At 36.8% G+C, this 72,089-nt stretch overlaps 5 protein-coding genes, 1 non-coding gene and 1 pseudogene across 8 annotated transcripts; 4 read left to right on the top strand and 3 right to left on the bottom strand.

Moving 5' to 3' along the window:
• The first annotated feature begins 763 nt into the window (after positions 1 to 763).
• Positions 764 to 870, top strand: LOC111880844 (small nucleolar RNA R71). The gene has a single exon (XR_002846603.1). It is a non-coding gene; the product is annotated as a small nucleolar RNA R71 (small nucleolar RNA).
• A 37,287-nt stretch (positions 871 to 38,157) lies between these two features.
• LOC111879333 (RPM1 interacting protein 13) lies at positions 38,158 to 39,531 on the top strand. Its single transcript, XM_023875805.3, has 3 exons — positions 38,158 to 38,747; positions 38,853 to 38,939; positions 39,054 to 39,531. The coding sequence occupies exons 1-3, from the start codon at positions 38,463 to 38,465 to the stop codon at positions 39,189 to 39,191; spliced, it is 510 nt and encodes a 169-aa protein (XP_023731573.1). The 5' UTR covers positions 38,158 to 38,462; the 3' UTR covers positions 39,192 to 39,531.
• An 800-nt stretch (positions 39,532 to 40,331) lies between these two features.
• On the top strand, positions 40,332 to 42,126 carry LOC111916896 (nascent polypeptide-associated complex subunit alpha-like protein 2). 2 transcript variants are annotated; one of them, XM_023912576.3, is made up of 4 exons: positions 40,332 to 40,489; positions 40,587 to 40,704; positions 41,407 to 41,525; positions 41,610 to 42,126. In XM_023912576.3, exons 1-4 carry the CDS (start codon positions 40,442 to 40,444, stop codon positions 41,961 to 41,963), a joined length of 639 nt encoding a protein of 212 aa, XP_023768344.1. In that variant the 5' UTR covers positions 40,332 to 40,441; the 3' UTR covers positions 41,964 to 42,126. The 2 variants fall into 2 exon arrangements, with proteins under 2 accessions (XP_023768344.1, XP_023768394.1); XM_023912626.3 differs by having other exon boundaries at positions 40,342 to 40,483.
• A 2,496-nt stretch (positions 42,127 to 44,622) lies between these two features.
• Positions 44,623 to 46,995, top strand: LOC111917030 (ATP-dependent Clp protease proteolytic subunit 6, chloroplastic-like; annotated as a pseudogene).
• A 912-nt stretch (positions 46,996 to 47,907) lies between these two features.
• LOC111879417 (peroxidase 5) lies at positions 47,908 to 50,226 on the bottom strand. The gene is made up of 4 exons (XM_023875913.3): positions 49,976 to 50,226; positions 49,640 to 49,831; positions 48,558 to 48,720; positions 47,908 to 48,425 (listed from the first exon to the last, which is right to left on the bottom strand). Exons 1-4 carry the CDS (start codon positions 50,180 to 50,182, stop codon positions 48,013 to 48,015), a joined length of 975 nt encoding a protein of 324 aa, XP_023731681.1. The 5' UTR covers positions 50,183 to 50,226; the 3' UTR covers positions 47,908 to 48,012.
• A 1,348-nt stretch (positions 50,227 to 51,574) lies between these two features.
• Positions 51,575 to 53,995, bottom strand: LOC111917113 (NAC domain-containing protein 91). The gene is made up of 6 exons (XM_023912801.3): positions 53,565 to 53,995; positions 53,182 to 53,465; positions 52,813 to 53,079; positions 52,394 to 52,720; positions 52,019 to 52,309; positions 51,575 to 51,907 (listed from the first exon to the last, which is right to left on the bottom strand). Exons 1-6 carry the CDS (start codon positions 53,728 to 53,730, stop codon positions 51,722 to 51,724), a joined length of 1,521 nt encoding a protein of 506 aa, XP_023768569.1. The 5' UTR covers positions 53,731 to 53,995; the 3' UTR covers positions 51,575 to 51,721.
• Positions 53,996 to 54,201: 206 nt separating this feature from the next.
• LOC111917199 (uncharacterized calcium-binding protein At1g02270) lies at positions 54,202 to 56,900 on the bottom strand. Of its 2 annotated transcripts, none has more exons than XM_023912899.3 (10): positions 56,674 to 56,900; positions 56,419 to 56,573; positions 56,232 to 56,336; positions 56,045 to 56,150; positions 55,737 to 55,930; positions 55,557 to 55,633; positions 55,344 to 55,452; positions 55,122 to 55,247; positions 54,903 to 55,013; positions 54,202 to 54,810 (listed from the first exon to the last, which is right to left on the bottom strand). In XM_023912899.3, the coding sequence occupies exons 1-10, from the start codon at positions 56,744 to 56,746 to the stop codon at positions 54,484 to 54,486; spliced, it is 1,383 nt and encodes a 460-aa protein (XP_023768667.1). In that variant the 5' UTR covers positions 56,747 to 56,900; the 3' UTR covers positions 54,202 to 54,483. The 2 variants fall into 2 exon arrangements, with proteins under 2 accessions (XP_023768667.1, XP_023768740.1); XM_023912972.3 differs by having other exon boundaries at positions 56,419 to 56,590; positions 56,674 to 56,894.
• Between the last annotated feature and the right edge of the window lie 15,189 nt (positions 56,901 to 72,089).

Below are 72,089 nucleotides of genomic sequence, written 5' to 3'. Positions count from 1 at the left end.
TTCTTGTCGGGAAATTGTGGAGATAGCCTTTCATTCACGAAAGTTGTTAGTTAACCAAGTTGGGCTTCGAGATTTTGGATCGATGCTTGATGATTTCTTAATAATGCTTACTGGTCAATCATCATAGTCTGTTGATCTTTCATCATGGCGTGTTGATCCTTCATCATCATACTTTGATCTTTTATAGCTGCATCTGTCTCATCATGCCTTTTTTCTGAAGCCTCCATAAAACGAGCTAGCATGGTCTCTAATTCAACTTTCCTTTCAGCTGGTGGTTGTTCCTTTTGGTAGAAGCCTCAGCCAGTCTGCCTATATTTTCCTTCTTTTTGCTTCTTATATTCTTCATATGGCAACTACTCATTCTTTGGTTTTCTCCAGTCCTCATTATATTTATCTCCACTCGAGTAGCAAACTTGAGCCTTTTTGTTCCCATTATCATCTAAGTAGCAGTCAAGTGTGGACCATTGCATCTTTCACATCCAACTCTAATAGAAAGAATTGACTGGTCCATCTTTGTAATTCTCATGTCCATAATATTAAGCATGGCTAGTACAGTAGCCATGTCTTCTGATGTTCCACTACCAATTCCCCATGTCCCATCATGTCTTGGATTATGGACTCATAATAATGCTTGGAGAATTCTTCAATTAACTCCTTGATTTCAACCGGATTTTTCTTAGTAAGCGATCCATGGGAATCAAGGAGTTGCTTCATCATGACATTCACCCCGTCATAGAAAATAGAAACTTCTTGTTGTATGTTAAGGTCGTTTTGAGGGTAGTTTCTTCGTCACCCTTCATATCGCTCCCATGCCTCATAAAGCGACTCACCCGGTTGTTGCTCAAAGTTGGCTATCGCCTTCTTGAGTTTAGATATCTTTGATGGTGGGCAGAATTGTTCTAGGAATTTCTCACGCATTTGTGCCCAAGTAGTAATTGCACCGGGTAGAAGTGCCTTCAACCAATCCTTTGCACCTCTCTTAAAAGTGATAGGAAGCATCCTTAACAAGACTTTCTCTCTAGGAACATTCCGGACATTGAAATAGTCTGCAATGTCTTTGACCTTATCTAAATGCTTATAAGCATCCTCATGATCCTTCCCAGAAAATGGTACATCCTTAAGAGCAGTAAGAATGTGTCCTTTCAACTCAAATATTGCAGCAACGGAAATTCCAGGTTGTACTAAACCAGGACAAGCATCGTCTCTTATTCACAGCTTGTATGCTCCCATGGAGATATCTTCAATGTTTGTCATTTCGTTTTCTGACCCGTCTTCAGGTTTGCTTTTCTCTAATTCGAATTTAGGTTCGGACTCGTATTCGGATTCTTGGGGACTAGGTATTTGATGATGGTCTTCAATTTTGCTTTTGTCCTTCGAAGATGTACTTGACACTCCCAAGTTCTTCCCTTCTTCTTTCCAAATACTGATTTAAGATCTTTGAAAGGTGACTTCTTTGGTGTTTGGTTTACTCCATCCTTGTTCGTCTTTTTCTAAAGGGATAACTCAGGATCTTCAAGCGGTAGCACCAATGGTGTGTTGGATCCTCGGGTCATGAACTGCAATAAAAACAAAAATAAAAACGTAAATCTAAAAAAAAAACTAACTAAAAATTGCCTACTGACTGGCCACCACGACGTGGTAAAGATCACCACCTCGTGTTGTCGCAGAAAATCTAAACAGAAAAGAAAAACAAAGAATGATTGGGCTCACGTCGTGAGTTTAGTACTGGAAAAAAAAAACTAACCTGAAAATTAACTTTTTACATGTTTTACCCTACAAAAAGGATCGATTAACCTAAAGCAAATAAATCAACAATCAAATCAGCCGTTCCCCGGCAACGGGGCCAAAAACTTGATGTGTCTGAAACAGCTACACCTAATTTTACCTCCTAATCTACTAGTTATTCGACCCAGGGCAGTGTACCCCTTCGCAAATAGTATAGCACACAAGTCGGGTATTGAACTCAGGGAACAATTTTAATTAATTAATCTACTCACTATTAAATTAACCTAAAATTCTAGCAAAGTAAATTGGTTTATATATATATATATATATATATATATATATATATATATATATATATCTAATTTTGCAAGTTTAGATAAACTTCAATTATTAACAACTAATTTAATCAATTATGAATTCAAATCACTCATGTTAGTTCGAATCCACTTTCCCTCATTATTTAGCTATTAATTAAGGATAATTCTCGTTGGTTACCAATTAATATTTTATTAGCAATTCAAGTCCAAATTTACTAATGTTGAATTAATTCGTGTAGATCTATGCATAGTCACACATAATTTAACACATAATCAATTGCTAAATGAATTGGAGCTATGTAAGATTGATTAGGTAAACACAATATTATAATCACAATATATGTTCTCTAGCACAACCAAAACTAATACTTTGATTACTTCACTAAGATTGGTTTGATCCTAGCTCTAGCAATTCAATGGTCACTAAATTACTAGGTGTGACATCCCCAAAATCTCGGCCAGAAAAGACTGTTTTCATTTATGCTTTTTAAACCTTTTCAGAGTAAATTCTTTTGATTTTAAAAGAGATGCGGAATTTGTTCCCAAAAACAAAACATGATAAAATAGATATTTATCAAAACATTTCATAAAGAAATATGATTTCATTTCATAATAAAAAGTCGGGATGTCATGTTTCGATACAAATCATAAAGCATAAATGATAGCATTACAAGTCATTCAACAAATATATACATATACAGACTTGTAAACAAAACAACTTGATGATTCGTCTATCTTAAGCTCTTGCGCCACTTCCTGTAATACAAATAAACTGAGTGGGTCATGCTTGCGAGCCTGGTGAGCATGTAGGGTTTTCAACCCACAATAATTATATTTAATTTCAACAATCCATAATAAACCCGATTACCCATTCCCGTTATCCTCATTTTACGTCCCTAAAATAACATCTATTATAAGGAACCTAATTCAGGATTTTCATCGGGACGGACATTACTGCAGGGGGGCTTCCTCAACAATAAGTATCCTAAAGGCAACCATGTGGGGGATAGAGTACACCGGTGAACACGTCGTTCACAACACCTACATGTAATGAGTCTGCTAGTGTTCCACAGGACAGTCTAGAATAGTCCATGGTCGTCATCCATACTCTGCTGACTGACTAGAATAACACCAATAACAACGAGGCCTCTCATCTATTTATTACACACAAATTATCTACCCATGTTCTACCCAACATATTAGTAGATAAAAATATAGATTTTTATACATAGTTTAAAAACATGTATAGCATGCTTTAATCAATACCTATTCCACATAACAGATGAGGCATACACACATAACACGTATTTCATAGAGAATAAATCAGATCTATGAGATAGAAGAGAGTGAATATACATTCACACATATAACAACAAAATATATACACGTAGCACATATTTTATATAAAATACTTCATAATATTGCGTTGGAATAAAAATAACTACACACTCACTTGATCAGAAGATGACCGGGCAGCACTACGGCTTGCAGAAGTAGTGTTCCTCCGTAGATTTGGAAGATCCTCACAAAAACCGGGCTCCTCGTGGGCAGGGCTTCGGCTCAGAAATCTCACTTCTCGGGATCCTCGGGACTTCGGAACTTGCTTCGGGGCTCAGGAATAATATCGGGGCTTCGGGATATGATTGGAACGCAAAACGATGCAAAACTTAGAGAGAAAGTAAGAAAAATCGCAAGGAAATGGCTAATCTCGAGTTCTATTTATAGGCTGCTGGGTCTGGGATTACGCTGGGCGTAATTAGGTTACGCTGGGCGTACTTCAACGTCACTGTGTGCGTCAATTGGTGGCACTCAAGTATTGGTCAGACAAGTTGCACCCCTCTGAGTACGCTGGGCGTAATTTGACTCGTCGAACTTCTAAATTGCATAACTTTTGCATACGGGCTCCGTTTTCGACGTTCTTTATATCCACGCGTAGGTCAGACCATACTCTACAACTTTCATTTAGACTCCGTCGGCTAATTTTGACTTTTATTTTTATTATTTATTTTTAGAAGGTCGGGACAGAAAAACTTCGTTATAAATTCATAACTTCTTCGTCCAACGTCCGTTATCGCCTTAACTTAACATCGTTTTGCTACTAACAGCAAGATCTTCGATTCTCGTTTAGATTGTTTCGGCTAAAAACCGTTCGATCTCAAATCGAGTATTCGGGCTGCATACTGCTAAGTCGAAACTTCAGAAAATCATAACTTCCTCATACGAAGTCAGATTTGGGCGTTCTATATATATTTGGAAACCTCGTTCCAACTACTACAACATTATCCAATGATATCAAGTTTATTTTACACTTAAATTTTGACGCTCATTTTATTCTTAATTCAATTATATCACATAATTAAGCAAATAAACACATAACTCACATAATTCACAGAATTCACAAATAATACATTTTTATTATTTCAAATTGGGTTACAAAGGTTAACCGAGACTATTACATTGCTAAAAATGGCAAGCCCAGAAACACGGGCGTTACACTAGGTGTCAAGTTCATGCAATCAATATTCACTAACTACATAGAACATGAGTTTAAGCAATCCTAAGTATCAAGTTCTAACATGCTAGGTATAAACACTCAAACACAAGCAAATAACCAACTAAAAGAATCCATAATCAAATTACTAGTTCATGAGTTCCAGCTTCATCTAGCTAACAAGAGCAGCTAGATTTAACTACTCATACTAACAAACAAGCAATTATACTTCATAATCAAGAGCTTAGTAATGTACCAAATCAAAAGGTAAAGTATGTTCTTTTTCTTCCTCCTTGGTGTATTACCAAGTTTCTTGCCTCTAAACTTCTGAAAATCGTCTTCTGGAAACTCTCTCCAATCCAACCAACCTCCTAAAATCATGAGGATCAAAGATATATATTCTTCTGAAATAACCCTACTCACGTCGTGAGTTCGGTAGCAATCCGTATCCAACACGAAGTCTTGCTTCCGGATGCTTATCTTCTAAAATATCCTTCCTCACGTCGTGAGCCTTCACTCCTCATGTTGTGAGGATGTTTTTTAGCTGAATTCTTCATCTTTTAAGCTTTTAACCTCCAACGTTCCAATCTTTGTTGCTTTTAGACCTTATTCTTTCAAGATGTCTTCTTTTGGCTGCAAAATGTAAGTTAATCTTATAAGTACCATTCAAATATTCAAATAACAAAAATATTAATAAAAATGTATTAAAATATTGCGTAAAAATATGTATAAATACGGCAATATCAAATCTCATAACTCAATATATTTGATACATCCCGGATCAGACAAGATGTATCTCGACCTTAAGAAGCTTTATTAGTGGCTCAATTTGAAATTGGGGATTGCCACATATGTCGGTAGATGTTTGAATTGCGCCAAACTCAAAGTAGAGTACCATAAACCATCAGGAATACTACAAAAACCATCGATTCCAGAATGGAAATGAGAACAGATAGCCATAGACCTCATAACGAAGTTGCTAAAAACTTTGAGCGGTTATGACATTATTTGGGTAGTGGTTGACCTTTTGACCAAGTCCACCCACTTCCTTGCCATCAAAGAAATCGACTAGATGGAGAAACTCACAAAGACACACATCAAAGAAATAGTCAGATTACACAGAGTGCCAATATATATTATCTCAAATCGAGATAGCAGATTCACTTCCAGATTTTGGAAGACGTTATAGAGATCTCTAGGAACCAAACTAGACATGAGTATTGCGTATAATCCTCAAACGGATGGACATAGTGAAAGGACGATACAAACTCTAGAGGACATGTTCCGCACTTGTGTGATAGACTTTGGTAATGCATGGGATATCTACTTACCACTAGTCAAGTTTTCATATAACAATAGTTATCACACTAGCATACAAGCTCCTCCCCAAATGTCGTTCGCCATTATGTTGGGCAGAGGTTGGAGATACTCAACTAACTAGAAATCATGTTGGAGATACTTTATGTACTGGCCCCGAAATCATTCAGGAAACCACGGAGAAGATTGTTTAGATCAAGGAAAGATTAAATTTTACACGTAGTCATCAGAAAATTTATGTTGACATGAGACGTAAACCCCTAGATTTCGAAGTAGGAGACCGTGTCCTACTAAAATTCGCACCACGAAAAGGTATCATTCAATTTACAAGATGAGGTTAGCTAAATCCCCGATACATCAGACCTTTTGAAATCCTAGCAAGGGTTGGTCCGCTGGATTACAAACTCAAACTACCTCAAGAACTCAACAATGTTCATAAAACCTTCCTTGTGTGTAACATCAAGAAGTGCCTCTCTAACGAGAACCTTGTAATCCCCCTCAATGAGATCCAGGTCAACACTAAACTTCACTTCGTGGAAGAGCCGATGGAGATCATGGATCGAGAAATCAAACGCCTCAAACAAAACCGCATATCTATAGTTAAGGTTCGATGGAACTCTCGCAAAGGACCGAAGTTTACATGGGAATGTGAAGACTGGATGAAGCAGAAGTACCCGCAATTGTTCAGCGGTGATCCCTCCATTAGTGGAATGAAATTGTAGTAGGAACGAAATAATTTCAGGACGAAATTCCTTTAATGGGTAGGTAATGCAACATCTCGGAATTTAGGTCTAAATGTGTAAACAGTTGGCTCACCGCGAACCTCCTTGTAACTTGACCTACTAAATTTTAATGCATATTTTGGTTAAAATATAGTTTCATTTCAATTACAATAAGATATGAAATGGTATCTTAATTCCTGTTGTGGAAAATTTCAATCGAAACACAACCACAAACTGTAACCCTAACTAATACATCTGAAAAACTGAAATTTCATATTAAGCATTGGTGAGCAAAGCAAACATTTTAGACTTGTAGTACATGTTTCCCTGATCTTGATTATATAAAGAACACCCAAAACAGAGTTTGTATGTAAAAGATGCGCCCATGTTAAGAAATTAAACAGGTATAACACTGATTTTACCCATACGGCATAAATTGCTTTAACCCGTTGACGTACTTGCACACCTCCGATGAGAATTCCGTGATGTTTCCAGAATCAGACTATAGCATAATATTTAATTCCTCACTTGAAATATTTTTAACTAAAATATTTACAAAAATCGAGAAATCAAGCATTTTGAATCATGTAGATGAGAAACTTCGAAAGTGAATTTTCGGAGTTCTATAACTCGAAAAATTAAACCATTCGGTTTTTTTAGAACCGTTGAACTTAAAACTATTATTCCCCAAGTACTCCTTTAATTAATTAAAAAGAACAAGAATAAATAAATGAAATAAAATAAAATTAATATTAAGAATCTCATTAAATAAATCTACTTATTTATTTTAAATAAATGCATATATTTCTAGGTGAAAGATTTGCAATTTCCTAAAATTAATTTGGTAACAATATATGAGATTAGGGTGGAGTTGGCTAGATAGCCAAATAGCAGGGACCATTTGGGCCAAAATCCGAAAGATTCTGTCTTCTTCCTCCTTCCTCAGATGCAGGTCACGACTGACCTCCTTTCCCTCCTTGGCACCTGATGCAAACGAATCTTGGAAAAATTAATTGTCTCAATCTTATTGGGGATAGGAAAGAAGCACGCTTGTGTGGATCTTACTGGGGTCTCTCTTCTCGTCGGTTTGAGGAGCGGGGGTTTCACAGCAGGGCATGCCGCTTTAAAAGTCATTGCATGCAAAGTGGTAAAGCACGAGAATGCATGTATAGAAAATCAATATATGTTTGTACCTTTTGCATTTGATACATTTGGATTTTTCGCACCAGAGGCGGTGGAGCTCCTCAACAGAGTCCAACGGGTCATGCATTCTAATGTTAAATCTCCTAGATACACAGATGTTGTTTTCAAAAGAATTAGTTTTTCCATCCAGAAAGAGCTAGTGGCGCAGCTTGTTGTCCGTTTGCCTTCCATCGATATGTATTGAACTATATTTGATTTTAGTTCATATTTTGGGTTCCGTGGTGATCCCTCAAATGTGACCATTTGACTAAATTGACAAGTCCCTTTCCATCCATGTGGCTAAAAAATCCCGAATCTGAGGTTATAAAGAGAGGATTTTTGATTTGAAGTTTCACCACAGAACCACCACAATTCCACCATTGTTCTCCTTATTTTGTCAAGAAACCACCTACTGTCACCCTCCATCGTCCCTCCATCATTTTCTTACTCCACCGGCAAAGAGAGCCACCATAGCCGGCTGTAGTAGCCCCCCCCCCCCACCTCCTCCTATTGAAACTCTAGTCACCACCGCCGCCACTTGTTGCTGCTGCCACCATGAAGATTTCGACCAGGCAACATCCATGCCGCCACAGTAAGTCCTTCGCCACCACCATCTTTCGTTCCTCAGATTTTCTTTTTCCGTTTGAAAATTTGATCAAAGAATATGAAATTTTTTTAATTTTGTGTTCGTCCCTGAGGGACGAGTTCCCTCTCTTAACCCAAACTCCCATTTAAAATGTTTAAAATCACCACCTTTTGCCAAATGGTTAACGGAATTAGTCCTATTTGCCCAAAATTACATTTATATTAAATAGTTTAGCCCTACCTTAGAAATTCCTAACAGAATGAGTCCCCATCTTCAAACTTGAGTTGATTTAAGCCACTTCAGCCCCTTCCATGGAAATAAATTATGAAATTAGTCCCCTTGTTGAGTTAATTTAGCAAATCCTTCCCTTTAGTTAATTAAATTATAAAACCACTCCCACACTTATTAAATAATACCAAAACTACCTTTGGTTAATTAGGTAACAAAAATAGTCTCGGTGGTTTATTTTGAACACAAGGAGCGTCATGTTGTGATTTCTCACATCACTCTTAGTTCTCGAATTTGCGCGTTTAAGGTGAGTGCTTACGGCCCCTTTTAAACTTTTTTTTGGGGGGGGGGGGGGAGAATACATATGAAAAACGTATATCGATCATGAAAAATGCATGTTGAACTCATATTTAGCTTAAATCGATATTCAGTCAAAATAATATATCATGACATACGCATGTCATAGTGGTTTAAAACATGTTATAACTATAAAAGATAACTTATATGATGCATGTCATAAATTATAAATCATAAGAATATTATGATTTTACGAAATAATGCATATCAAAAAATATGTGTTATGAATGTTTATCAACTTTGTATTCTTTTACCTATGCCATGCATAGATTACCATTCATAGATTTGTACATATGTTAAGTAGATAGGTATAAATTATAACACTTATATCTTGGAATTTTTTTCATGCACTTGAGAAACTTATTATCTATTTAAGCGAGTAATATACACTTTTATGAATATATCGAACTTACTCGGATTTTATAGAACAACTATTTTAGTTACTGGATTTTATAGTGAGACACAATTCATTACCTAAGTTTAACCACTTGGTATACCCATTCGGCTATAACCGTTAATCCTTGGAGCGAGATACATCTGTATGGATCTATGTGGGTTGACACCCCACATGCGATTGCTAGCTACAACCTCAACGGATCAATCGAAGTGGGTGATAATTATATTTTGTCATTTATCCCCGACGTCCAATGAAACATCGTAAAGGGTTTTATCTAGTCACATAGCTCAATTATGGGACTCACTATAACATTAACTGAATTATTTATCAAAAAGCATAGATTCGGTTTCTCTTTTTATAAGCATTAACTGGATTATTTATCAAAAAACCACAGATTCGGTTTCTCTTTGCATAAGCATTAGTTGGATCATTTATCTAGAAACCACGGATTCGGTTTCTCTTTATCAAACATTTTAAATATGGATTTACTTATGATTTCTTTCTTTACCAAACATTTTAAGTATGGATTATTTATGATTTATCTCTTTATCAAACATTTTAAGTATGGATTTACTTATAATTTCTCTCTTTATCAAACGCTTTAAGTATGGATTTACTTATGGTTTCTCTTTTTATTAAACATTCTCAATGTAACATCCCAACCTCCAGGTTTGAATTTACAAGCTTATATATGTATTTTCAGGGCAACTCGACGAGTTGGGAGGCTCCAACTCGCCGTGTAGACTTTAATGGTCGCGCAATTTTTCAAGGTCAACTCGACGAGTTGGAAGGCTCCAACTCGATGAGTTGACGGTTGTTTATGAAACCCTACTTTTTAGGTTTTTGCGTCCTATTTAAAGACCTTATGACTCATTTGTGGCCTCCCTCATCGTCCCCTCATTCCATAAGAAACCCTAATCGCGCCTCTTTCCCCATTTTGATTGTTTTTGAGTTTAAAGAGTGTTCTTTGGTGCTTTTTTTGAAGAAGCTTGAAGTTGGTGGTGCAAGGTTGAAGGGAGAAGCTTTAGATCCATGATTCTCAGTGTTCTTGTAGCCATTTGGAGGTATAAAGTCTATACCTTGACTTCTTATTTTAGATCTCCTCCTATGGAAGTTTAGTGGCATTTTTGGCCCATCTTGGGACCATTCCTTGGATTGGTCGTTGCATGAGGTTATAACTTCAGATCTGGGAGCTTTGTGGCCTCCTTGGGCCTAAAGTTCCAAGATTTAACTAGTTCTAGACCTTCTTCATGCACTAAGTCCCCTAATAAAGCTTTAATGGAGTGTTCTAGCCCTTTTGATGCCATGCATGGACGTAAAGTTAGCAACTTTACGTGATATCTCAACCCTAGAGGACCATATCTATAGTTTGGGGCTTTAGATTTGACTGGAAGGAGCTAAAAATGTTAAGACAGGAAAACTCGACCAGTTGCTCTCTCCCGCTTTCTGGATACTAAGTGAACTCAGCGAGTTGGCTAGGGTTTCTCGGTTATCTGAATGCTGAAGAACTCGACGAGTTACTCTGGTAACTCAGCGAGTTGTCTCGAGCTTTTCACGATCTTCTGAGATATAAAGGAAGTCGATGAGTCAGTATATGCACTCGACGAGTTGGGTCAACATGGACTGTTGACCTTGATTGTTGACTGTTGACTTTGACTTCTAAGGGTATTTTGGTAACTTGGGATTTTAATGGAATTAGTCATATGGTGGTTACAGGCAGTTGAGTTCGAAGCTGTGAGTTGGGATTCAATTTTATTGGTTCAGCACTACTTGTGAGGTGAGTTATCCTCACTATGCTAACAGGGTCAAAGGCACCAATGTCGACCCTTTTGGAATGTTATCCTGGTTATCGAATGATGATATGCTTAGTGATATGTTAGATTTGTATCTTGGTATATAGGATGGTGTTATGCTTAGTGATATGTTAGATCTGTATCTTGGTATATAGGATGATGTTATGATTAGTGATCTGATAGATCCGTATGATTGTCTGTACGTACTAGCTAGCGTTTGATATCTATGTGTTGATTGTATGTTTGTGGGTGGGTTGAGGCGGTCCTGCTTTGTGCTCCAGGCCAATAGACCTGGGGTAGCCCGGATAGACTAAAGGCCCATCAGGGCATACCAATTAGGTCAAAGGCCCGAAGAACGGTCCAGACATGCTGAAGGCCCGGTGAGACATGATGAAGGTTCCAAGAGTGGGCCAAATAGATTGTTGGCTGGTGAGGCGGTCCAGTCATGCTGAAGACTCTATATGCATGTTGTTTGTTTATGATATTGTTTTGTTATGTGGCGTTGGTGTCTTGGGGGAACCCACTAAGCTTAGGGCTTATAGTTTTGGATTTTGTTTCAGGTACTTCGGATGATCGCGGGAAGGTGAAGGCTTGATCATGCACCTCCTCTCATTCTATGTTATAATTTATGAGATTTCTCTGATGATAAACTATTTTGAAAATAATTTGCAAACAATGAATGGTTTTTGGAATGTTTGAAAAGTTTAAAATTTTTATGAATTTTATGGAGGTTGCATTCAAACATGATTTTAACTACAAGAGAAATACGTTTCAGACGTATAAATGTATTATTACTACAGTTAGCAGAAAACTTGTAATTCTCACTAACCTTTGCGTTGACTCTCAAACTACATGTATTCTTAATAGATCGTAGAACCAACTTTTAGTAGAAGAGATGTTCATGGATTTCAAGCAACCTAGTTTTCTTTGGTTTTTGTTATATCGACCTATTTGTTAAGGCAATTCACGTGCTTACTTGTTTATTATTATCTATAAGAGCCATATATTCAAACTTGAAAGCGGAATGTAACCAATGTATTGTTATTGTTGTACTTGTGATGTATATTCAATTTGCTTGTGATCCATGAACTAAGTCGCATAACCTGACGTGTTCCGCTACCTCGGTCAGGGGTGTGACAATGAATTGGTCCACATATATCCTCTTGAATTCTTTCTAAGATCGGGGGTGTGAAAATGAATTGGTCCACATATATCATCTTGAATTCTTTCTAAGAAACTAGGACTTTCATACCCAACTTTTTTCAATGATGGACGAGAAATTAATTTTCCTTGAGAGCAAGCAACACAAAACAATTCATTAGCTTGAAAAGTCTTCTTGTTTTTCAAGGAATGACCACTTGAAATTTTAATTATTATGTGCATCATAATTGATCCGGGATGACTCAACCGGTCATGCCAAACTTTGAAGTTGTTACCATACCGTTTATTTTCAATAGCATGAGATTCAATCATTCTAATATTTGTATAATACAACCCGGAGGACAAAACGGGTAATTTTTTCAAAATACTTTTCTTACCCGATATCATTTTTGTAATATTGAGACACACTTTATTACAGTCATTAGTTTTTTCAACATAGTATCTATTAGACCGAATATCCTTAAAACTTAATAAATTTCTTGGTGATTTCGATGAAAATAATGCATCACTAATTGTAATTATTGTCCCTTATGGTGATATTATATTTGCTCTTCCGGAGCCTTCAATCATTTTTGCATTATCCGTTATTGTATTAACATTTGTTTCTCCAATTGATATATTGTGTTGCACTGTATGCAATATATATCTTTCCAATTTCTCTTGTGAATATCCAAATTTCTCTTCAATAAATAAATAAATAACATAAGAGACATTTGACTTAGAAAAATAGAGCAATATTTTATTACTTTGAGAAGATTGTGACGACATCATTTCTCATGAAACGACTATGACATAAAAACATAAGAAATAACATGAAACAAAACTACATCTTATTCTTCCATCACCATCTATAACACCACTTGTCCCTTCAAGGTAGACAAGAAAAATGACAACATCCAAATATGTCATTTCTGGTTGATATTCGCGAAAATCATTTTGAATAAAAATTGTTTCGACATAGTTTTTTTTCTTTAGTTATAGAAACTTGATAATGATCAACAAAATGATTTGGAGAGCAGCATGTACGAGACCAATGACCGATCATTCCACATCGGTGATAAATATTTTCAACTTTCTTTTTGTCTTGACCACTTTTATCATTAGGATGTGGGGTTTTATAATTTTTCAACTTCTGGTGGTTAGTTGCAATCTTGTTATTGTTGTTACGATAATTATGACGACCTCCACAACCTTGGTTAGTCCCCATGACTATTATGATTATATGATGTTGCATTCACTTTAGGGAATGGACTAGAATCGATCGGGTATGATTGATGATTTTTCATTAGCAGTTCATTGTGTTATTCAGCCACAAGAAGATATGATATTAATTCATAATTTTTTTTTCTTTATCATGGTTTTCCATAATGAAAATACTAATCAAAATAAAGACTTGTATGTTAAGGAATTGTTAGTTAAGAAATTTCATAAAATAAGTTGTAAGCATTATACATGTCAACATATAAGAAAATGCATACCTGAAAAATGACAAGAGCGATAGTGAGTTAGAGCTCTATGGTAGAGTCGTGCTGAAAACATGTTATAAAATATGAAACTTGTTAAAGAATAAATTAGGAAATGAGATTGTAAATAACTTTATTTCATCACGTGTGGTAAAAACAACCAACATTTACAATACATATTACTCATTATTTATACTAAACAAAGAAGAAAAAAGGTGAGTTATGTTATGAACGTTTTTTAATGTGGTACATAACTACACTTATAAAACTCATAATCACGTTTGTTATGATGCTTACTAACGATGGAGAGTCATGAGAAAAATGAGGTATCTAGTGGTCATTCACAAATTAACATTTAATAATAATAATAATAATAATAATAATAATAATAATTCAGTAACAGATACTCCGTATTCTCTTCTAGAAGATTGCAAAAATTGCAAATAGAGGTGTTTGTTTGGATGTATCGGTTCCATCTGATCCAATCAAATGAATTGAAATGGATTTCGGTTTTCAAAATATGGATCCAAACAATCCAAACTAAATTCAAATTCGATCGGAACCAAACAAATTACAATTCGGTTGGATCGGTTTTACAATTCGATTTTCAAGAGGCGAAACATTTAAAAATTATATAACTTGAATATTAGACAACTCTAAACAAAAATAAATTGTTTAGTTGTGAATTAAAATTATGAACAATCGATAAGAAAAATATGTTATCATTTAGTATTCTGCTGATAAAAACATTTGAGAAGTACATTAAGGTTTTTTATTGGGTAATACATTCGAATCTATTTAAAAAACAAATAGTGAACAACCATAATTGCAAAGACTAGAATCCACAACTACACATCTTTTAACGATTTCCATCTTAGACGGTAACTAATTTAGAACCGCCCTCTAGGTCTAGCAATCGTGTCGTGTTTAGGTTGACAGATCAAAATATACCAACCCGAACACGACCCATTTAGATATACAGGTCACGGGTTGGCGGGTTTGGAACATAAACTCATATATGACCCGTCAACCCACTTATACAAGTTTACAAGTTGGCGGGTTCATGAGTCAGATTTGGGATCATGAGTCAGATTTGGGTTTGTGTGTTCGTGGGTTGGATCGCAGCAAATCGATTGCCTACTACGTTGTGCGTTCGTCGTTCACGTTCAGGCGTCGATATCGTTCGATAACGATTCAATCATTCATGTCGCTGTTCTTCGTGAGTTCATTTTGTCGTTCATAATAGAGGGGAGAACAAGAGATGGCTTATTCGATTTTGTTTGTGAGATACTAGGATTATTTAGCCCAAATGCTAAATGTCAAATGGTCAATGGTATCGGGTATACTATCCTCGTAATCTAGTATAAAGTAGAAATTGTATAGTGTATAATACTTAATACAGTTAAAAAATATATAATTTTTTTATTAAAATTCTAAATGGGTTGGCGGGTCAACCCGTATATTTTTTGAGAAACTCATATATGACCTGTTTAATAAACAAGTTAACATATTAGCGGGTTGACGAGTTGAAAAACTCAATCCAAACTCGTTTATTTCGTGTCATGTCGCGGATCGTATCCATTGGCGGACCTAGCTAGTAGCCAGGGGTAGCCCGTGCTACCCCTCAGAATCATTTGTGAAGTGTAAATAAAAGGATGTTGCAGAAGTGCTACCCAGGGGCACACTGAAGAAGAAGAGAAGTGGGGAGAAATATTTAAATGAAGATGCAAACTTGATTTCTCCTATTTGGAATCGAAGGTAACCCTAATTTCTCCAATTTCAAATCAAAGCTAGAAGGTAACCCTAATTTCCCGATTTTAAAACTGAAGTTAGAAGGTAACCCTGATTTGATTCAGTGGTTCTAAGTTTTTAGATTTCTCACTTTGACCATTATAACGTTCCAAAGTGCTTAGTGTGGATTAATGTGATTGTGATTATTATGTTATTAATTAAAGGTAATCATATATGTTAGTCTATGAAGACACCAAGTGTTATTCATTAATGAAATTTGTGTAGCATAATCTGTCTCCTTAATTTCTTTATGGTTTTTTCACTTGGTGTTATTTATGATTAAGTGAAGATTGGTACTCTGTATTCATGCTTTCGTTTATAAGGACTTTGGACAAATTAATATTCTATTTTTTGCAACAAGCTACTGCAATGTGAATGAGACAACTTGTGAATGTTAAATCACTTTTGATGCAATTTATTAATGACAATTTTAGGATTTTTGAAGTTTTCAGGACAAAAAGTGAAATTCCTTTTAGAGTTGTAGTGGACTTGAGGAAAATAGATGCACTGTATGATATAATTTTTCTTGTTTATAATCTATACAAACTAATAATAATAATATTGATCTATGTAGTTCAAGGTCCTTGATTGCAGGTTTCTATCTAGCAAACAGTAGGAGATGCTACAATTATAAGAAGGGAAAATGACTTAGGAGGGTAACTACCTCTTATCCGTGTTCACATATTGACAACTTCTTCTTTTTTGTACATAATAAAGCAACTAACTTGTTTTAACTGTTTAAATAACACCAATATTACAGGCTAATACCTCTTTTAACCGGTAACTCAAAGGGAAAATGACTTATGAGGGTAACTACCTCTTATCCGTGTTCACATATTGACAACTTCTTATTTTTTGTACATAAGAAAGCAACTAACTTGTTTTAACTGTGTAACATCGCAAAAATCATGACAAAAAATCTTGTTTTTAATTTAATACTAAAACCATAATTGTCAAACCATTAATTTAATACTCCGGCATCGGGCCTCACCCGACATCAAGCCCCGCCTAGCATCGATCCCCGCTCGATATACAGATCTGTCTCTCTTAGGCCCCGCCTGTCTCCGAGCCCTACCCGCTAAACACATACAATCATATAACATGCTAACACATAAAGAAACATACTCTACTGTATCCCTGTCCTAAGAAACATACTCTGCTAATAATGAGATACGGAACATCGTCCGTACTCAGCTAGTGATGAGATACGGGACCTCGCCCACACTCACCTCTCTACCAGGCACATACAAGTATCACACAGACAACAAGTATAATCTAACATGCAAACATTCCAAGGGCACCCGCTCGACATTAGACCTTGGTCTGGAATAACATACTAGCATACAATGCCTAGGGCTAACCCCCATGTCTTCCTACTCATAGACTACATGGGCTGGCATTGTGGCCATAGACCCATTCACACGGTGAGGAGACTCACCTTGCACTGTTGAAGCCTTGGCTGGAACTAGCTGAGTACGGACGAAGTTCCGCATCTCATTATTAGCAGAGTATGTTTCTTAGGACATGGATACAGTAGAGTATGTTTCTTTTATATGTTAGCATGTTATATGATTGTATGTGTTTAGCAGGCGGGGCCCGGAGACAGGTGGGGCCTAAGAGAGAGAGACTTGTATACCGAGCGGGGCTCGATGCCAGGCGGGGCATGATGTCGGGCGAGGTCTGATGTCGGAGTATTAAATTAATGGTTTGACAATTATGGTTTTAGTATTAAATTAAAAACGAAATTTTTTGTCATGATTTTTGGGATGTTACACATTTAAAACAAGTTAGTTGCTTTCTTATGTACAAAAAATAAGAAGTTGCCAATATGTGAATACGGATAAGAGGTAGTTACCCTCCTAAGTCATTTTTCCTTTGAGTTACCGGTTAAAACAGGTATTAACCGGTAATATTGGTGTAACTTAAACAGTTGAAACAAGTTAGTTGCTTTATTATGTACAAAAAAGAAGAAGTTGCCAATATGTAAACACGGATAAGAGGTAGTTACCCTCCTAAGTCATTTTCTCTTATAAGAACCATTCATAAAAATATGAATACTCAAATAAAAAAGCACATAGATTGTTTAGGAAGTGTGTATTACTAATGGAACTAAAAGTTAATTTGTTGCCAACCCATGGCTTGAGCATTCATTATACAATACTTTGTGAAAAGTTAAGCGTAATATACGCAATATATGTGATCTTTCCACTTAAATAAAAAAGGATTAAAGTTCAACCAACTAAACTTTATCTATGAAGTTAGAGTTGTGTATGGTGTAATTATAGGTTTTTTTTTCGCTATGGACATGTAAACTTTTTGGACTGAACCTCACTCTTTATATTTTATCAGGGGAAGAAATGTGTGCTACCCCTGACAAAAATTTCTAGTTCCGCCCCTGATCGTATCGTGTCGAGAATTACCAGACCTACCTAGTGGCGTACAAACCGGTTTTTTATTCAAACCGGTTCGGTTCTTAGAACCGGTTCAGTTCAAGTCAATATGGTCAACACTGGTTCAAGGCTAAACCGGTTCGGTTTCAAACCAGTTCTTCATTAAAAATATATGAACTTTATAGACCTGTTCGGTTCCTCGAAAACCGGTTTAGGAGAAAATCGATTCATTGGACGTTTTTGTTTTTTCTTTGTTTTGGTGATTTAATTTAAAATGGACAACAAAAAAGGAGTTGCTTGCTTTCGTGTAGGAAATAGAGTTTGACAATAAGAAAAGATAAAAAAAAAAAAAAAAAAAAAAAAAAAAAAAAAAAAAACGGTATGCATGTATGCATAAAAGTACACGACATGTATCTATCATGATTCATGCATTCGTTTTTGGGTCCTACTATTTGGACCCCAGATTTTCTTCCTGCACCCTGTAATTATGATTTTTTTAGTCAAACTAAAGGTTTTTTAACACCTTGGAAATTTAACTGTTTGACTTTTGAAAATTTAATATTTTTCAGCTTTTTCTGTAAAAAAAAACATTGAACGAATAAGACATGCTAACAATTAATATAGGGAAAAAGAAATGTTTGTATCTTAACAATGTGAATAAGGGCAATATTGGATAAATAATCTAATCATCTTGTTTTATTTTATAACAAACTAGTTGTGAAACCCGTATATTATACGGGTTGATAAAAACAAAATGTTAAATAGAAACGATTAAATGAGAAATTTATTTGAATTTGAAATTTGAAATAAATAAAAATTATGAGAAAAAAAACATGCAAAAAATAAATAAATTAAAATTATTGTTTAGTTATCAGACTTGTATACTAAACAGGTTAATTATAACAAAATGTTAAACACAAAGGTTTAAATTGTAAATTTATTTGAAATTGAAATTGAAATTTAAAATTTAAAATTTAAAATTAATATCATTATGGTAGGTTTAATTTATGGAAACTAATTAATAATATATTACAAATTCAGTTTTGATCTTTACAATTATCTACAAATTTTAAACATTGAAAAATGTATGCTCTTAATAGCCAATTAATTGTCAACTAATCCGACTATAACACATATCTAATATAAAATCAAAACATTTGTAATGTAAACAAACAGCAGCTTTTGTTTTTAAACTTCAGGTAAAATCGAAATGCTTGTAAATATATTATCCATCACCTATGGCAACCTAACACCTCCACTGAACACTGTTGTAACCACCTCCGGTCTACTACCGGTGGTGTTTCTACAACATCTGGTCATAACAGAAAATGAGAGAGAGAGAGAGAGAGAGAAAGAGGGAGAGAGGGAGAGAAATCGATAGGTGGTGGTCTGAATGTCAAAGTTTTTGAAGGAGAAAGAGATGAGGGAGGGACACATACAGGTGAAGGAGACGAGTGGGACGTTTGGGTGTTGTCAGAAATTCATATATGTAGGGTGGATGGACAGGGCCATCTCAAGACGATTTGAGGCCCGGTGCGAAAAAAATGGGGCCCTTAGTGATAGATATATAAACATAATTTTTATTTTTGGTAAAGGAGGGCGATACCTCCGAAAATTTTTATTAATTAAAAAAAAATTAATACAATTGCAGGCTGGGGACTCCCCACCTATGGAAAGGAAAAAGCTTCGGGACAGGCCCAAAAGCCAAACAATCTAATACTATAAATACAAAGCAACAAAATAAAAAAGACTATAACATGATTTGCACCTATTACATAAACATAGCAAAGAAAAACTAAAAAAAATTATATTTACGAGCTTTTTTAGAAGCAAAGTCATTATAAATATTATCAAGGTCAATTTTATCCAACATATCTTTTTCGATACATAACATCGCCAAACCATTCAATCTTTCTTGTGACATAGATGATCTCAAATAACTTTTTAATAATTTTAATTTTGAAAAACTTTTTTCTGCTAATGCTACAGTAACAGTAACAGATATAGTTAATAATATTCAATATCCAATGAAAACATGTGAATAACAATCTTCAGTTTTAAAGAACTCTAGAATTTCAACAGCGGACATAAAAACGTTTGGCAAAGTCATTTGTAACACTTGAAGTTCGGAAAATAAATAATTTGAATCTACATCACACAAGTTATTACGAGAAAATTGTTTTGTGAAATTAGTACAACTTTTTTTAATTTCAATGTCATCCAATGAATTTAATTTTTTTGAATTATATAAAAATCCAAAAATATTTTCAAAAATAGTTAATTGTTCAAATCTACTCTTTAATGAAACAATTTTCATATCAACAACAACCATAAAATATTCAATTCTAAACGATTCTTCGGCTGACTGTAATTCTTGTGCATTATCAATTTCATCAAATTGTCTTTTTCTAGTAACTTGACGTCTTATTCGAAATGTAGGTTCAACATCCATATCAATTGCTACGACTTTAGCATTATCTAAACTACGAGAAAATTCTTCATTTCTATATTTCTCAAAGAATGACATTATACTTACCATATTAATAGCAAATAAAATATCATACCAAATTACCGTACCAAGTAAAAATTCATAATTTTCTATGGCACCAACTAACCTTTCTGCTTCACTTTTTGATTTAGCATCATTGCATGATTTACCTAATTCAGTTAAAGCTTGCCTTATTTGAGGAGCTTGAAACCTAAAAGCTTTGACACTTTTAATTCTACTCTCCCAACATGTATTAGATAAGCATTTTACAGTTAAATTGTGAACATTTTCAAGTAGTATGTTCCATTTAGTAGAGAAAATAGTACAAATATGCGTTGCACAGCTCCAAAAAAAGAAATAGCATTTTCACATGAATGAGCCATATCACTAACTGTAAGATTAAGGCTATGGCAAGCACATGGCATATACAACGCTCTTGGATTAATTTCAAGTAATCGTTTTTGAACCCCTTAGTGTTTCCCTTTCATGTTAGAACCATTATCTTAACCTTGCCCTCTTATGTCATCAATATTAAGACCGATTGATTTAATTGCATATAATAATTCGTTAAATAGTCCTAAACCAAACATATCATCTACCTTCAAAAATTCTAAAAAGTATTCTTCAACTTTTATTTTGTTACTAGATATGTTCACACATCGAATAACTAGACTCATTTGTTTTTGATGACTTACATCGGGGGTACAATCAAGAATCACAGAAAAATATTTTGCTTCTTTATTAATTTTAATTATAGAATTTCTAACATAGTGAGCTAAAATAGAAATTAGTTCATTTTGGATTTTGTGCCCAAAATAATGATAATGGGTTTCATGATTTTCTATGCGTTTAACATGATCTTGCATTACACTGTCAAATTTTGTCATCATTTGAATTACTCCTAAAAATTTACCGTTATTATCTTGATTAAGTTTCTCATTAGATCCTCGAAAAGCTAAATTATATTTGGATAAATATTTCAGGGCATCAATTATTCTTATTAAAGCTTGTCTCCAATGTTCTTTTTCTTTTATATATATTTGTTGTAAGTCCTTATCAATTGTTTCATTCTTACCCAATCTTACTCTTAGCTCATTCCAAGATCGCACACATAAAACATGTTGAGCACTATTTTCATGTTCATCAAGTCTTTCATAAATGTGTTTCCAATTATTAAATCCATTATTTGCCAAAGAAATTTGATTATTATTATTATTAGGTTTAAACAATTTACAGCAAAAACAATAAATTTTATCTACTTGTTTAGAATAAATTAACCATTTTTGATCACTTGTTTCACCGTTACCTAGCTTTTTAGTATAAGTACCATAAGAAAAATGTCTAGATAAACTATCTTTAGGAAACACAAGATTTGATTCTCTAATTGGTCCTTTTTCAACTAAATTTTCCCTTAATTTATTGTAAATATTATCCCAATTACTTGGAGCATAAATATTTAAAGGAGGAACAAATTGATGGCCATTTTCACTACTAACATTATTTTCAATACTAATTTCATTCTTATTAGTGTTATTTTCATCTTCATTAGTGGCATTACTTTCATTGGGACTTTTATTCTCGTTAGTGTTATGTTCATTCTCATTAGTGGCTTTATTATCAATTTCATTCGTATTAGTGTTATTTTCATCCTTATTGGTAATAATATTTTCATTACGAATTTCATTCTCATTATTATTAGACAAAACTTCAAAAATGGTTCCTGTTGTTTCCAAAAATATCAAGTTTAGTCCCTAAGTTCAAAAAACCTCACAGATGGTCTCTGTGGTTTCAAAACTTTTAACAAATGGTCATTTTCGCTAACACCGTTAACATTTGACCGTTAAGTGAAAGGCGTTTCAGTCATTTCACCACTACAGGGATCATTTATGAAGTTTGCCTTATTTTAAAAAAAAAGAAAGAAAAAAATATATTAATTTAATATTAAAGGGCCCACCTCTCTCCCTCTCTCTCAAACATACACACATCCACATATGTCTTTCTCTTTCACCTCGGCAAACATTAAACTCATCTCTATTAGAACCGATAGCTTGCCATCTGCTTCCACATATCCACTGCAATCCCTTCCCGTCAGCAACCCTAAATCAGATTTAGGTAAAAAGCATCACGAACTGATTACAGAACGAGAAGCAAATTTTACTCCTAAACATGTGTAAGCTACCTTATTCCTACTATCAGACGACCACCATTGTTTTCATTACACAACATTGTTAAGTTTCTCATCCTGGAACACAAGCAACCATGAATTGGGTTAGCGAAAATGTGTCATCGTCGTGATTTTGAAGTCGCCGTGAACTGGGCCACCGTGAATGTGCCAGCACCAACAATCTGGGTCTTGTTGGTGCAAAAGAGCCCTAGGATTTTTAGAAAGGAATTACTGGGTAAGAAAGGGTTTGCGGTTTTGATTTTGAAATCAAAGATGAAAGGCTTTAAGATTTTTAGAATGAATCCACTTATGTATTGTATATGCTCGATCCAGCTTTATCCCCCAACAACCCCTCTACAGACATCGATCGCCCGAGTTTCCCTTGGGTTTGGTTTTTAGATGCTCGTGTTCGACTTGTACGATCTCCAAGGAACTGTTCTTTCTGATAACACAAAATGAAACTTGTACGATCTCCAAGGAAGAAGAACTAGAATGTGATGTTGCCTATGATTAATGTCAAAAATAAGAAATCAAACGCCCAGTTGATCCAATCCCACATGCACCTCTTACAGTTGAATCAATATTTTCGATCTCAACATTATCTCGAATAGAGAATTCCTTGTTTGTTCGACTCGAATAGGGAAGAGAAAGAGGGATTAGGGTACGGTGAGATGTAGTGGCAGTTATCGATTTCCACCATCTTCTTCACTAGCCAATTTCGTTAGTGGCCTTCTAGGAGTAACCCGCATCTTCCCATGTTCCTTCCTATGGCTAATGTGTGTGTGTGAGAGAGAGAGAGAGAGAGATAGAATACGGTGTGTGTGTGTGTAAGAGAGAGGGGGGTGGGACCCTTTAATATTAAATAATTATATATTTTTTCTTTTTTTTTAAATAAGGTAAAACCTCATAAATGGTCCCTGTGAAAGTGAAATGACAGAATTGCCCTTCACTTAACGGCCAAAAGCCAACGGTGTTAGCGAAAAGGACCGTTTGTTAAAAGTTTTGAAACCACAGGGACCATCTGTGAGGTTTTTTGAACTTAGGGACTAAACTTAATATTTTCGGAAACCACAAGAACCTTTTTTGAAGTTTTGTCTTATTATTATTTTCATCTTTATTAGTAAGGTTATTTTCATTATCAAATTCATTATCATTAGTGTTAATTTCATTATCATTGTGGCTATTTTCATTATCACTTGTGATATTTTCATGTTCAATTGAAGCATTGGGATTATCTATTTTTTTATAAATTTATCCATGGATCCCTTTTGAGCTTGTTCATCTTCTTCTATTTTTTGTTTCTTTTTCCTTTTTTGACTTACTGATAGATGCTCTCTAGGAAGCATTATTATCTTATAGTTATTATATGTGGATTTTTATTTAAACAAAGCAATGGAAGACAATGATAAGATAAGATTATTAGATAGAGCAATCAAAAAAGAACAGTTGATTCATCAATTTGTAGGCTCACTAGGTTGTTGCCAAGTTGCTATTTGCTTCCAAAAAATTTATATTTCTTTTTCAATTACGCAATTACCTACACTCACTATATGAGACAAAGTTAAATCGTATATATAAAAAAAAACAGAAACAGAAAATTGAAAAGTTCCAGTTGATTAAATGGGGCTGATAACAGAGAAGTCAACAAAATCGATTTTGGGTATCATCTATATCGTGATTCAGAAATCGGTTATGGGGACTTTCACAAATCAACAAAATCTATTTGAAAGATAAAATATAAGAAATCAGATGGAGAATAAAATTGAGAAACACGAAATCTAGAAAATTGATAAATCTATCACTCTAAGAAATCTGAAAATTGATAATAAAAAAAAAGTAAAAATAAATTGTTTATTCTTACCTGATCAGATGTTATTGATTCCTAATTGCTCAATGGATTACTGGACATCTGGATGGAATCGATTTCAGAAATAAGTTGTTCTCGTTTTCCTTCAATATCAGGAGAGGGAGTGCGGGACTGTGGAAGAGACGATAGGCCGAGGGGACGGTTCAAGAATCAAGGTTCAAGGACGATAGCAATTGGCATGGAAAACTGAAGAGTCCCGCTTTAGGCTTGAATGAATCAATGTGTGTACGAGAAGCTACCGAGAAATTAGGGCGCATTTTTTTCTGATTACCTAATCGAACTCTATATCATCATATGGGCCTCAAAATTTCAGAAAACACATACCGGACTATTTCTATTTGTTATAACAAACTTCTAAAATGGGCCTTATACAAATTTTGGGGCCCTGGGCCATTGCCCAGCCTGCCTCCCTATTGGGTCGGGTCTATGGATGCAAAGGGAGGTGTGGCGAAGCTGAGGGGAGACAGATTAGTTGGTGGCGAGATTAAGAAAGAAATGGGCTAGAGGAGAGGCGTGGTGGTCGTCATTTTCATTTTGGTGGTAACCACGATCGGAAAATAGATGTTGTTGCCAGCGGTGGATGTGGTCGCGGCTCCTGGTCGGACGAAGATGGAGGTGGTCGGACGAAGATGGAGGTTGCTTGTGCTCACAGATTTGTGAGGATGAGAGAATTCTTTTGATGACGACTGATAATAGTTTAGGATTTTAGGGTTTACGTTCTCATTTATAGGTGGTTGATTTAGAGTTTTAAAAATATTGGGTTGGGCTTAAAAAGACTGAGTTTTTTAAAAACGAATTTTTCTTAAAAAATAGGTCTTTCTTATAAAATTTATTTAAATAAGCTTTTTTAGTATTAAAATTTTATAAAATATTTATTTGATGTATTTTTCATTTTTATATTTGTGCAATATTCTAATTGTTTATTTGTTGTGTTTTTTTTTAGAGATGTTTAAGTTTTTTGGAATCAACTTGTCGGCTAGAGATAAAGATTTTTCTACAAAAACTTCGACGTTTTCTACCAATCAGGTTTTATAATTATATCAATTATGATGCTTTCAAATACAACATATATACTAAATCACTTGAAATTTGATTGCAGAAGTTCAAGTCTCATGAGGAATTATTGGAGTGGACACAAAACACCGTACGTTCTTTAGGATATGTCATTGTTACTAGAAGATCAAAGGGATATGGGAACGGCTTCGTGCATACAATCATACTTATATGTGATCGTGGCAGAGTGTAACACCGTAAAAATTAAAACAATTTTTTCGCATTTTCAAAACACATTTTCCAAACACATTTATTAATAAAATGTCATTGTATCATATCTTTGTTTCACAAAACATTCCCCAAGATCAAAATACATAAAATCCCATGTGTGTGTACGAATCATGTCGGCGCCTTCCCGCGTTCATCACTGGTACCTGAAACACATAACACATAACACCGTAAGCATAAAGCTTAGTGAGTTCCCCAAAATACCACTCTAACACATATTAGCCACTCGAGGCTATAACTCTGTTTGACCCTCTGGTCAATGTGTCTCAGTGGGACCCTCCAGTCCCAACTCTCTGTGGGCCCTCTGGCCCTAACTCTGTGGACCCAAACGTCCTAACTCTATAGACCCACTGGTCCTAACTCTGTAAACTCTGAATCATGCATATCACATATCACAATAATCATAACACATAAATAGCATGCAAACACATTGAAACCTAACTTTGAAATACATTATCACATACTCTGTTTAACACTTTAAGTAAAGTATAGTGAGAAGACTCACCTCTTGTAACTCGGTAAACGTTGGTCTAGCCTCCGCCAATTCACATGAAATAAATACCCTATTTAATATAACTATCAAAGGCTAGACTATGTCCTCTTATGACACTCTCAGAAGGGTAAAAGACCATTTTACCCCTCTCATAACTCAAAAGGCCCCACTATAGACCATACTCTAAAAGTCAACCAAAAGTCAACTTTACGGGTTACACTGCGCGTACCAGATGTGTACGTTGAGCGTACCTGGCTGCCTCTCAGAATCAGGGAACGCCACCCAGTACGCGGCGCGGACTGGGATTACGCCCGACGTACTCCCCTGCTTCAACCCTTAAGCTTTTGACGTCTTAAACAGTTAAGACCCACGTCCAACTTCTAGATCTGACCACTTCTAAGCCTCTTAATCCATAAAGTTGATGGCTTTAAGCCTTTGCATGGCTGAACAAGTCACCAACTCCCATAATATTCCATTCTCTAACTCTAGAAGGCTTATTACTCAAGCATGACCTCATATCAACAACCAAGATGGAAACTTTATGGATCTAAACCACTAATACCACTGAAAAGGGACAGATCTCGAACCATGGAGCACCTGACACTCATAAAGTCTCCACCTTTGGGGTTTTTAACCCTAGAAATGACACATGCAACAACAACCAAAAGAAGATGAAAGTTTTGAACTTTATACCTCTAAGTGTAGCCCCTTTTCTCTGTAGATCTCATATCCAAACTTACACTTCAAGCTTTAGCCTCCAAAAGCACCTTTCCTTCTTCTTCACTAAGTCACCAATGCACAATTAGCTTCAACAACACTCACACACACTAAGAACGATGGGAGGCTCTCTTTTAGGGTTTCACTCACTGGTATGGAGGCTGAAAAATGAACCTTAGCACCCTTTAAATAGTGCACAAGTCAGAATAGGGTTTTGCACCTGGGCCGGGTACGCCCGACGTAACTCTGGGTACGCCCAGCGTACCTTGGCGACTTTGCGTCCAAAATAAGCGCATGAGTACGCGCAGCATACTCCTGAGTACGCCCATCGTACTCATTTGCCACATATTTCCTCTAAAGGGCTAAACTTGACAACAAGAGAAAAGAAGGAGGATTGAATAGTTGTACCTGAATCTTGGGATGTTACAATTCTCCCCCACTAGAACCAGACTTTGCCCTCGAAGTCTCATACTAAAAACAACTCCGGATGTTGCTCCCGCATTTCTAACTCTGTCTCCCAAGTCAGCTCGGACCCCCTCCGATGTTGCCACTAAACCTGAACCAGGACCTCCTTGTTCCTCAGAACCTTGATCCTTCGATCCACAATCGCGATTGGCCTTTCAGCATAATTTAGGCTAGTATCCACTTGAATATCCTCTAGTGGAACCACTGCCGACTCGTCAGCTACACACTTTCTCAGCTGGGACACATGGAAGGTGTCGTGAATCTGGTTCAACTCCGCAGGTAGCTCCAAACGATATGCTCCCCTGCCCACCCTCGCGATCACTCTAAACGGACCAATATATCGGGGCCCTAGCTTGCCTCTCTTCCTGAACTGGATCACTCCTTTCCAAGGAGATACATTCAAGAGCACAAAATCTCCGACCTGAAACTCAAGCTCGGACCGACGCCTATCTGCATAACTCTTCTGGCGACTCTGAGCAGTCAACAACCTCTGTCTGACCTGTTGTATCTGCTCTGTCGTCTGAAGCACTATCTCTGTGCTACCCATCACACGTTGCCCTACCTCTCCCCAGCAAATGGGAGTCCGACACCTCCTCCCATACAACAGCTCAAAGGGTGGCATACTGATGCTCGAATGATGGCTATTGTTATAGGAAAACTCTACCAAGGGTAAATACGTTTCCCAACTCCCTCCGAAGTCCAATACACATGCCTGAAGAATTTCCTCGAGCGTCAGAATCGTCCGCTCGCTCTGCCCATCAGTCTGTGGGTGGTATGCGGTACCAAAATGCAGCCTCGTACCCAATTCCTCATGAAATTTCTTCCAAAATCTGGAAGTGAAACGCACATCTCGATCTGAGACGATCGAGATCGGTACTCCATGCCGCGATACCACCTCTCTCACGTACAACTCTGCCAACCTCTCAGCGGAAGAGCTCTCACTGAAAGCAAGGAAGTGAGCGCTCTTTGTCAACCTGTCCACAATCACCCAAATTGCATCGACACCCCTAACAGTCCTCAACAATTTGGTGATAAAATCCATGGTAATCTTTTCCCACTTCCACTCGGGAACCTCCAACGGCTGCAACTTACCATGCGGTCTCTGGTGCTCGGCCTTAACCCTACGACAGGTTAAGCACCTCTTAACAAACCACGCGACATCCCTCTTCATACAGGGCCACCAATACTCTCTCTTCAGGTCCAAATACATCTTAGTGGCTCCGGGGTGGATCGAAAACCTCGATCTATGCGCCTCCTCCATCAAGATGGTACGCGTTCCGCCCACAAACGGTACCCAAATCCGACCCTGAAAGGTCATAAGCCCTCGGCTATCGGTGACAAACTCCGATACCTGCCTGATAACTCGCTCTCTCTTACGGTTCTCTGGTCTCACGGCCTCAGCCTGGGCCCCTCGAATGATGTCAAACACTGGAGTCATCACTGTTAATCTCATGCAAATGTCTCGTATCGGGGCGCTCTCTGCCATACGACTCAGGGCATCGGCTACCACATTAGCCTTACCCGGGTGGTACAGGATCTCGCAGTCATAATCCTTTACCACATCCAACCATCTCCTCTGGCGCATATTCAGGTTGGGCTGATCCATCAAGTACTTCAAGCTCTTGTGGTCCGTGTATATGGTACACCGAACCCCATACAAATAGTGACGCCAGATCTTGAGGGCGAACATCACTACCCCCAACTCTAGATCGTGGGTGGGATACCTCGTCTTATGAGGCTTCAGCTGCCTCGATGCGTATGCTATCATATATCCTCTCTGCATCAGCACTGCTCCCAACCCCGATATCGACGCGTCACAATACACCACAAAGTCCTCCATCCCCTCCGGAAGGGATAACACTGGGGCTTCGCACAGCCTCTGGCGAAGTGTCTCGAAGGAGGCCTGCTGCTCTGGGCCCCATGAAAAATAAACACCCTTCTGGGTCAACCTGGTGAGTGGCACGGCGATCTTGGAGAAATCCCTGATAAATCTCCGGTAATAGCCTGCCAACCATAAGAAACTCCTGATCTCGGTGGGGGACCTCGATACCGCCGAACTCATCACTTCCTCAATATTGGCCGGGTCTACCAATATCCCATTCTGGTTAACGAGGTGCCCCAGGAACTGGACCTCTCGTAACCAGAAATCACACTTGGAGAATTTAGCATAAACCCTCTCCGATCTCAAAACCCCGAGGATCTCCCTCAAATTCTCCTCATGCTGCTCTCTGGATCTCGAATACACCAATATATCGTAGATAAACATGATAACCGAGCGATCCAACATCGGCCTGCACACTTTGTTCATGAGATCAATGAACGCTGCCGGTGCATTGGTGAGCCCGAAAGGCATCACCACGAACTCGTAATGCCCGTAACGAGTCCTGAATGTTGTCTTCTGGATATCCTCATCTCGTACTCTCATCTGATGATATCCAGACCTCAAATCAATCTTGGAAAACCAAGACGCTCCCTGCAACTGATCGAACAAATTGTCGATCCTCGGTAAGGGGTAACGATTCTTGACCGTCAGCTTTTTCAACTCCCGGTAGTCAATGCACATCCGGTGTGAACCATCCTTTTTCTAGACAAAAAGGATAGGTGCTCCCCACGGCGAACTACTCGGCCGAATAAACCCCTTCCCCAACAGCTCCTGAAGCTGCGAGGATAGCTCATGCATCTTTGGAGGGGCAAGGCGATAAGGTGCCTTGGCGATAGGCGCAGCCCCCGGAACCAAAGCGATACGGAACTCTACCTGCCTCTCGGGAGGCACACCCGGCAACTCCTCCGAGAAAACATCCGGGAACTCTCGCACTATCGGAACCTCATCAACTGACCTCGGTCTCTCTGAATCAACCCTCGCATCCAACACATACGCCACAAACCCACTACAGCCTTGCTGTACTGTCTGCCTCGCTCTAGCGGCCGAACAAAATGCCAACCCCGAACGTGTACCCTCGCCATACACAGTAAGAACTCCCCCACTAGGGTCTCGTATGGTCACCAGCTGTCGCTCGCAGTCGATAACCGCTCCGAATCTGCTCAACCAGTCCATTCCCACAATGACACAGACATCTCCCATCGTAATAGGAACTAAATCAATCAGGAATTCAACACCGAAAATCTTGAGTACACACCCTCGGATCACCTCTGTGGCATACACCGCCCTCTTGTCAGCTATGGAAACTCTCAGAGGTCGACTCAACGCCTCACGACTAACACTAATGTGCTGACTGAAAGCCAAAGATACAAAAGACCGACTCGCACCCGAGTCAAATAACACCAAGGCAGGTACAAAACTCACAAGAAAAGAACCTACGCATAACATAATATAAGCACAATATCTCAACATCAAAATAAATACACGAAAGAATACATACCAGCCACAACATCGGGCACTGCGCGAACCTCCTCCGCGGTCAACTGGAAGGCTCTCCCTCGCGCCTTCGATGCCTCAGCCTTCACTGGCCGACTGTCCGTAGCTCTCACTGCAGCAGGGGCAGATCCCTAAGATGCTCCCTATGCTGACCCTCGCAACTGTGGACACTCTGCCTTCCGGTGTCCGTTCTGGTTGCAGTAAAAACAAACTGCAAACCCCTTGGGGCAATCCTTGGCCATATGCCCCTCCTTGCCACATTTGTAGCAAGACCTTGCTCTGCACACCCCCTCATGGCTCTTGCCACACTTGCCACAAGTGCGGCCCCTCTGGCTCCCAGGTCTCGAATCGGCGGGCTTGGCCCGCTTGGCTGCCGGCTGTGACTGTGTCGGTCGCCGATCTCTCCTTTAAGACTCAGCCTCCTTCCTAGCCTGAGTCTCCAGCTCTATCTCCCTCTTCCGGTCATTTTCCTGAAGCTCGGCAAATGTCCGGTATGTCGAGTTCGCCACGAACTCTCGTATATCCCTCCTCAAAATGCTTAGATATCGGCTCATACGTGCCTATTCGGAGGACATGTGCTCTGGGCAGAACATCGCCCGCTCATGGAACATCCTCGTAATCACTGTGACAAACTCAGTACCCTGCTTGAGGTTCAGAAACTCCTAGGCCAAACGCTCCCTCTCCACCTGGGGAACGTACTCATCTCGGAACATAGCAGTGAACCTCTTCCAGGTCACTGCAGCAAGCTCAACAGGCATATAGTGCACCGTCACAAACTTCCACCAGTCCTTCGCTCCCAAGCGAAGCTGGTTCAGCGCGAACCGGACTCTCAAATGCTCTAGAGATGAGCAAGTAAAGAAACACCCCTCTATGTCTGAAATCCACCTCATCGCCACAATCAAGTCCTGGGTCCCATCAAACTCTGGTGGTTTTGTGTTGTTGAACTCTCGGAACAGCAACGCATCACCACCCTGCGGCCTAGTCGCAGCTATAGCTGCAGTGGCCACAACAACAGCAGCCTCAGAAAGAGCAGCGTATCTCTCATCAAAATTCTCTATCAGTGTGGTCTTGATAGACCCGAACATCTCTGGTATCTCTGCCCTAATGGCCGTAGCCACCTCCTCATGGATGATCCTACGGATCTCCTCGTCACTCGTACCGCTGCTCTCTAGTGTGTAGCGTGTCCCAACCATGATCTCTCTCTCTCTCTCTGAAATACAACATAAAAATATCACGGACTCGCTCGAGTATACTCACACTCGAATACTCCACCCTACTTGTTCCTTGGTACTCTAAGGATTCTTACTTGGACTGTGCACCGACCCGGTGTCTTCAGTAGTACGGGCCCAATACTACCGTCCACACCGCATCAGCATTCACCCCAAGTCCTCCTCCCAGAGTCCCAAATCCCAAGTACTCTACTCTCTCTAATCATATGATACTCGCTAGCAGATCTCTCATAAGCTCCTCGCTGCTATCTAAACACTCTCAAGCATCCCTAGCAGCAAGACTCATAGACTAAGGCATCACATATCAGACCACTCTAGTCCTAATAAGAATACCTAGTCTACTCTAGCATGCATAATATAACTCATCATCTAACATAACATATCATATCTCATAACACTTATTTTAATGGTATTTTGGGAAATCACCGTTCGGGCGCTAGCTGTTCGTACACACGGCTCTGCTCTATTTGTCTCGAAAGCTCTTTTTACTCTGTTGAAAATTATTTTATTATCGAAATTTCCTCAAATCCTTAGTTTGAGTTCAAATACGCCCGAAGGTAACTCGGTAAACGCTAGTCTAGCCTCCGCCTATTCACATGAAATAAACCCCCTATTTAATATAACTCTCAAAGGCTAGACTATGTCCTCTTATGACACTCTCAGAAGGGTAAAAGACCATTTTACCCCTCTCATAACTCAAAGGGCCCCACTATAGACCATACCCTAAAAGTCAACCAACAGTCAACTTTCTGGGTTACGCTGCGCGTACCAGATGTGTACGTTGAGCATACCTGGTTGCCTCTCAGAATCGGGGAACGCCACCCAGTACGCGGCGCGTACTGGGATTACGCCCGACGTACTCCCCTGCTTCAGCCCTTTAGCTCTTGAGGTCTTAAACAGTTAAGACCCACATCCAACTTATAGATCTGACCACTTCTAAGCCTCTTAATCCATAAAGTTGATGGCTTTAAGCCTTTGCATGGCTGAACAAGTCACCAACTCCCATAATATTCCATTTTATAACTCTAGAAGGCTTATTACTCAAGCATGACCTCATATCAACAACCAAGATGGAAACTTTATGGATCTAAACCACTAATACCACTGAAAAGGGACAGATCTCGGACCATGGAGCACCTGACACTCATAAAGTCTCCATCTTTGGGGTTTTTAACCCTAGAAATGACACATGCAACAACAACCAAAAGAAGATGAAAGTTTTGAACTTTATACCTCTAAGTGTAGACCCTTTCTATGTAGATCTCAGATCCAAACTTACACTTCAAGCTTTAGCCTCCAAAAGCTCATTTCCTTCTTCTTCACTAAGTCACCAATGCACAATTAGCTCCAACAACACTCACACACACAAAGAATGATAGGAGGCTCTCTCTTAGGGTTTCACTCACTGGTATGGAGGCTGAGAAATGAGCCTTAGCACCCTTTAAATAGTGCACAAGTTAGAATAGGGTTTTGCACCTGGTCTGGGTACGCCCGACGTAACTCTGGGTACGCCCAACGTACCTTGGCGACTCCACGTCCAAAATAAGCGCATGAGTATGCGCATCGTACTCCCGAGTACGCCCAACATACTCATTTGCCACATATTTCCTCTAAAGGGCTAAACTTGACAACAAGAGAAAAGAAGAAGGATTAAATAGCTATATCTGAATCTTGGGATGTTACACAGAGAGTATAAACCTAAAGAGTATACAAGTAGAGAGTATAAACCTAAAGAGTATACAAGTAGAGCATCTGGAAGCAAAAGGACTAATTGTCAATTTCAATTGGAAGGAAAGTATTCAAAAGAACATGATAAATGGACGCTAAGAGTAATATGTGATGAACATAATCATCCACCGGCACAACATATGGAGGGTCATCCATTTGCAAGACGGTTATCTGTCGATGAGACTCGTTTGGTGGCTAATTTAAAAGAAAGAACATGGCACAACGTGACATCCTGTCAACATTGAAGGTTCAAAACGAAAACAATGTGTCGACAATTAAAACAATATATAATGCACTACAAAAGATTCGAATGCACGAGTAAGCAGGAAGAACTCCAATGCAGGTTCTTATGTCCCTTTTACATACCAATGATTATGTCTATGAGTTTACTACAGGTGATTCAAATGAGTTAGAAAATTTATTCTTCGTTCATCCAATGTCTTGGAAGATATGGCGTGCATTTCCACATGTGTTGATAATAGATGCCACGTACAAAACCAACAAATATAATAAGCCGTTGGTTCAAATTGTTGGTGTGGCATCAACTCAAAAGACATTCTCTGTAGGCTTTGCCTATATACATAGAGAAAAGGAGGCCAACTATACTTGGGTGTTAAATTGTCTAAATTCGACGCTTGATACGTGTATGCACCCACGTGTAATAATCACAAGCAGAGAGTTGGCACTCATCAAGGCATGTGAAACAATTTTTCCGGATGCTGCCCGATTACTTTGTAGATGACATATTGAACAAAACATTTTGAAGCATTGCCAAAAAATTATCACGTTGGAAGATGATCGACATTCTTTTAGATCATTATGGAACTTACTAGTTGAGTCTCCAACATTGATGGATTACACAGAAAACTACATGCGACTTCAATCAATGTTGATAAAATATCCACGTAAGCTTTTTTTTAACTATATTTTTAAACCATAACCTTCATATTATTATTTATTTACGTATTTGTTAACTATATTTCTAAATCATAACCTTAAGGTGTTTTGAAATACATAGAAGATACTTGGTTTAACAAGTACAAATAGGGATGAGCATATGGACCGGGGAACCGGCTGGAACCGGAACCGGAACCCGATGGAGCCAGTCGGGCCGGGACCGGGACGTTATTTTTGTGGATTTTTGGAACCGGGAACCGGTAGGAACCGGAACTGATATAACCGGAACCAGTAGAACCGGCAAAAACCGGAACCGTATGATGCTATTTTTCAAGGACCAGTTCCAACATTTGAAGACACGACAAGAACCGGTAGGAACCGGGAACTGGTAGAACCGGAACCGGTAGAACTGTCGGGCCGGTTCGGTTCTTGATTTTGGCCGAAGCCGGTTCCCGGTTCCGGCCGGTTCCAACCGGTTCGGTCCTTTTGCTCATCCTTAAGTACAAAAAAATGTTTGTATCTGTTTGGATTAATCAACATCTTAATTTTGGAAACAACACAATCAATAGAGTCGAGAGTGCACATGCCAATTTAAAGAGATTTTTGGACTCTGCAAATTCTAATCTCGATAGATTTGTGCAACGAATTAATGAAATTGTGCAGTCACAACTCACTTCAATCAATGGAAGCTTTGAAAAAAGCTTAATTTTCCAATATAAGCATCATACTTTGCATTGCTTAGGGTTACTGAGAGGTTCTGTTTCGAACGAAGCTCTTGATATAATAGTAGGAAAGCTCCAAAGGTTAAATACGTCAAAGTTGGACTCCTCAAATTGTGCTTGCAAACTCCGTACCAGTTGTAGGTTACCATGTGCTTGCATGCTTTCTGTTTACTCAAACTCAGGTTAGTATGTTCAATTACAACAAATATATAAATTTTTAAATATTACAAAAATATTTATTTTGTATTTTAATATAGGTGAAGAAATACCCTTTGATTTAATAGATATCTTTTGGAGAAAGCTTAATATTTATGATACGAAGCCTAAAAAAAAAGGTGATATTCGTTGCGACGATGAAGTTGAAAAGTATAAAGAAAATTTCAAAAAGCAGTCAGAAGCAGGAAAAAATATATTTGAAAAAACTAAAAGAGATATATGATCTGCACACAATTGATGTCGGAGAACCCACAGTTCAAAATAAGACTCGCGGACGGCCGAGTATGAAGAAACAACATAAAAAGAATGTCAACCCTCCGAATCAAGCTCCTCCTAGATGCAACGACTTTACCACATCAGATTTCATTGGGTTGGATTTAAATAAAGAACCTGAAATGCATAATTATTCGTACGACATTGACTTAAATGAAGAACCACATATGCATGATCCATTCCTAATGAAGAGTATTCCTGATGTATTTCATGATTACATCGACAATATATAAGATGTACTTGGTGATGGAAAATGTGGGTTTCGAGTGGTAGCTGTTAGTCTAGGGCATAGTGAAGATCAATGGCCATACATTCGGAAACAATTGCTTGAAGAGTTACAAAGTCAATTTTACGCGTACCAACAAGTTTTTACTGACGGGTTCAATGAGGTATACGAGTCTTTGTGTTGGTTCGAATCACCTGCATATTTGCAACATTGGATGATTATGCCTTTGACTGGTTACTTGATTGCCAACAAGTTTGGTGTGATTGTTCATTGTCTAAGCCATGAACAATCTACAACCTGCTTCCCTCTTTGGAGAGGTCCAGAAGAGTTTCAACCTCATCGAAGCATTACAGTGGCACTTGTAGGCAAACATTATATTTCGGTGTCTTTAAAAAAGGAAATTACCTAATGCCTCCCACCATAACATATTGGAATGCTCATAAAAGCTCGTTTGCATCTTTCTGGCAAACTATGTATGTGTCGCGTTTCGAATTATACAATCAACATAGGCCTCGTAGTTCTGAAATACCTTGGATACATATCAAGGATTAAGTATGAATGTATTTGAACTCTTTTGATATGTATTGCTTTCAAAATTTTGTTTTATTATTAGTATGTCATATTTGTAGTCTTTTGTTATAATATTTTTAAATAAAATGATTTTAATAAATTACATATAAATAACCTTAAAAATATATAAAAGAAAAATTATATTTAACCTATTTTATTTTGCAAGTTTAATAACCTAAAAAATATATAAAAAAAAATTATATTTAACCTATTTTATTTTGCAAGTTTAATAACCTAAAAAATATTTAAAAAGTTATATTTAACCTATTTTAGTTTGCAAGTTAAAAAAAAAATTATTAGAATACTTTTATATAAAAAGGTATTATGATTTGTAAAATAAAATTCATCATTATTTACTAAGTAGTTACTATTATAAATAAAAGACATAAAATTATTATGTAATGATGGTTATTAAAAAGTAATTATTATATAATAATTTGTTTATTTAAGGAAAAAAATAAAGTAATGATGATGGGGTCCTTTAAGATTATTAAATGGTCTAATTCTCTAGTATTTGCTTTTGGAGTTCCTTTGCCCGATGAAAGCAAACATAGGAAGTGGTGGCTCGGAGAAGCTGCAATAGTAGTGGTGGTTTATGGCGATGATTCCGGTGGAGATGGTGAAGGTAGGTGATGATGGTGGTGTTCGATGGCGATAAGGAGTTATGATGATGACGGTTCTAAACCGGTTCCCACTAAACCGGTTCTAAATCGGTTCCCACTAAACCGGTTCCAACATCTATAATCTCGAACTTGTCCAAACCGGAGGTTCAGTTAGGGATGGAAAAAAGCCCGAACCCAACGGGGAAACACGAAACCCTATCATTTCGGGTCGGGTAACGGGTCGTTATCGAGTTTTTTTATCGGGTTTGGGGCAAGGAGTGGGTTCTCCTTGCCCCGCCCCGATTATATATATATATATATATATATATATATACACACACACACACACACACACACACACACACACACACACACACACACACACACGAATCCTTTTGATGTTAATTGCAAGCATTCAAAGATAAAATACTTACTGTGGACAATTTTTTTAGTTTTTAAAAATATGGTGTGAATGATATTTTTTTAATGTCTTGACGTATTACACTAAACTTAAATCAAATAGTCTTTTTAGTAATTAACAGTTATTTATGTTTTGACGTATTATATTAAACTTAAATCAAATAATTTTTAATATAACGTCTAGTTTATTTTATTAAAGTGATACATCATATTTTTAATTTAAATGGGAAGCTAAGACATGTAATTATTATAAGACATCGGGGTACCCTAAAACGGAATAAAGATTTTGTTATAAACCCGATGGGAAAACCCGAAACCCAATGGGGAGCCCCGGTAAGAAACCCGAAAAATATCAGGTCGGGTTTGAGAAACCATGCCCCGTCTCGAACCCGCCATGTTGCCATTCCTAGGTTCAATTCTCAAACCAGATCAGTTCTTCTTCGATCGGTTCACGTCAATCCGGTTTACCGGTTTATGATGTGTTTCTTTTTTCTTTTTTTTTTTTTTTTTTTTTGTGTGTACGTGCGCGCACGCCTGCCTACCGCCTTCCACCCGAAAAAATAGATTTTGATAGGATCCAAAAAAATGCCTAGACGATAGGCCTTTTCCAGAATGAGGGATGATTACATGAGGCCCAATTTACAAAATTTGGTTTGTCAATGATTACAAGTTACAAGTCCAAGGGCACGACTTTGAGTCCATTCATGTACTTTCAAATTTCAAACCGTTATCATTCCACGCTCACGCAAACATATTGATTTGCTTTACTTCGCTCGAGAGGAGTCGAGGGTTTTCAAGCGTTTAATCAATGGCGGATGTTCAGGAAGTCGATTCAGCCTTCTTTACACCAAAAACGAAAAAGAGAACAGTCGTTGAGGCTTTGGATGATGACGATGACACGCCTTTGAGACCTATCTTCTGTTTAAAGAGGAAATCCGCCATTAAAGAGTTCGACGATAAAGAAGACTGTTTCATTCTTGATTTCAATCCAGAAGAAGATTCCGTTGATCTCTCAAAAAAGGATGTCGAAAATGGTCACCAAAACAACCCCCATGATTCTCCCGATGTTTCCCTAATCCATGAAAAGGGACAGGTCTTTTCTTAAACCCTTAATTCGATACATGAAATTGATGATCCTGGTCTGTTCTATTGCATAATTGGCTTCGATTTTAATGAGCATTTGTGTCTTCTGCTGTAGGTGGCGTGTAGAGACTACCCCCATTCCAGACATTTATGTGTAAAGCATCCATTTACGAAGACACCTCATGAAAACTGCTGTAAACTGGTAATTTCAATCCCCATTTGTGATATTACAATCTGTAAGTTTGGGGCTAAATTAGACTCTTATTTGGACCCTTTTTAAGTAACTATTTGTTCTATTTCCTCTATCTGATTGCAGTGCTACTGTTTTGTGTGCGATGTCCCTGCACCTTGCATGTATTGGACTGGTTCAAATGGCCATTGTCATGCTATTGACAATGAAGGTTGGAAGTCTATGAAGGATGTCTTTAGGAGAAAATCCATGAAGACTCACTGATTCTAAATGCTTTTTTTTTTTTTTTTTTTTTTTTTTTTATCTCAAGGTTTTGTGTTTATATGCTTATTGGCCAACCAAATTCCAATTGGCCCTTTTCTAAATAGTGTAAAAAGGTTTTGAATTTGGATAATGAGCAAGTTATGGTATTTGAAATGGATCATGCGCAGTTTGTGCTACCGTTTTTTGTGGTTTTTCTTATCTTTGTAATTGAGGTTATGGAAGTAGGTTACATTCATATATTATGTGCAGATTGTGTTTGGGGTTTTTGACAAAATTATACTTAGTTGAAGGTGATCATTATTGAAACTTCATTCATCTATGCCATTAGATCGTTTTCTTTTGTTTGCTTTGATTGGGGATGGAGGGTATCTCTCTTTGGTTGATGTTTTGAATCATTTTGTTATATACAAGTTTTTGTCCAGAGGTTGATTTGTTCTTGATTGGTTACTTGTTACCAATAGTGGTAATCAAAAATGGAATGCAGGTGATTTGTTCTTGATTTGTCCTTTAAGAATTTTGAAATTTAAGCATATGAAGGTGATCTCTTTGAAGGTTCTTGCTTCTAAATATCAGGATTTCTGAAATGTTCATAGTGCACTAAACAAAGATTGTTCCTTAGAAGAATGTTTTGCCTTTGATGTTATGTCCATCTGCTAGTTGCCAAACATAATAGTCGGGGCCCACAAAGACCCTTGTCTCCATTAAAATTAAAAATTTCTCATAATAACTGTTTAAGACATGAATTCTTGACATTTTATGCAAATATAACAATCAAAATCGGACTGTGCCATAGGGTGGTTTCTTTGATTATAAAGTATCAATCCTAGTAAACATGGAATGTGCTATAGAGTGGATTCTTACCTTTTTAAGGGCTATTTGATAACCTTTTAATAGAAACATTCAAAGTACACCTCTGAATCAGTGGGTATTTAAAATGTTTGATGCTAAATAAATAGCCTCCAAATGGTTAAGAAACCTATTTTCAATAAACCATTAAAATGTTAAAATGATTCTAATGTCAGTTGAATCAGAAATGTAATGAAACAAACAAGATGTAATCATGTATTTTCAGCTTTGAGTATCTATCTATTAGGCCCAATAATAAACAAGCCCAATAGAAAAGGAACCCTAGTCCCTAAAGAGTAAAAATCGCATCTCTCTATAACCATATCTATCAGAGATTTATCCACAACGGTGTTCTTGCTCTACTTCAACATCAACCAACAGCCAACCAACGTTATCGATTAAACATGCCGGGCCCTGTCGTCGAAGAAGTTGAATCCGAGAAGAAGGTCGAGGTGCTTTCACGTTCTTAATTCTCTCTATCTATTTATATATAATCAAGATTCAATCTTTCAACCTTGTTACTGATATGTAGCTGGATTCTTACAACAGGAGGTGAGTCCCGTGGTTGAGGGTGTAGTTGAGGATGTTAAGGAGGAAGACGACCACCACGATGAAGACGCCGACGATTCCGACGACGACGATGATGACAAGGAGGACGGTGCTCAAGGTACTTTATCTATCTCACCTTTTCAAGGCTTTTCATAATTCTTATACGTGATTCTTTGCTTCAAAGATTTATGCTTTATATGACTTTTAATAGTCGTGAATGGATAACTGCTTGTTTCGTTTTCATAATTCCTATAGGGTTTTTGTCTTTGGTTTAATATGCTGAATTTTTTAGCCTCTTAGGGTTCTTTTTCGAGGATCAGTTTGATATGCTGGTATTTCTATTATAGATACACTCGCTTAAATTGGTCTCAGTTCCAAGAATTTTCACACTCAGATTAGAATGAACAAGAACAAGAACAAGAACAATGAATTAGAATAGATCATTCCTTTCCATTGTTATGTTTGGTTGGTTTGGAATGGATGAAATGACATGTTTGTTGTGTTACTTAAAGTTAATTTGATAAATGAAGAAAAAAATAAACTTTATTAAAAAAAGGATATATCTTTAGATAAATTGCATATGAACACATTTTCTATGTCATTTAAAATGTATACTATGTTTATTTCAAGTAGTTCAAAAGCATTATTTAAAATTAATAAAACATGCTTACAAACACAAACAATTAAATAGCGTCAAATCTTACACCTTTTTGCTTAGTAACATGAGAATCAATGTTACGTAATTTGTTGCATTATGTTTCAATCCCCATATTATTCATTTCATATGCATATCATAAATTAAAAAAAATAAAAATTTCAGGTGGTAGTGAGAGTTCAAAGCAAAGCAGGAGTGAGAAAAAGAGTCGAAAGGCAATGTTGAAGCTGGGAATGAAACCCGTTCTTGGCGTCAGCAGAGTCACCATTAAAAGAGCAAAAAACGTAAATTCCTGTTTACATATTTTTATAATATTTAAACAAACATTCTAACATTCTTTTTTGTAATAATTATATATATATAAACAGATCATGTTCTTCATTTCAAAACCAGATGTATTCAAGAGCCCAAACTCAGAAACCTATGTGATATTTGGTGAAGCAAAGATTGAGGACTTAAGCTCACAGCTTCAAACACAAGCTGCCCAACAATTCAGGATGCCCGACATGGGTTCGGTCATGGGCAAATCGGACATTTCAGGTGCAGCAGCTGCAGCAGCAGCAGCAGATGAAGAAGAAGAGGAAGTGGATGAAACTGGTGTTGAGGTACGTGACATTGATTTGGTGATGACGCAAGCAGGTGTTTCAAGGCCTAAAGCTGTCAAAGCTCTCAAAACTCACAGTGGTGACATAGTCAGTGCTATCATGGAGCTCACCACTTAGGTTCTGTTTTTTGGAATATCAGAGTTTAATTTCAATTTATCAACTATGGAAGAATATATTATTATTATTATTATTAAACTTGTAGCTGCTTGAGTTGAATTAGTTTTCATAAGACTTATCCTTATTGTTATTATTTTCTTTTTAATTGCAGTTGTTGATCAAATCCTTTTATTTTAGTTTTTTTAACACCTGCTATTGATGGACCTGGTTAGTTTAGTTAATTATCATCACCATATGATGTGTAATTGGCTACCTTTTTTTTTTATCAATAACACAAAGCGAATACACTTTCTCTTTTCTTTTTTTATATTTTTTTTTTATTATTATGTTTGCTTGCAGTCGGTGAGTTGCGAAGTGGGGAAAATTGCTTTTATGAATTTCCCATCACAAAAAACCTTTATATGAATGAAAGTGTGTGTTTTTTTTTTATTTATTTATTTTTTTAATTATTTTTATTTTTTTTAAAGCATTTTGAAAACCTTAACTTCAAATTAAATGTTTTTTCCCTGAAGAATAAATAATAATTTGCAATTTGAATGCAGAATTGTTGAATTGTTGAAAACTAGTGGAGTTTAATTTTTCGACAATAAATAAATATTTATAATTTACCTATTACATTACACCGATGACATTGTTACAATATTAATGTTGTTGTACATTAATCATTTGTTTAATATATTTACACATCAATCATTGTATAATTGGTTTTATTAAACATAATGATTATTTCTCTAAAGAATTTATACTTAAAGACCATAATAATAAAAGTGAGAGCATTTCTGTAAGTGTGTATTATTATTAATTAGAACTTAGAATGAGAATAGTTACAATGAGACAATTTCAGTAATTATATATATATATATATATATATATATATATATATATATATATATATATATATATATATATATATATATATATATATATATATATCCCTTAATCTAATAAATAAGTATATTTTTGTCAGGTGACATTCTCTTAGCGCCTCCCAATTGATTTTTCTCGCTCATTTTCACGTTCTGAAGTTTCCTAAATTTCCTCTACATACGGTTTAGTTTTATCTCACAAACAATTACAAATTAGCCGCTTTTAGAGGAAGCTAGGGTCTTGAAACGAAATCATCTCCAAATCAATTCCTATAAATCAAGGCGACACGCATCCTTCTTCAACTTCTTAGTGTCTCTGAACACGAGACACAATCCACAAACATCAAGATTATGGTCTCTTCATCCGTCAATTAGAGGTGAACGTGTTTATGGTGGTGTTGTATTTTTTTTATTCAACTGAAAGATGTAACGATGTAAGATGCTTTGTTTTATGTATTTTATCTGATACTAAAGCTGATAATGAAATTTCTACATCTGATTTTAAAATTTCCGGGCGTCAAAGGATGCCCTCATGCTTATGGAGATGTGTTTGAGGAATCCAGATCATATCTGGTAATTAATAGAGGGGAGAATGGGTAATTACATATTGGAGTTAGACACCAAGCTCGCCAACAAAGCTCCATGCTCTCTTCAGTAATTTCAAGACAGAGCATGCATCTTGGAGTTCTTGAAACCGCATGACATGCTGTTTTAACTCAAACCCGATTTGCAATTTACTACAAGCAAAGATATGTTCAAAACAAGTGAATCTTGATTTTCGATTCAAAAGCTGTAAACAATGGGTTTACTGTTGGCATGAGATTCAAGATGCGGTTTGAGGGTGAGGATTCTCCTGAAAGAAGGTAACCCCTAAATTTATAGATTATTTTTAATTCAGGTATTTAATCTTTTTTACATTTGGATGCTCATAAATTAATATTTTCTTTCATTTGATCGGGTTCCCTATCCTCTGTTGGTGATTTGTTGTCATCAATATTATTTAAGTGTAATGGGATTACTTTGTTGACCAAAGGTGATCTTGATAAATATTAAACAAGGAAGGTGTGGAGTACACACTTGTTTAAGTTTGATCAAGTTTTCAAAGTACACTGTTTAAGCATGAAGTTTAGCTGCTTCAAGAAGTTAGGACTTGGCTTTGATATGCTTATTGAAGGATGGGACACAAGCTAGTAAAATATAGTGTCAAGTTAGAACTTATGAGAATGTAAACTGTTGTGTATATTATCTTCATGTATTCACTATGGATAGAAAGGGTTCAATCCTTAGTGACACCTTGATATTCGAATATTTGGATTGTGTAATATACTAAGGTGAAATTCAATCGTCACGATATTTCATTTATGCATCAGTTTGTTGGTGTTATGTTTCATTTTAAATTAATCAAGATTACACTTAAATGGGGGAGGCTTGTTGGTGATTTGTTGTCATCAATATTATTTAAGTGTAATGAGATTACTTTGTTGACCAAAGGTGATCTTGATAAATATTAAACAAGTAAGGAAGGTGTGGAGTACACACTTGTTTAAGTTTGATCAAGTTTTCAAAATACACTGTCATTTAGGGGCGAAGCCCCTAAACGAACGGGGGTTTGGGGGCAGCGCCCCTGGGAACGGGGTCCAAGGGGCGGCATCCCCTGGCGGGGTCCAAGGGGTAGATTCCCTGGCTGGAGTCGAGCTGTCATATGACAGTTTGCAGACAAAGATCATAAATTCGGTTTTGGTCTCATTTTCTGGTACATACGAAATTATCATCATAGCATTTTAAATTCTTGTCTCCGATTAAAGAATATTTACCACCCAAATGCTTTGTTCAGAAAGTGCTTAGAATTCCAAGCCTTACCCCAATTTCTAACATCCTCCACCTCCCTCCCTCCTTTGCAAGCGCAAGCAAACACGCAGTAGGAACGATGGCAGCCTCCGCCATATGAACGTCGTTTACTTTCTCTAAAGTTTCACGACACGAACTGTTTTCTCAACGGTATTATACTTGGTAGTTCAATTTTCAATATTTCACTTGTATCATTATCGTCTGATTTCGATTTTGACTTTTGTTTATTTTCTCCTAGAAATTCGAAGAGGAAATCAATTGTTTGTAGGTTGTCAAGTCCATACAGTGATACGTCTAAAATCAGAAGGAATTATTTGGTTCCTCGCTCTCAGGTTTTCAAATAGAGTGCTTCTTCAGCTTGGGTTAAATTTGACAACTGATTGCTACTTATAGAAGTAGGTCAAATTATAGCTAATTGTGAAGCAATGAACATTTTCTTTTTGCGTTTGAATCATGTAATTACTGGAATGGTATATGCCTGCTTCTAACTGATAATACATTGGAGTTGGTGAATCCAAATTCCCTTCCTCTTGCAGATATACAATCGAGTAGCCATTTTACATCAGAAGTCAAAGTAGCCCAATTTTATTTTGGAAAGGAAGGAACATCTCTTTATTCTTCCCTTCTTTTCCTTGCCTTTTTTATATGTTTCTAACTTCTATGGTATGTCCTATTAACATGGTTATCAAGTAAACCTTCATATATTTGCTTTCTACTTCTTTTATTTGTTTTTCTAATAGGCTTATCAAGTAAAGCACATAAATTGCATTTGACACCTGAGGAAATGCACCCACATACTCTTCATAATTCAAGGTTTAGTGTCTTTACTCCGTTGATGCTTAGCTATTTCACATCTTATCGACAATGATAATGCTAACATACTTGTTCTCATTTTGGTTTTCAAATTGAGCAGTTACAATCCAATTGTAGCAAGAAGAGGGGCTCCACCCATAATGCCAGTTGTCATGACTCCGTGGACCTTTGGATCTTTCTACAGTATTATTCAGGAACTGTATTATTTTTTGTTGGCCAAGAAATCAACTCACAGGTAGCTCAACGAGTTATATCACAACTTGTTACTTTAGCCACAATAGATGACAAGGCAAATATTCTAGTATGAGCGTATGACTTCCTTCATTTTTAGTCATATACATATTTTCTTTTTCAATTTTAATAAAAACTACAGATAAAGAGTCTTACATTTTGACTTTTTATGTTTTCTTTACTAGGTGTATGTGAATTGCCTTGGTGGGAGCACCTACTCTGTGTTGGCAATCTATGATTGCATGTCTTGGGTAAGATTGAATAGTGTGTTTCACATTTCCTGTTAGTGAAACTAATTGAAAGAATAGGCAAATTTTAAAAAAAAAATTAAAAAATTAAAATTTGAATATTTAATATCTTGTCAGATAAAACCTAAAGTTTGGACAGTGGCTTTTGGAGTTGTTGCAAGTGAAGGAGCACTTCTTCTTCTTGCTGGTGGAGAAAAGGGCATGAGATATGCAATGTCAAATGCACGTATTATGATACATCAACCACAAAGTGGATGTGGGGTATGCCTAATTGCTTCTTTTTTTTGTTATTTGGAAGAATAAATATTTTTCTTTATAAAGTTAAATAAATATATCCATTTCTTAATTTAACTTATTTATTTTAGGGTCACGTTGAGGATGTAAGGCGCCAAGTCAACGAAGCTGTTCAGTCTCGCCATGTCGGTATATCTATCTATCTTTTCCCAATTGAATTTTCATTTTCTGTTTGTGTAATAAGTAATAATCAATATAAATATTATTTATACCAATTTTCTTTTTTATTTTGTAGAAAATTGACATGATGTATGCTGCCTTTACTGGCCAACCACCGGAGAAAGTGCAACAATACACAGAGAGGGGCCGTTTCTTATCTGTATCTGAGGTACCATTTGAAAACAAATTCAACTTTTATTTATTTTATTTTCTTGAATTCTATTCTATGCTAATATTTTGGTTATTTCCGTAGGCATTGGAATTTGGACTCATTGATGGGATATTGGAAACAGAATACTAGGTTAATGGTGATGATTGTAGATGATGTGGCAAATGTGACTTTGCTGATATGGCATGTGTCATGCCTGCAGCTTGGAAGTTCTAAATCTCAAACATTTATCCCCTCAAAGGGTTGTTTGTTTAGGTGGATTTTCTTTCTTATTTTAGATTGTAATGTTAGAATGTTATTTAAGATATAACTTTAGAATCTAAAGTTATGGTTATACATACAAAGAAAAATAATGGAGTAATGTAATGTGGTTGTGTAATTCAAGATTAGGTTTATTCTCACTATTCCTTTAATTTTTATTTCTAAAATCTAAGTTATTTTAATTTATCACTCGTGTAGCATACGGGTTTTAACCTAGTATATATATATATATATATATATATATATATATATATATATATATATATATATATATATATATATATATATATATATATATATATATATATATATATATATAAAACTTTTTCATATAAGGACCATTTATGTACTTTTTGTCATATTTAAGGACTATTATGCAACTTTACAATATTAAACTGTAATTTGTAGGGATATATATAATTTGGAAAATAGCAACAATATTGCATTTTTTTGGAATTGCAGTAATACTTTTTGCTAGAAGTAATACTTTTTTTGAATTTAGGCAACTTTTAAAAAAAACTTTTGTAGCTTTTGCCAAATCTTTCGCTAAAAAGTGAGTTCACATTCTTTTGGAATGTTGCATTTTTAAACTTTTCTTTTTGCAGCTTTTTTGTTTGTTAAAAGTGATTTCATTTTTTTTGTTTTTGAAATTTTGCAAGACATCAATTGTTAAATTGGTTGTCAATTTATGCTATTGGTAATTATTATCCCTTAATTTAAGGATTAGCACATAAATGCAATAGAACATTCGATTTATTACTAGTTTATAACATGTAGAACCACGGTTAAAAAATTAATAAAATCTTTATAGTAAAAATTCATAATTATTAATCAGTTAATTTAAATAAATAACTTTAATTAAATTATTAATTAAGAGATACCAAAATTTTATAATTAGTTATAACTTCAAATTTAACATTTCATTACAAAAAATAAATGTTTCTATAAAAATTTAAAATCTATTATTTAAAACTTAATGTCATTAATTATGATAGTGATTTGCTAATATATCTTCATGACATGTGACATAACATTAATGAAGAATTGTATTAGAGTGACACATAAAATTACTCTTTTATTAGTATAGGAAAAGGAGATTTTTCAAACTAATTTACATATTAGCACATTGAAATTGAGCTTAATTGGCATTTTTGGCTTCATTACTTATTGATAACTCGACAATTTGATCGAATTTCTCCTTGATGACCTGTCATAACACCAATCCCACCCATCTTCACCATTGCTTTTGCAAACTCACTCTTCCAAAGAACCGGGTTCATGGCATTCTGATGTACTTGTTTTGCTGTATTTATGCTTGTGAGTAGAGATTGATCTGATGTAAACAAACCCCTTTTATTCAAAACATCAACATAGTATCCCGTGTCACTTATGGTTGGTGAATTAGGGTTCATTGGTACTACCAAATTCGCATTGCTATTTCCCTTTGGACATTCTTGCTTTAGTTTGCTAGCATACAATGTGTTCAAACCCGGGTCCTGGTTGACCGATTGACTGAAGTTGTACAATCTACTAGCGAATGAAGTACAATGTGATCGACCGATAGTGTGTGCACCTATAGTAAAAAATATAACCAAATCTCATAAGGTTGTGGGATCAAAGGAGGAAAGATGCAAACAATCTTACTTTCTTCCAATGATAGAGAGACTATATCGGAAATTGAAAAAAAAAAATGAATGTTGCTTACCAGATAATGTAACCATTTCTTCTTGGGTCAACCCATGGGTCGAGAACATCTGAGTGAGTTGGTTGAGATTAGCAGTTGCAGGTGGTAATGCCTTTGTGTCTGCTATTAGTGAAACCCTGCCATCTCTTCTCCCAGCCGGGACATCATATCCTTGTCCTCCTGTCTGCAGTTACAACAATATCCAAATTGTTGAATGAGTAATGATGCTTGCATGGAACCATGTATAGTGTTGTATACATAAAGGTGTTTTTAGTAAAATTAGTTGGTGGTGACCAGTAGTAGTTGGATGTGTAAAGTGTTCGATAAAAGTAATTTTTAGTTTTTAAATATGTAAAATCAAATAATACTAAAAACTAAAAGCTTCCAAAGGTTACTTGAAGTAGCTTTTCTATTAAGAGCTTTTGTACAAAAAAAACCTCAACAATAGTAGTTGATAGCTTTTTAAAAATGTAAAATTATATAAAAACGAAAAGCTAAAAGCTCCAAAAAGCTACTTGAAGTAGCTTTTGGATTATAAGTTTTTTTTGTTTAAAATAAAAGCTAAATTTTTTTTTTGTTGCCGAGCAAACTTTATAATAAAAACCAAAAGCTAAAAGCTCCAAAAAGCTACTTGAAATATCTTTTTGATTAAAAATTTTTTATTTAAAATAAAAGCTAAAAACTTCTTCTGCTGATCAAAGTTTTTTTTTCTTAAAAACTAAAACGCTCAAAAGCTTGCAAAAATTGTGTGTCAAATGCACTCCTAAATAACCATGTTACCTTTATATTCCACCAAACTTTTTACACACTCATCAATTATAACAATTTTCATCAATTTTATTGTGACATGAGTTTGGATGAAAAAAAGGGCAAATAGGTAAATGATTGATTGTTTTAATACATCAAGCCATGTTTGGCTTAACCCATTAAGTCATTCTATCCATATTAAGTAAAAAGTAAACAACCATGTAGAGTTGTCTAGATTGTGTTCAACTCATTAAGCTCGTTAAGTAAAAAACGATTGATGTCTTAATACATTAAGCCATGTTTTTTGCTTAACCCATTAAGTCATTCCCTTAAATAAGAATTTTTATTTTTCTTACTATCTCAAAACTGTCTCGAGCTGCAAACGCGATTATATCAGCACAAGAAACGACCCGTGGACATAGTGATTCAAGTCTAGCTTTTGCATTATCAATGACATCGAATCCATGGAGACTTGGGTTGTTTGCTGGTGAATCTTTTTCTGCCTTGTTTGAAGGAGTCGAATCTATGAGAACGGATGCATCACAACCCTGTGAGGCACCAAACAAAATCCCATGTTAACAAATTAAAAAAAATGGTAATTAAACTGTATCACCGATAGTTCCAAGATCATCACATGAGAGGTAAATCACAGATAACAGATAATATAAGCAACATGCATGATTGGTCTTTACCTTGACAAAACAATCATGAAAATGGAGTCTGACTAGACCAGCAGCAAGACCTCTGTCTTGGGAGTAGGCTTTAGCGACCTCCTCTTTAACAATGAACTCAGCTGCTGAACATGTCCCGGAATAGAATCCAATATAAAGCTGGGCTTCTGAGTGAAGGATAGATTGCAATAAAACCAAAATTAAAATTGTAAATCGTATGTAACTCATTTTTGTTTTGTTTTGGAAGATGATGAAACTTCCAACATATTTATAAAGCAAGATGTGTGTTATATAAATATTTGTTTAGTGGCATGCAAGAAGGCATCAGCAAGGTTAGACATTGTCTTTGATTTAAGAATCTAAAACATATAAGTGTCTAGGGGTCCATGTATTTTTGAAAATGGCAGAGGTTGAGAGTTAGTAGTAGTAGATGTTCATGGAGGTTGACTTGTTGCACTAAAATAAATCTAAAGGATAATATTAATATAGCAATGACTTTTTAGCTTAATGTGAACAAGATTATGTATAAAATCGTGTAGATTTGTTCTATACACAAAAATTTAATCAGAAGGTGGATCTTTTACTAATTTGATTATATTTTCAGAGAATTGCAAAAATGCTCCCTTGGGTTTGCTGTTTTCTTTGGCTTGCTGCGTACACACAGTTTCAAACTTGCAGGTTTCGTCCTTTTCAATTAGTTTGGTTGTGAATTTGATGTTTGTAAAACTTTATATGTTTTTGCTAGTTTTTATTTCTTTTTTCAATGTTTTATTATGAATATAATTGAAAGGGACACTCTCCCTGCTTCCTTGTTCCCTTGTGACACACTCCTCCCTCTTCCCTCCTTTTGTCTTCTCTGGCAAGTGGCAACCACCACCGGAACCACTGTCAAACCACCACACTCCTCCGTTACAAGAACCATCGCATGTAGAATTGTCATAAAAACTGAAAACGGATAAACCCAAACGAACTGAAGAAAAATAACCTTATTTGGTTTGGGTTTGGTGAATAGTTCTCAAATTCAGACAACCAAACAACCCATTAAATTACTATTATTTTTAGATTTATGTAATAGATAATTATTTTGACATCCAAACTCGTATTTTATTTCGGTTTGATTCATCTTTTTTTGGGTTAAACAAATTTGAAATAACGTTTATAACTTTATAAAGATGAATTGGTCTAGAATGAATGGACAAATGTGTTCAAAATGTTTAAGTAACATTATTATTACTTGCTGAAATATCATTTGAGATAAAGACCAAATAAATAATTCCTATAACACAAAAAGAACTTAGGATGAACATTATCTTCCTCGCTTGTTAATGAAAAGCCCTTGTCCTTTACAACTTTATTCAAAGCCAAACCTTATAAGATTGATTGCAATAAATTTAAATTTGTTAAACAAAAAAAAACTGTTTCTTCAACCAACCAAACACCACCCTTAATCGATGATTTAGTTTTGTGTGAGAATGATTACATGAAACCTATTAGAGATGTTTAAAGGAATCGACTAGTATTCTAGATACTAGTAATTCATTGATTATGACTATCAAAAACTTGAACCATCAATAAATACATCAGCCAAATCCAGGAAAAAAATATCATACAACTGGATAATACAGAGTAACCATACGTCTAAAACTTTACCAAACTAGGGTAAAAAACAAAAAGATATAGATAGGTCATATGAACATAATATATATAAGTCATCATCAGTTTCTACTACTCATCCACAATAAAACCACTCACCTATCTATCCCTCCCTCAATAAGTCAAACATTTCCATAAACTAGCAATCCCTACACACAACCCTACAACCACAAGCACCTTATGCATATACACCCAACTTAGCATCCCATGAGAGAAATCAGCTTTTGGCTTCACATTTGAATTTGATATCAAAGATTCATCAAATTCACCATCACTACCACCTGGGCTATGCTTCTTTTCCTGGATTTCAAATCAACAAATGTAAGATAAAGCTTTCCTTTTTCAGGGGCAAAAAAGGGAAATCAATAACAAAAAGTGAAAAAAAAAAAAAAAAAAAAAAAAAAAACCCACCTCAGTCACAATAGGCTGCTGATCACCACCATGGGTAACTGACCCGACTTGTAGTTTCATCTGCAATCGGATTCTTCTTGGTGCAGTTCCTTGGTTACTAAAGTTTATGCCATTAGCAACCTTTGGTTGGCGATTCCTTATTATAATTCCTGTTCCTGAATTGCCCTCGCCATTGGATGCCAATGCAATGTTGCTACTGCTACTACTGCAAGATTCTTCCTTTGGTGCTTGATGTTCATGAGGAAGATGAAAGATAACATTTTCATCACTCACCTTTTCAAGTTTCATAGGCTACACAATACAATATCAGTATGATAATTGACAAAGTAAATGTTTTAAATTATATGTTTTGATCATATGAAAGAATTAATGTACCTGAACTTGAATGACTTCACCATCTGATTCGCTGCTGTATTGGTGAAATTCGGGTATGGAGGCTTGAGCAAGTGAATCACCAAATGAAAACTGTTCTGATTCATTTAGGAAACTGTTTGAGAATTCCATTCCGTTTGTCCCGTATTGATTCTGCATTCCATAGTGTTCATTTACGATTCCAGTTCCGGAGTTTACCATTCCGTAGTTATAAGCAGATCCAAGCTCTAACTGCATCTGGGAATGCAAAGGGGAGAAGAGTTTTGAATCGAAATTGTCTGGTGATGCATCCCAGAAACCTTGTAGAGCTTCATCAAGATCAAGATCGTTCTGGTAAATAGAAATTTAGAATATTATACAAACCAACAGAAAGGTATGTAGAAAAATAAAAGAAAGACCCAAAAAAGAAAATGGAAATGTACCATTAATTGTGAATGATCGAGAAAGTCCAAAGGGTCATTTGTTCGATTGAGTTCTTCAAGTTTGAGATTTTCTTTGAGTAACGGTTGAATGTTTGGTTGACCAGTCAAATTTGGGGTTACAGGCTCTGATTGAGGATCTTCAGTAGATGATTTTACAACGGAAGGAGGAGAAGCATCGCTTTGATCAACATCAACACAGTCTAAACTTTCAGCATTTTCGTCCTTCCCATCGTGTTTCTTGAATAAACGACAAAGCACATATGGACTCTGGATGAACATAAATCGTTATAAACTCCCAATCGATTGTTACAACTGTTATAGATACAAATATGTTTAAGAATCAAGAATTCAGATTTCTAGAGCGATTACCTGTCCAGGATGTGTTCCATCGAGTTCCTTTTCGGTAGCACAATACTCGTGGATCACCCAATGAGTCCTCTCGCCTTTTGGAGCCCTACCAGTGTAGAAAACAAGCGTCTTCTTCTTTCCAATCACGCTACTCCCTCTGTTAGTCTTGATCGTTCGATCTTTTCCGGTAGCTTTCCAGTAACCAGACACCGTAGCACGATTTGATCGCTGGCCGTTTTGATACTTTCGATCTTTAGGGCAAAAGAAGAACCATTCGTTATCGATGGACTCAATCACCGACAAATCTAGTAAAAAAAGACACACGGTTAGATTATCCCTAAAATATTTAGATTCCGCATCTTGGAATTTTGAAAAGGGGATAAAGAATCGAGAGAAGATGATACCAGGTAAGTCCCAGGGCTCTTTCTTGCAGACATCGACTTCTCGAATACAACTCACTTCTTTATCAAAACCGTTGATCTTCAACCTTAAGTAATGATTCACCAGCTCTTCGTCGGTCGGACGAAATCGGTAGCCAACCGGAAGAGATTTTGCAGGTAAGACGGCCATATTTTAAGAGGGCAAAACTAGAAATTGAAATCAAGAACGAGATGCACACCTAACAAAAAGCTTTTACAGTAGATTGTAAACAAAAAACATTTGAGTTCTTGATAATCGATTGTGAATTCGGTGGGTGTTGTAAAAAGGGTGGTTTTTATCTGCTTGAAAACGTCAGCCAGCCGAGTGGTGTATGTGAAAGAGGAAAGTGCCAGTGAGGTTCCTAGAAAAGTACCTTCGTTTTAATTCTGTGTATATACAGCGTATATCAATTGGACAAAAATGGAGTCTTAATTTCATTAATGCCATCCATTTATATGTAAAGGCTTAAGGCGGAAGATAAGAAAGGAAGAGTCATACAACCAATCAAACGTTGACACGTCCACACCTCCAAAACCAGTCTCCGATTGACACGAAATTCAAATAGTCAAAATACAAAAAAATCATGGACACCCTTTACGAATCTTTGAAAAAAAAAACACATAAATTTAACGATTGTATCTTCAAAATTGATCATTTAGTGTTGATATAAATTTCTGTACAAGTACTACTACAAATACATATACAGATATTGATACAATACGCATACGCATTCGCATACGCTGACACAACAATCAAAAGCAGTGAGAAAGTATATACTAGTGAGAAAGTATATACTAGATTCCATTTTTCAACAAGTTTCTCTAGTTTTCCCACTCTCAAAGACATGTGCTTTAAATCCTCATGCGGTGTCGTTTTGATCCATTGTTTGTTTCTCTCCACAAATCAAGAAATCAGCCTAATCGGTGAAAATACAACAGTGAGTCTTGCATGATCCGATAGCGAATAATCTTCTGGCCACAATCCGTTTTCTGTTTCCGATGGGAATAATGCTGCATCTGTCACACCTAATCCCAAACTTAATTGGGTTCCATTCAAAATCTCATCTTGATCCTTAATCGTGTTTTCAACATGGTAACTCCACATAGGATTCCATATTCTTTCTTGAAACTCTTTATGATCAAGAACACCATTTCCATCTATGTCTGCTTGAACCCATAAATCTTTTGTTTCCTCCTCGCTTAGCCCGTACATATGACCAATAAGATTAAGCTGCAATGAAAACAAACAATGGAATTCACGATTCCAATTCCAATTCCGATTCCGGAATGTATTTATATAACGTAACCATTCTTGTATGTTACCTGTCGCAATGCTTCGCAAAATCCAGAGTAGGTAATCGAATCACCATTGCTCACTGCCTTCAAAAATTCAAATGCATCTTCACGTGTAAGTGAGGCTCGACTCACTTGATACTGATAAAAATATATATTATTAGAAAAAAATAAAAAATTGGAGTTTTACATGTATATTCTTGTGTTTAGTTTTCTCTATTATTTTTTATTTTGTGGGTTGTTGGGTACCTTGAACAAACCGAAAACTGCATCACTCCAACTTGTTTTGAGTATTTCTCGATATTTATTTGGATTAAGAAGCCATATGAAATCCACACCACATATGTTTCCACGATGATTTCTATGGCTAACCCACTGCATTACAACAGACAAAATTCAAAATTGATCAGAAAACTCATGGCATTTGTTGTAAATGATCAAAAAAACGTTATGAAGATTTACGATATTGACCTTATGTGCATCAGCATCGGTATAATGATGAGCAATATCATATGATGATACAAATCCTTGTGATCTTAAAAACTTGTAAACATGACCTCGTTTGCTTCCATTCCAATCACTAAAATGGATGTAAATAAATAATGGTGTGGCTTAATAGTTAATAGTTAATAACTAAATATTAACATGATATAGCTAAAAACATGAAGTAACAATCATAATTACCCGCAAAGAATGATGGGCAAAGGGTTAAGATTGTTCTCTTTCAAATAAGCATCTACATATTGCAAAATTTTGTACACCTATCATCAAAACATAATAAAAAAGTTCAATTTCAAGAAATGAAGATAACATGAACATATATATGATGTAATAAGTATATTAAGATAGTTTATAAATTGTAACCTGTCGCAATCTTTCTAAACACATGCTTGAATCATGTGGAAATAACAAGTGAGTGTTGACTATAAGAATTTCACGACCAACATTCTTTACTTCAACATGCAAAAGTTGAGCAACACGATCACCAAAATCATTGAACAGGAACTCTTTATGGTTGATAACATGAAAGTAATCATTATGAACAGCAGTGAATAAGCCTGTTTAATTTGAAGAAACAGAAAGAAAAATAAGAATTTGATGTAGAATTTTAAAATCTGTTTATGTGATGAAATGGTATTTTGGGGGAATAGCAAATAGCTATTAGCATATACCATCGCCACGATTATTGGTGCGTGGAAGCTTGAAAATGGTGTAACCTGCATCCCCAAGCCTTGTATCGTACATGTTTACAAGTTCTTCGTTGTTAACCCAGAATTCCTAAGAATCAACGATTGATTTGATAATGCGATTATTCGGTGTACACGAAGAAATTTGAATATTTGGGAATGATAAAAAAACCTGGAGACAGATGATCGATGATCGTTCACGCAACAGCAAATCTAAGATTCTTTCATTCCTATCCAACCAATACGCTTTGATTTCACTTTCCCTGCAATTCCGATCCTGTTGTTCCCCGAAAAGTTAACCATATTTTCAAAATCAGAATTAAACCCCAAAAACATCAAATCAGGGATTTGGGTTTTACCTCATGAATAAGTCGTTTGTAAATAGGAGCGAGGATATTAAAAGTAGTGCATGAAAAGCAAGATGGGTCTGCAATGGAGGAAGAGATGCAGGGATAACTATCGATTCTGGATGACCTTCTTTTGCTCATTCCTCTGTTCTTCCTTCCCATGATTCCTAATTTTTACGATAATCTATAAATCAAGCAAAAAACAAATTGGAAAATATGAAGAATGAATTTGAGAAGGTGGGTTATGGAGGAGAAAGAATGGGCTACCTTGTATGTATAAATACATGATGGAAATGGCTAATGAATGGAGAAACAGAATCAAATTGTGTGGGGGCACCATGGGTTTTTACCATTGAGCCAGAGAAAGGGATGAACATCTGGGAATGTATTGTTATTGTATACGAAGAGAAGAATATGTTTCATTTCGCAGGATGAGCGGTGCTTATACCGCATAATTCGCTTTCACTTCATTATAAATGAGTGGATGAATGAAAAGATGTTATTCTTTTTGAAGTTTAATACTTGCATTTTTATTATATGATTGTGGACATGAGAAAGAGAAAAATACAATTAAATTGATACCACATACACACCACATTTTGTATATCAATTATGCTACTATGAAAAAGATACATTATAATATGACCTACAAGATAGAGAAAAAATATAGTAGTAAATTATGTAAGGGAATAAACCAAAAGTGTACCTTTTTCTTTCTTTCTTGGTGTAATGATGCTTGACTCTTTAAAAGATTACCTTTTTGGTCATTGGTTTCAAGAGATAGGAGTAAGATTTCAAATGGGATAAATTCCATTCAACTATTTGATGCATATAACACATTTTAGTTTGGTTGAGTTGGGTTTTCAGGATTTGGGTAGGAAAAGATATAGATAGGATCTAATTTATTCAATAACAAAATAACATTCCAACCCAACTATAAAAGTATAATAATTTTTTTTTTGGTATAAAAAATATAGTTAAACATATCTTATCTAGCTCTATTTTTAAACAAAAAATAATGTTATGAATTGTATTACTCCAAATTTAGAATAACATCATTCATTTACATCAAAAATAAAGTTAAAGTTTCACTTGTCATTGTCATGTTTGACTCTTCAAATTTAAGTTTATATATATTTGGTTTATTTAATGTGTTTCAGTTTTGCTATGTACGATGTACACTATGGACTTTGTTAACATTTTGAACTAGGAAAGAAAGCAAAATCATGTTTTTGATATAATGATATGATCTACAAGAGAAAGCATGTAAAAGTAATAATACATTATGTAAAGATGTATCTTTACTTTTACTTTATTTGTGTCATGATACTCGAATCTTTAAAGGAATGTGTTTTTTGTCAATGGCTTCAAGAGATACAAGTCCGTATGTTAACTAATGTATATTGTTTTGTATCATTTAAAGCTTTACTTGGGATTATTTATTAAAAGCGTTTATTTTAAAAAAAAAAGAATTTCTAATCTAGAAGTTATTTCAACAAAAATTTAATTTTATATAAGTTTACACATTTCAAAAGCTCAATAGAGCTAGTTTCACCAACCATTTATATAGAGATAAAATCCACCACCTTTAGTTCAATTAAATGCTATATTTTCCAAATATTTATACACAAACCACATTTAGTTCAATTAAATGCTATATTTTCTGAAACATTTATACACAAACTACCTTTAGTTCAATTAAATGTCATATTTTTCAACTTCTAACTACTAGTTATATTTGTCAAATATACCCTAAATAGAAAAAGAGTCGTTGTAATTGATTCAAACTAAAAGAACTAGTATTTGATATATGGCTTCTACTAAGTATAATGTAAAAAGGCAATTATATTTTTAGTTGAAAAAATCTAGAATAAAAATCAAGAGTGAATAAAATAAATTTCTCAGATATACTTTTAATTTTAAAAAGTAGCTATATAATTCAAGTTAACGTGATATTATCCGAAAAAGAAATTATATGTTCAAAAAATAACATCGATTGTGTGCATTTATGATGTAATGCACTGGAAGTAAGATATTAAAATGAACAAACATATTCCACATCTTACAATGAAAATTTTCCTGATGATTTTATAGAATAATATCTACTTTAAGTTTACTTTTCGTTCACGCTTTTGTTAGATACATTTTTGTGCTTCTTTTATCACGTTTTCTTGGTTATTTTCATCGCACATTATACATGTATTTCACATCATTTAGGGAACTATATACTTTTTGTGGATTAGTCTAGGCACGAGTCTTTTGTGTGTTTTCCAAAACTGAAAGCTCGCCTATGACATTTAAGGACTCACTGAAAACAAAAGGTGATTATTAGATAACGATGAATGAATTCGAGAAAAAACTGAGACAAAATAATAAAGGCAAGCAACAATAGGCCCAAAAGTGCGTCCTTATCCAATATTAAAGATATTTCATATAGTTGTATCAAAGCACTATTTATAAAAGTTTGTAAGGTCATACGAGCATATCTAGTTTAAGAATAAGAATCTTACAGTCATATGGTCCTTTGCGATTGTTTTTCGGAAGGGTGTGATTCTCTACTTAAAAAACTGATTTGTCTCTATAAAATATATGTTTCACTAATTTGTAGGTTAGTTGTGAGTGGTATACCTCATATAGATGAATCAATTTCGTAAGTGGAAGAATCATCTCCGTTTTAGGTACTGCTTGTGAGATTGGAGTTTAGCATCACTTTTCAAAATTATGACTTCTTCTAAATGAATTTGAAAAGCACTTTAAGGAGAAAAAAGCCGAGATTTTGTAACACTCAGCTAATCCTCATTTTTCTAAATATTTAATTTTGCTTTAATTTATTAAATATAATGTAACTAATAGTCAAAGAGATTAACTAACAAAAAGATGATAGTTATATAATAAAATAATTAGGATTGGAAATTTGGAGGTTAATGTAACACCCGGTTTTGAATAGTTTCGCTATACGGGGTCGTGGCCCAGTTATCAATCATCATTCGGCGTTGGGCCTTGGGGAAGGAAGAATCTGGCCCTTCTTGGATGTGAGTGTTATGGTTTAACTATTGCAAGTGTTCGATGGTGTTTTTGGAGTCCAATGGTATAATCGTAATTTGATAACTCGGTCTTTTATGAATTTTGGGTTTTTGTTCGGGAGTTTTAAGGCTATGGTGTGTTGTTAGAAGCGTAAGGATCCTCGCCGCATTTCTATGGATATAAAGTTCATTGGAAACAGGCTTATAACGAAGAATTTATAGTAGTTTGAAGTTTTAGCAAGTTTGGCCCTTGGTGGAATAAGTTGGAAGATTAGTCCTATGTGTTGAGCTAAGGGACGCGTGGGTGGACCAGGTACGCCCCGCGTAATGGTAAGAGTGCCAAACCTTATTTTTTTAGGGTTTGGGCACTATATAAACATCATTATAACCTCAAGACTCCATCATTTATCAGCCTCCATTGTTTTAAAACCCTAATTTCGCACCCTAGCCTCCTCCAAGATTGTTTTGGTGCTTATTCAAGAATTGGAACTTGATGCAAGGTTGTGGATCGAAGGAAGGCTTGTGGATCTAGACTCTCTTCTTCATTTCCAGCTCATAAAGATGCTTGCTTGACGTTTTAGGATGGACCATGCATGTGTTAAGGTGTTTTTTATGGGTCTTAAAGTATTAATTTGCATTGTTGGGCCTCATTAAGACATGGAAACTGATAAAGTTGCCAACTTTATCAGTTAAGGGCTTATTTCGAAGGTTTCATGAGGTTTTGGGGGGCAAGTGCATAAGGGATTAATTCATGAATCAAGTTTGGATAAGTCACATCTACGCCCAGCTTAAATGTTAGTACAACCGCGTACTGAGGGATTTGGTAGTACGCCCAGCGTACCTGTTGGGTACGCCCAACGTAAATGGCCCAGTGCTATTTTGGGCTCGTTTGACATTTTTGGACTTTGGGCTTTGGTTTTGAGTCTTGGTATTTGAGTGTTGGATTTCTTAGTCTAAGGAGTTACTTGTGGATTTGGACTCCTCTTTGGTTTAGATTTTGGGCTTTCCTTATTGGGCCTTAGTGGGCCCAATGGATTTGGACCAATAGTGGGCCTAGTTAGTTGGGATATCTTTGGGCCTAGTCTTGGGGTCTAGCCTTGTCTGGTTATTGATTATGGTGTTTGGTTGTTTGGCTCAATTCGGGGGTCGATTCGCATCAGCAGTGGCATTGTAGGATTATTTGTAACGACCGAAAAATTCCAACCAATTTAAATTTTTCAAAAACAATCCGATTCCATTAAATCTTTACAAAAAGGTTTTCAATACAAAATCACGAGGAGCGGTACGATCACGCCTTCGCCTTGCCACGGTCTCCTGAAGAACCTGAAAAACATAAAACCACAACTGTAAGCCCGAAAGCTTAGTGAGATACCCCCAAAATACCAACCACCTATACGCCCTTCCAGGCTATGACCTTCCGGTCCAGAACATATTGCCTTCCGACCCATAACATGAATAACACACATAACATAACAAAACATAGAGCAGCCATGCATATCGGGTTTACTGTGTGACTGGCCCGCCGTATCGGCCTTCAGTCCACCCTCCGTGTCTAGCCGTGAACATCGAGTCTGCAGTGTGATTGGTCCGCCCGCACCGGGCCTTCAATCCACCTGGTCCACTCTCTAAGTCTACAGTGTGACTGGTCCGCCCGCACCGGGCCTTCAGTCTATCTGGTCCACTCTCCGAGCCTCGGCATGTCTGGTCCGCCCTCTTGGGGCCTACAGCCTATCCGGACCGCTCGCTGGGCCTTCGGGACAACCGGTCCGCCCTGGGTATCATGGCCTACAACACACAGCAGGACCCGCCTCAACCTAACTCCAGTTCAAACAACCATGTGCACATATACATACAATCATATAGCAATTCACAGTCAACAAGCAGATCAAACAGATCAATTAGCATATCATCATCCTAACCAGGATACCGACCTAACAGGTCACTAGCATAGCATATCCCTATCTCTCAGGATACCGATCTCAATCAGGTCTCTAACATATACCACCCTAGCTCTCAGGATGCAAACATATCACAACAATAACATAACAATTACCCAGATCTCAATCCGTTAAAGGGCCGACCTTGGTGTCGTAGACCCTGTTGATATAGTGAGGATAACTCACCTCGAAACTGCCGATTGAACAGATAACCCAAGCTGCTCCGATCACTGATACAATCTCCACCACTGGTCAATCACCAATGCACTGAACTCAAAACAATAATCAATAATTACCAAAATACCCTTGGAAACCACTGGACAACCCTTGGTCCAAGACAAGGTCAAAGTCAACCCCTGACTGACCCTACTCGCCGAGTCAACCCGATGACTCGCCGAGTCCCCATACTCAGAACTTCCCTCAATCCGCGACCTAACTCGCCGAGTCACCCCGAGACTCACCGAGTCCAACAACTCTGAGTCCACTCGCACACAACTCACCGAGTCATCCCTTGACTCACCGATTCTCGACTCAACCAGAGAACATCGGGACTCTTCGATAAGACTCGCCGAGTCCAAGAACAGACTCGCCGAGTCTAAGGCTATCTTCAACCTACTCGCCGAGTTGTTCATACAACTCGCCGGGTTCCAGGCCATCCTCATCCGACTCGCCGAGTTGTTCTTCCAACTCGTCGAGTCCCAGCTCATCTTCAACCAACTCGTCGAGTACACCCATGTGACTCGCCGAGTACCACCGGTCTGAATCCATACAGAAGCACTCCAGACCATGCAATTGATCCAAAACATAGATCTAGCTTCCTACAACCCATTCATCACGTAAAGTGGCAAACTTTACGTGAATCCTACGAGATCTAGGCTTTTTGCACTTTGGGTTAAGGTTTGGGACATGAAGGCTTCACTAAACACTCCAACACAGGGACTTTCATGCTCTCTGATTCTTCTTCATCTCAGATCTGAGGTAGCAACCTCAGATCTAATCTCTAGACTCTAATATAGCCCAAGATAAGCTTCCCTCAAACCCCAAAATGAAGAAACAAGATAACAACAGCCTAAGAACGAGATATTACCTCATAAGAACGCCCCAACTGCAAGGAAACTCGAATCCAAGCAAAGCCCCTTGCTCCACACCTTCAAACTCCCAAACTTTCTTCAACAAATACTTCTCCAAGCTCCAATCCACTCAACAATGGTGCTTCTCCACGATTTAGGGTTCCTGGGACTCACGGGGGGAAATAAAGAGGCTGAGGAGGAAACATAATGTTCTTTATATAGGGCTCAACTCCGAGAATTAGGGTTTTCTCCACTCAGCGCCTACTCGCCGAGTCCATCTCATTGACTCGCCGAGTCGGCTACTTAACACACGACCCAGTCGCGACTCTACTCGCCGAGTCCATCCATGGACTCACCGAGTCACTCTTTCCCAATTAACACTTTTAATCCTTCAACCCTACTCTTGCTATTTCGGGATATTACATTATTCGCGTAGCGTTTGAGGTGAGTCTTCTCACTATATCCATGGGTCAAAGGCACCAATGTCGGCCCATTACGTGTTATTTGGTATGTTAGCTGTCTATGTGATACTTTCATGGAAGACCTGGGGGGAGCCCATGGCAATTGGATATCAGACCATGAGGGGAAGCCCATGGTACTCCAGGTAAAGACCATGGAGGGAGCCCATGACATACCAGATAAAGACCATGGGGGAGCCCGTGGCAACTATATGTATGTTGCATGATAATTTGTGGTTGTATGTTGTATGGTATTTTGGGGAACTCACTAAGCTTTGTGCTTACAGTTTTCGGTTTATGTTTCAGGTACTCCGGTTTTCAGATGGAAGGGCTCGGGATGATTGCAGAGCATACACCACATGTTTCCGCATTTTGTGAATTACTCTAATTTAATGATGTTTAGCTAAAACTTGTTTACATTGGTCTTATGGGAAAGATATGTATTAATGATTTATTAACCTAAAAAAAATTATGTCTGGATTTTTAGGACATTATAGTTAGTATTTAGAAGATTATTTCTATGAAAAATGATGGAAAGGTCCTTTAATTAAAATATGTGTGAGAAATTTTCACCGAAAAAACAAAGAAATAATGTTAAAATTAAAATAGTAGAATCAAATATGCAAATATTTTATAAAAAAATCTATTCAAATAGTAAAATATAATCTCATCCAAAAATATGTAACATATTGTAACCCAAACCAAACCTAGCCTCTAGGAACAAAAAAATCACACACACTAGTATTACAATGTTAGGGTTAATTTAATAATATAGACCGGAAAAGATAGCAAGACATTGTCTATATCATTATGCAAAATTTAACTATCAACGTACTATTCCACCTATTTTATGCATGAGGGCATGATCGTAAACCAACCGTCTAATAATTTGGATATCATGAATCTTGTAAATGCTACAATACTCATTATTTTATCTATATGCAACTCTAGAATGGAGGGAGAGAGAGATAGATAGATAGAGAGAGAGAGAGAGAAAGAGGGGGGGGGGGGGAGAAAGAGAGTTAAGTGAACATATTTATGAGGTACACGATCCATATTAAGCAACCAAAACCATGAACTATTTAGCCATGATACTAATGAATATACAAGTATACGACATGTGGAAAATATTATCTATATGTCCTTTACGATCCGGTATGCTATTATATTGCTATGAATTTTTTATATGTGTAGTATTACAGTACATTCTAATGTGAATACAAACATACAGATGATTCTCTTCTTTACGAGATCGGCGTTTCTATATTTGGGATGTTAATAAATTTAAAGATATTGGATGTTTATGTGTAACGAAAACCCATTGAACCTAGAAATTTTGAAAACATATCAAGGATGTTCATGGAATATAGGGTTTTGTGGTGTCTCTAGTGTTGCTGATAGCTCATTGTTGTTTATTTTATGTTGTGTTGTATGTAGTATTTTAGAGAACTCACTAGACTTCATGCTTACAATTGTTGACTAAATGTGTTTCAGGTACTTCTGAGGATCGCGGGAAGGCGAAGGCTTGATTATACACATCCAATTACAGTTTCTGATTCCAGATATTTTTAGGACACTCTGATATTTTTATGATGATTTGTATTTGATACTTGTGATTTTCTTGAGATGGGTTTCTATGAACAGTGTTTTTTTTAATTAAAAATGAAAATTTTGGTTTGAAAATTTGGATGTTACATATTATATGAGTTTGACTTTACCTAGAATGGAATACTTAAGGGAGTGTCTTGATTGAGATGATCTAGTTTTTACCACTCATATTCTTTCCTAAAAGAAGCATAGAATTGTAGTTTTCTTTACTTTTCTTCCTCTTATCTTTTGAATTTGGTTAGTGAAGAATTGGTGCTTCCTTTAGTGATTATTTTGTTAAGAACTTAAAGGCTTAAATAAAAAAGCTTACAAGAAGGAATCAAGCAATTCTTGGTACCTTACTCTTGGTGGTGGATTACTTGTAGAGAAAATCAAGCTCTTTGTTCTTGCTATCTACTTCAACACCCCAAAACCAAGTGGGTTCAAAGGATCCAAAAGTTATCATTTTAAAACATCGTATGGTTGTTTTTAATATCATTCTAACATCTTTAAAATGATCATTGATGATTTGGTTTTGTTATAAACTCAAAAATTACTAGAAAATTTTTAAAGTTTTCGCTGTCGGTTTTTATGAAAAACTCACTACTTTTATGTATCAAAACCCATCATTTTTTTGGGAAATTTTTCTTATAAATTATCTTACTTTTGAATCATCTAATGATTCATTTTGTTTGTTTGCTAAAAAATTATGTATATAAAAAATATCTTCCCTTCCTACCAAAATTTTCCTACTTATTTTATCTTGGTTATATATATATATATATATATATATATATGTATGTATGTATGTATGTATGTATGTATGTATGTATATAAAATAAGGACAAGTTAGTTATTTCACTTTTGGGAGGGACCAAATCTATATAGAACCCTATTGAAAAAGATGAGTTAAGGTATAAACACCACAACATTCTCTAGTTGTGTATAATAGTGTACTAACTAATACTTTTATAGTTAAGCCAACTAATACTCCTCTTCTCTACTCACTGGTTTAAGTTTAGAAATTAACACTAGATAACTAATTCACTCAAACTTGGCTCTGATACCAACTTGTAACACTCGACTTTTTAATACAAAGTACACCCATAAATCTCTATTTATTATTTATAAAAACACATTGGTGTACATTTACATTAATAATCTAACACAATTATCAACATGATCGCATCAAAGAAAATAAAATACAACAATCTGAGTGGAGCATCACCATCTCTCTTCTCTAATCCTTATCTCTTTAATCAAATTACATGCAAAGCATACAATAATAAAAGGAGTAAGCCACAAAGATCTTAGTGAGTATTTCTTAATAACAATACACACAATAATCATAACATATAAATACACCAATTATCAGGTGTATAGCTACTCGAGACTCATTTATCATTTAAATATTTATAATTCTAACATTTCTCTAATGACAACACTAATGGACTTGCAACTACTTAAGTTGTCATTAGTCTCTCACACGGTACTCATTTTTTGGCGTTCAACCATTCATAACTAATGATATCTCTTAGTCTTTATGTTCAACTACACTAATAAATTATAGTCACAATTACTCATTACGTAACTCATCGTATTCTCCTTCTACTCTCTCTCTCTCTCACTCTCTTTCTCTCTCTCTCTCTGTTTCCCTCCCTCTCTCTCTCTGTATATATATATATATATATATATATATATATATATATATATATATCCTCTCTATACTCATTCTCTTTATCTTTTTCTCTCAATATATATATATATATATATATATATATATATATATATATATATATAACATTCATTAAATTCTTGAAAATTTTAAACTTTTTAAACAAACCCAAAGCCATCATTGTTTAAAAATTGTTTTCAAAATAAGTTTCACATCAGAGAAATCCCAAAATCATAAAACAAAAACATGAGGAGGTGCACGATCATGTCTTCACCTTGACGCGATCCTCTGAGGTACCTGAAACACAATCCAAAACTGTAAGCCCAAAGCTTAGTGAGTTCCCCCAAAATACCACCACAACATATAATCATAAATATCACAACAACAACACGCATACAGAACCTTCAGCACGTCTGGACCGCTGCACCAGGCCTTCAACATGTTTGGATCGTTCTTCGGACCTTCGGCCTGACTGGTCCGCCTCACATGCCTTCAGTATCTCTAGCCCACCTTGGGTCTGTTGGCCTTCAGCACAAAGCAGGACCGCTTCAACCCAACCATACACATGTCGACATATACATAACTCATAAACATATAATCAATCAACAGGCAAGCGCAAATCATACAGATCAATAATCATAGCATTATCCTATCTACCAGGGTACGAATCTAACAGATCACTATAACACTCAATCATGCAATACCCAGGATACTCATTCCAAAAGGGTCGGCCTTTGTGCCTTCGACCCAACAAGTATAGTGAGTAACACTCACCTCTCAATGTCAAGTTGCACTGAAATCCCTGACTGCAAACTCACGCAAGATCCCGAACTATCACAGTAAACAAACATCCAATTAACAATTGGAATACTATTCTTGACTAAGGATCCATACTTAGGGTAGATGTCCATTTTACCCTTTCCCTAATTAGATCAAAGCCCAAGTCCAAATCTTTGGTCCAAAAGGCCCAAATTATTTTAAGGCCCATAATTGGACCAATTTTTCAAATTGGGCCCGACTCCTTATTGGGCCTTATCCTAAGGTCCAGCTCCCCAATCATCCCAAAACACTTGTATCCAACAGTCCAAAGAGAATCCAAGTATCTAAACCCAAAAAGGTAGCCCACTCAAAAAGCATAAAACTGCAAGCCCACAGACTAAGTACATAGGGAGTACCCAGCTGTACGCTTGGCATACACGTAACGAGGCTTGTACGCTGCACGTACTGGTTGGTACACCCAGCGTACTCCCCTGCTAAGCCTATTCTCCCATTAAGTTCTTAATACCTTAAGATAACACCCCAAAACGGAGATCTGACCTTATTGAGCTGAGAAAACACATAAAGTTGCTAACTTTACGTTCATGCAAGGCTAAAGTTGTTAACTTTACTAGATGTGTACCTGCGCATAAAGTTGATAACTTTATGTAACGTCCCAAAAATCAGGGGTAAAAATTTCATATTTATATAACCAAAGCATTGATACCATTTAATTCAAACATTCAAATCATAGTCAATCAATTCATTTATCAGAGTTTATCCCAAAATAATTCATTGCGGAAATCATAGGTGTGTGCACTACGATCAATCCGAGCTCTCCTTTTTCCAAAACGATGATACCTGAAACCATAAACAAAACTTGTAAGCACGAAGCTTAGTGAGTTTCCCAGAGCATACCATTCACACAAACCACATATCACATATCCTGTTAGCTATAAAAGCTACATACGTATCAAACGTATCACATAAGCCATGAATACATAAAACCTGTAATAGTGCCATGGGCTACCCCACATGGTCTTTACTTAGGACTGCCATGGGCTCCCCCACACGGTCTTACATCCAATGCCATGGGCCACCCCACATGGTCTTTACCTAGGACTGTCATGGGCTACCCCACATGGTCTTACATCCAATGCCACGGGCTCCCCCCGGGGCCTTCCCTATAAATACCATATATAACCAAATAGCATATCATGCATCACATAAATATCTACACATACACGTACATAAACCTGTAAGGATGTCGTGGGCTACCCCCAAGGTCTTATACCATTATGCCATGGGCTACCCCACATGGTCTTCCATGCAAGTATCACAAAGACAACTAGCATATCACATAATTACCAGCATACTACCTAGCATAAAGCTAACTATCATATCACACAACATAAGATGGGTCGTCCTTGGTGCCTTAGACCCTTTGGTATGGTGAGAAGACTCACTTGCAACTGTCGGCTGAAGAAATAAGATCACGCTGCTCCAACCACCGACACGAACTCCTCTACTGGTCAACACCAAATAACTGAACTCAATAAATGCCAACAATTACCAAAATACCCCTAGAAGTCAACTGGTCAACTCTTGGTCAAAGTCAACCTTCCAGGTCAACCCTACTCGCCGAGTCTGCCTACTGACTCGCCGAGTTCATACGCTCAGAAACCCCTTTCAATCGCGACTCGACTCGCCAAGTCAAACCATGACTCGCCGAGTCTACTGATTTTCGAGTTCTGTCCTGACCAACTCACTGAGTCTCCACTCCACTCACTGATCCGAGTCTTAACTGGAAGGGTTTGGGGTTTCGCGACTTGACTCCCCAAGTATAATAACAGACTCGCCGAGTCCAAGGCAATCTTCAACAGACTCGCCGAGTTGTTCTTCCAACTCGCCGAGTTCCTGCCCAACTTCATCCAACTCGACGAGTCCACCCATGTGACTCGCCGAGTCGCTCTAGTTCTTAATCCATTCAGTGGCTTTTTGAGCCATGCAGGGGCTCCAAATCATAGATCCAAACTTCCAAAGCCTATCCCTCATGTAAAGGTGCAAACTCTACGTGTAGCTAAGGAGATCTAGGCCCAAAACACTCCAAACTCGGGTTTAAGACAAAGATGCTTAACAACCAACCCAAAGACTGATGCTTTATGACTCTCTAAGCCAGAATACACTTAGATCTGAAGTAGCAACTTCATATCTGGGCTCTAACTCGAAATGGTTCAAGAACATGGCATAAGAGTCCCAAATCTGACAATCAAGATTGATTTATGTAAAAGAGGGAAGGTAACGACTCCTTACCTTGAATTGCTCTGGAAAGGCCCTCAAACTCTGGATCTACTTCAAACCCTTGAATCCCCAATGGTTCCTTCCTTCCTTCTTCCTTCAAATCACCCAAAAATGGCAAGAAACTTGAATGAGCAATAATGGGGGCTTAGGGTTTCGGTTTTCTGGATGAGAGAGGCTATATGAAACCCTAATGGAGAGAATAAGATGCTTATATAGTGCCCAAAGTCCCAGATTTAGGGTTTCCCTCTTCATACCGGACTCGCCGAGTCCATGAGGCCGACTCGCTGAGTTGGTCACTTACTTTACACCCGGATCCCGCTCCGACTCGTCGAGTTCCTCCCTGGACTCGACGAGTCGAACCTCTTTAACTTATGGTTTGCCTTTCCTTTCTTGACATTTCTAATTTTGGGTGTTACACTTTACTAGATGTGTACTTGCGCAAAGTGGCGACGATAAATAGTTTTTTTGGCAAATACTTTCTCACGGAGAAATAACTATTAGATTTTATTATTACTTATTATGTAATAAAAAATTATCACTTTTAAACACTACTAGAAAACAACCATTTAATGACGCGCAAACAATGACGCGCGCTGATAGAGGACGCGCATTTGTGCATGCCCTAAAAAATAATGTCAACTCTGGAAAATTTGAAGGATAGAGGGCACGCATTTTTGTGCACCCTAAAATTACTGTCCAACAAAAAAAATTAAAAACACGGAGGGCACCTATCCTAAAAAGCGCGTCGTGTTACCCTATCGCTTTATAATTTTAGTCTATTAGCGCGCGTTTTCATTTTTTGGGGGGAATGAAATCCAAAAAATTAAAAACCCCGCTTGCGTTTCCTCCTTCCACGGGAATGCTCACCCCATCAGACTCACCACCACCATCTCTCTCTCTCTCTCTCTCTCTCTCTCTCTACAGTTCCCCTCTATACTGTAACAGCCCGGAATTTCAAATATCGATATAATTATGATTTGGGGGTGTTTTAAGAAGGGACTCGGCGAGTTGGAGCCTAGACTCGCCGAGTAGGATCGCAGACCGGGTCGCGGGTTCGCGACTGGACTCGACGAGTCCAGATATGGACTCGGCGAGTCTGTGCTGTTTGGCGAAAACCCTAACCGTTCAGGTTTGGGATGTATAAGAGGCACTTATTGGCCGTCATTGTTCATTTTGGCCTTCTGAGAAGAACCCTAAATCGATTGGGTGCATCTGGAGCAAAGTTTAAGGGCCATTGTTGATCTTGGAAGGGTTGTGGTGCAAGGAAGAGAAGGGCTTGGCTAAAGGAACAGCAAGGGAGTCACGTTCTGAGGATTTGGGGACACAGAGGGCACATTATTCAGGTAAGAATTCCAATTATGCTCTGCTATGTTGATGTGTCATGGAATTAGGGTTTATGGAACCCCTTTGTGATTAGATTAAGTGTTACCCTAGTCCCCCAAACGACTATAACCCTGTATTAGGACCTTAGAGGTCCAGAAGGTCCCATGCTTGTGTATTTCGGGACAATACTTACCTCAGGAAGAAGTTTGATCGACTGCATGGCATGGACTCGACGAGTCTGATGAACAGACTCGGCGAGTAGCTTGAAGAATAACTGGGACTCGTCGAGTTGTTCGTCAGACTCGGCGAGTTGAGTCGGGGTGGCCCCGCGATTCTTCCAGGAGGAACTCGTCGAGCAAAAAGGGGATACTCGACGTGTAGAAAAGGAATCTTAAGGAATCGGTGAGTCAAGGGCGAGTGGACTCAGAGTTGTTGAACTCGGAGTTCTGAGTATGGGGACTCGGCGAGTCATAGAGTTGACTCGGCGAGTAGGGTCAGTCAGGGGTTGACTTTGACCTTGTCTTTGACCAAGGATTGACCAGTGGTTCCAAGGGTATTTTGGTAATTGTTGTTATTGTTTGAGTTCAGTGCATTGGTGATTATCCAGAGGTGGAGATCGTATCAGTGATCGGAGCAGCTTGAGCAATCTGTTCAGTCGGCAGTTTCGAGGTGAGTTATCCTCACTATATCGCTAGGGTTTATGGCACCAATGCCAACCCTTTTATCGGATGGAAATCCGGGTAGTTGTCAATTGTTATATGTTATGGGCCGGAAGGCAATACATGTTATGGGCCGGAAGGCATTACTATGTGGACCGGAAGGTCATGGCCTGGAAAGGCGTATGTATGCATTTAGTATGTTGACTGATTCATAGAGTAATGTTATGATAGTGACCGGCTAGACTGGTATCTTGTTAGAGTAATGCTATGATATGTGATCTGTTGATCGATTGTCGTCTATGAACTGCTATATGATTGTTTGTTATTTTATATATGCATTTATTGCTTATGGGCCGGAAGGCGATATGTTATGGGCCGGAAGGCAATATGTTATGGGCCGGAAGGCGATTATGTTGTGTGATGGACCGGAAGGTCGGCGTGGGTAGGACCGAAAGGTTTACCCAGCAGGGACGGAAGTCCCTTGAGACACATGGACCGGAAGGTCAGGGCCTAGAAAGGCGTATATGTGGTTGGTATTCTGGGGGTATCTCACTAAGCTTTCGGGCTTACAGTTGTGGTTTTATGTTTCAGGTTCTCAAGAGTCTGTGGCAAGGCAAAGGCGTGATCGTACCGTTCCTCGCGTTGGTGTTTTATGAATTGAACCTGGGAAATTACTCTGCTTAATAATGTATTGAAAACCTTTTTGCAACGATGTTAATAAAATGGGTGATTTTGAAAAGTTTTATTTGTTTTGAAATTTTGGATGTTACACATACCACCGTCATGGTTGTCACAACTACATCTCACCACCTGCAACCTCAACACAATCGACCATCACCACCATTCCTACCATCCATCGCCGCCCTACCATCTCCTCCATCACCAAATATTTCT

Source organism: Lactuca sativa, chromosome 9 (genome assembly GCF_002870075.4).
Source record: "Lactuca sativa cultivar Salinas chromosome 9, Lsat_Salinas_v11, whole genome shotgun sequence".
Classification (NCBI taxonomy): domain Eukaryota; kingdom Viridiplantae; phylum Streptophyta; class Magnoliopsida; order Asterales; family Asteraceae; genus Lactuca; species Lactuca sativa.
Note: the sequence above shows the minus strand (reverse complement) of the source record. Positions and strands in the feature narration are given on the sequence as shown.

Bases quoted from the DNA above. Each gene is read 5' to 3' on its own strand.
- LOC111917113 (XM_023912801.3), bottom strand. From the start codon at position 53,730: ATGGCCGTCTTACCTGCAAAATCTCTTCCGGTTGGCTACCGATTTCGT. The intron at 52,721-52,812 runs GTACATTTCCAT...TCTATTTACCAG, and splicing joins TCGATCATTCACAATTAATG to AACGATCTTGATCTTGATGA. The intron at 51,908-52,018 runs GTGGGTTTTTTT...TTTGAAATCCAG, and splicing joins AGCAGCCTATTGTGACTGAG to GAAAAGAAGCATAGCCCAGG.
- LOC111916896 (XM_023912576.3), top strand. From the start codon at position 40,442: ATGCCGGGCCCTGTCGTCGAAGAAGTTGAATCCGAGAAGAAGGTCGAG. The intron at 40,490-40,586 runs GTGCTTTCACGT...TTCTTACAACAG, and splicing joins AATCCGAGAAGAAGGTCGAG to GAGGTGAGTCCCGTGGTTGA. The intron at 40,705-41,406 runs GTACTTTATCTA...TAAAAATTTCAG, and splicing joins CAAGGAGGACGGTGCTCAAG to GTGGTAGTGAGAGTTCAAAG.
- LOC111879417 (XM_023875913.3), bottom strand. From the start codon at position 50,182: ATGAGTTACATACGATTTACAATTTTAATTTTGGTTTTATTGCAATCT. The intron at 49,832-49,975 runs GTAAAGACCAAT...GGTGCCTCACAG, and splicing joins TTCATGATTGTTTTGTCAAG to GGTTGTGATGCATCCGTTCT. The intron at 48,426-48,557 runs GTAAGCAACATT...TTTTTACTATAG, and splicing joins AGAAATGGTTACATTATCTG to GTGCACACACTATCGGTCGA.
- LOC111879333 (XM_023875805.3), top strand. From the start codon at position 38,463: ATGGCGGATGTTCAGGAAGTCGATTCAGCCTTCTTTACACCAAAAACG. The intron at 38,748-38,852 runs GTCTTTTCTTAA...CTTCTGCTGTAG, and splicing joins TAATCCATGAAAAGGGACAG to GTGGCGTGTAGAGACTACCC. The intron at 38,940-39,053 runs GTAATTTCAATC...ATCTGATTGCAG, and splicing joins ATGAAAACTGCTGTAAACTG to TGCTACTGTTTTGTGTGCGA.
- LOC111917199 (XM_023912899.3), bottom strand. From the start codon at position 56,746: ATGGTGCCCCCACACAATTTGATTCTGTTTCTCCATTCATTAGCCATT. The intron at 56,337-56,418 runs GTAAAACCCAAA...GGGGAACAACAG, and splicing joins ACAAACGACTTATTCATGAG to GATCGGAATTGCAGGGAAAG. The intron at 54,811-54,902 runs GTAACATACAAG...TTTTCATTGCAG, and splicing joins TTTGCGAAGCATTGCGACAG to CTTAATCTTATTGGTCATAT.